At 45.9% G+C, this 72,089-nt stretch overlaps 4 protein-coding genes and 1 pseudogene across 4 annotated transcripts in view; 3 read left to right on the top strand and 2 right to left on the bottom strand.

Moving 5' to 3' along the window:
* LOC120665794 (ran-binding protein 1 homolog a-like) overlaps nt 1-1,358 on the top strand; it is a 7,353-nt gene extending 5,995 nt beyond the window's left edge. Inside the window, exon 5 of the mRNA XM_039945472.1 lies at nt 776-1,358. Within this exon, the coding sequence (XP_039801406.1) occupies nt 776-963 (188 nt within the window). The 3' untranslated portion in view covers nt 964-1,358. The remainder of the gene's footprint in view (nt 1-775) is intronic.
* Nucleotides 1,359-16,769: 15,411 nt separating this feature from the next.
* LOC120665795 lies at nt 16,770-28,744 on the top strand. The gene is made up of 16 exons (XM_039945473.1): nt 16,770-16,951; nt 18,626-19,147; nt 19,368-19,614; nt 20,013-20,311; nt 20,471-20,644; nt 20,813-21,547; nt 21,620-21,714; nt 21,814-21,867; nt 21,977-22,065; nt 22,183-22,245; nt 22,410-22,955; nt 24,782-24,856; nt 25,873-25,943; nt 26,027-26,084; nt 27,397-27,598; nt 27,725-28,744. Exons 2-16 carry the CDS (start codon nt 18,750-18,752, stop codon nt 28,360-28,362), a joined length of 3,744 nt encoding a protein of 1,247 aa, XP_039801407.1. The 5' UTR covers nt 16,770-16,951; nt 18,626-18,749; the 3' UTR covers nt 28,363-28,744.
* Nucleotides 28,745-31,359: 2,615 nt separating this feature from the next.
* On the bottom strand, nt 31,360-32,748 carry LOC120668123 (transcription factor MYB44-like). Its single transcript, XM_039948052.1, has one exon. It carries the CDS (start codon nt 32,564-32,566, stop codon nt 31,568-31,570), a length of 999 nt encoding a protein of 332 aa, XP_039803986.1. The 5' UTR covers nt 32,567-32,748; the 3' UTR covers nt 31,360-31,567.
* Nucleotides 32,749-37,558: 4,810 nt separating this feature from the next.
* Nucleotides 37,559-38,337, bottom strand: LOC120665330 (ethylene-responsive transcription factor ABI4-like). The gene has a single exon (XM_039944871.1). The coding sequence runs from the start codon at nt 38,312-38,314 to the stop codon at nt 37,559-37,561; it is 756 nt and encodes a 251-aa protein (XP_039800805.1). The 5' UTR covers nt 38,315-38,337.
* A 17,125-nt stretch (nt 38,338-55,462) lies between these two features.
* On the top strand, nt 55,463-59,077 carry LOC120667760 (annotated as a pseudogene).
* The last annotated feature ends 13,012 nt before the right edge of the window (nt 59,078-72,089 follow it).

The following is a 72,089-nucleotide window of genomic DNA, read 5'->3' on the forward strand; positions in this document are numbered from 1 at the left end:
TGGTTGGCACTTGCCAGTTGCAGTTCTTGAGGACGGCTCACAAACTCATTCTATATTTCTGTTTTGGCAATATAGTATTTGTTTGATTGCTGCTCTAGATTTGAAGAGAATGGTTTTTACAAATTGTTCAATGTCTTCTTTTTGTGCGTCCCGAGTCCAAATGAGTTCCTACTGGCAGTCACGGGTATTAACTTTGTTTTATCAGCATTCTCCTTATTATTAAATATGTTCTCATGTATGCTTTGTGTTGGCCCCAGTTTGGTGGTAGTTCTGTTAGTGCAAACTAGCCAAATATTTGTTGTTAACCTCCTAACTGGCTAAGTATTTATTAATTACAGTGTAATATTATGTTAGTGATGTTTTCTGTCATTTTTAGTGCTATGGCGTTGCCTATGGTATACTTCTGTCTTTTGTTGTGTGTTTCTCCTCTAGTTGCAACCACTTCACTGCTTTAATTTCACTGTTAATTGGTGTAGTTGAATCTTGGTACAGGTGTAACATTTTTACTGCAATACATTAGCGCAGCATATTACCTGGATTGTGATCTCATGTTTAGACTATGTAGTGTTTTACCCCCTTGGATAAGTTTATTTAGAAAGATGCGCAGTTCTGTGTTCTATGTCCCGCCAGTCATGTTATGGTGTCTGTTAGTCGAGTGCTCCTTTTTCTTTTCCTCTTCTGTTCGTTGCCAAATTTATAGTCATTGGCACTTATAGGATCTTACTGAATTTCATGAAGTTATGCTGACATCAATGTCCCTTTGATCTCATTATAGACTGCAAGAAGTTCAAGGACTTAGTTGATGAGATTGCTGAGTCTCTTGCAAAGGATGAAGGCAAGGTAAATGAAGATGGTTCATCCACAGCAGGATTGCTGGAGAAGCTCACCGTGAGTGAGAGCAAATCTGAGGAAGGTGTGAAGGGGGAAGCAGTAACCAAATCCGAGGCTACCGCATCTGAGTAGTTGGCACTGCAGAGAAGATTGCCTGGTGGTGAGTCAGTTTATCTGTCCTCGCAAGTGGAAGTTTGGTACTTGGTACCCATGAAATATGCTGCTATCCTTTGGGGTGAGTCGGAGCAGAGTCATCGAGTCTTCTTCTAAAGCGCTCTCCTGTCTGGGTAGCCTCCATTGTTTTAAAAGGTTACCGTTCAGAGTTCAAGGTTGGCGTTTGGATTTGGTCTAGTCTGGGCTTGATTTTGTTGAAAACTTGAAGTCCATTGGTATCAGTCGCCAACGTTTGGTATGTGAGTTTGCAAGTATTTCGCTGCATGGATCGTTATGGACTGCGTTAAATTTGTATAAGATGCATCATCTATTTTTATTTGTGTTATATTACAATACTTTTTTCATACTATTTACAACTTATGTCAACGCAAGTCACGGGGAGTTAAGTTAGATCAGGTGTCTTATCTCATATTTATACATGTGATTTTGTATGTACAAGTTTCCTACGCTGGAAATGGTTCTTCGAAGGCACAGGAAATTTCATCATGCAAAGTCAAAAATTGTACAAGGAAAACAAAATAGAAACTGGCACTTGAATGGTTGCGGGTTCAATTGTTCATGGATGATCCGCAATCCACAATTATTAAGGTGCAAGTTTCTTATTTTTGTTTCTTCTTGCATAAATTTTTATTTAACCATAAACTTTGCATGATAGTAGTTTACATGCTCTATTCATTTATATTTTTGGATAATTTTTTGATGCCTAAATTTAGATGTAATTAAATTTGGTAATGCAATAACATCTAAAGGGCGGCAACTCTTCGAGTATCGCTGGTTGTGCAATCCCTTGCCGCTAATTACAATTTACACACTAATAATGCACCCAGTTACCGGCTCGAGGGTGTTTGGTTTCCTTTTCCATCTCATTCTCCTCTCTTTTGTTTGGTATTAGGTGGATTTGGGTTAGGGATATATTTGCTCTATTTGATACGATTATAAGTTCCTTATACGATTATATTGGCAAAACAACGTGAAGACCGATTCCCTCCAACGTGCTCCTAAGCTTGCGTATCTGGTAAGCGATCATTTTTTTCCTCCTATACCCTCCACTCCATCTCCCTCAGTCCAAATCTCCCTCTCCCTCTGCTGCCTCCTTGCACTCTGGCGTGGCGCGCCGGTTGTCGCCCAACACATCCCTCCGCACCTGTCGGGTGTCATCCCCTCCCCGACCAAGGATCTGCATTGCTGTCGCTCCTAAGCTTGTGTGCATTGTCGTAGGATCAAGAACACCGACTATGGGGGTGAATATGCGGTTTAAATCTAAAAACATCAATACTAGAGAAATTTAATTAGTAACAAAAGAAATTCCTATGTCATGCGATAATTATCTCTAGTTTGGGTTTGCAACCTAAGGTGACAAGATACAATTCAAGCTCTAGTAAAGTAAATTGCTCAAAATAAATGCACTAAACAAGATGAGCAAGAGAGATAACCGAGCTTGACACAAGAATTTATCTCGTGGTGTCGATGACTTGCCGGTCACCCCTAATCCACGTTGAGGTGGATTCCAAGAATCAACCGCTCCTCTATCAAGAACTCTCTTGATCTTGAGTTAGTTTGAATCAAGGAACCGCTCCACACCTCGATTCCACTAGAGTTGCTCTTCACCACTCCGGTGAGGTGAGCACAAGACCTCTCACAACCGAAATCGGGGCTCCTCAACAATCTCCTTGAAGGTGCTCCACGAAATCTACTTCTCCAAGCCGTCTAGGGAGCGGCAACTCCCAAGAATAACAAGTCGATGACGCTTGCTTGAAGTTTCCCTAGTGCCACAAAGCTCAAACACTAGATGCAAAGCACTAGGATGCTCTCACACTCTCAAGGATGCAATCACTAAGCAAGGATGTATGTGAGAGAGATGGCTCAGCTCTAATGAGTCAAGAATGTAGTCCAAATGGCCAAGAGAGCCTCCCAATGACCGGACATTTGGTATATATAGACATCCCCTAAAAAACTAGCCGTTACACTCTTTTCTGCGTAATCGCGGACCGTCCGCGGTTCAAAAACCGGATTGTCCACCCTTATAAACTAGTGAGTCAGAGTGCAATGATTGTGTCTCAGAACTAGCCGTTGGAGCCCTGGCAGACCGTCCGCTCCCAAAGGGCGGACCGTCCGCGGTTATAAGTTCTAGACCATCAGAGATGAAAAACGTCTCTGGTCACTTTCTCAAATGACCGGCGGACCGTCCGCGCTCCAGGGGCGGACCGTCCGCCATTCAACCTCATAACCCACCAGAGACCCGAAACGTCTCTGGTACAAATGTTAAGTGACCACCGGACCGTCCGCACCCAGGGGCGGACCGTCCGCCGTTCAGACCATCAGCGCAACCAGAGATGCAATGTCTCTAATACAATTGAGTTAGAGGGGCGGACCGCCCGCCCGCCTAGACCGGACCGTCCGCCCGTCATTTAACTTTCCCATCAGAGTTTTGTCTCTGGTCATTTTTCAAAGTTTATGGCGGACTGTCCGCACCCTAGGGGCAGACTGTCCGCACTTAGGCAGTCAGCACTCAAACTTTAATTCTTTTTCAAACTTTTCAAAACGCCATTAGCCCTCATGCATGCATCTAGACATTTTGAGCAAACTGGCACTAAAGACCCATCAAGCACGAGTACACGACCCCTCTTGATAGTACGGCTATCTATCCAACAAACTCGGTCATTTTTCATCCACTAATCGCCTTATGACCGGTAAAATGCAAAAGACCTATTTGATACCTTTGTCTTGAGCCCGAGCTTTGCACATCATCTCCAAAACTTCATACGATCACAATCAAATCCCTTTCATCCATGGATCAATCTATGCTCATTATCTCAAATGAAATTGTTAATCCACAAATCATTGTCATTAATTACAAAAACTCGAATTAGGGGCCTAGATGCTTTCAATCTCTGTCTTTTTGGTAATTGATGACAACACTAATTTTGGAGTGATAAAAAGAGTTCAAGTCAACTTTATACACAAGGCATAAGGTGGACTTGGAATTTGAACTTTGGAAGAACTTACTCATTTATCTTGAAAATTTCAGAATTTGATATGAATAAATCCAACTAAGTTCGATGAGTAGAGAGAACTCCCCCTTGATATGTGCATATAATTTAGAAATGAAATCCAAGAACACATATATAAGTATTGAGAATTTTGACGGAGTTTCCCCTACAAGCGAAAATCGAGGCATACAATACAAGATATATATATGACATGAATTTAACATGATTAGCCCAACCTCATCAGACCACAAGATGAACACAATCGATAAGAGTATCACAAACCAACGTAGTTCATCACATATTACAAACCAAATCCGCAAATCAAGTTTAAAGCACAAATCGAGTCCATGCAAGACAATAAAATAAACGTGCAATGCAACAAAGTTCAACACAAATAAAACATGAGTAGCAAGTGGAAGCAAATCAAATAGAATCTCCATGCGAAGTCCATGAGCTCCCCCTAGATCCAAGCATCACTCCAAGCTCTTCTCCCCCTTCGGCATCAATTGCCAAGATCATCAATCCATCGGCGGTGGCAGCGGGTAGAAAGGGTGATGCAGATAGAACTCTGGAGGCGGCACTGGAACCGGAAAAACTGAGTAAAAGTGGTCTGAGAAGCCCGTGAACGCAGCACTGAAAGTGTCATACCTCTGCTCTAACTGCTGATGGTGATGCTCAAGCTGCTGAAACTACTCAGAAGAAGGCATGTCATCAAATCGAGTATCCAAGGCTACAATGTCAGAGTGTAGACTCTCCTGAACCCCTCTCATCTGAGTCATCATGGGCTGGAACATGGTTTCATTGAACTGCTGAGTCATCTGCTGCTGTATGTTCTGAAAGCCAAGGTTCATCTGAGTCTGCATCTCAGTCACAATGCTATCCATGTGAGAAGTCATACCCTGCAGCATCGATGCAAAGTATGAGTCAAAATACCCAGCTGGAGGTGCCCACTGTGGCTGCATTGGAGGCTGTGGAGGTGGCATAGCATGCTGTGCTGTAGCTGCTCCCATGTGAGCATCATCATCATCATTATCATCATCCCCATCATGCTCCTCCTCCTTCATATCATCACCAGGAAAGGGAGTCAAGGGCCTCAAGAGAAAAGCAGTGTCATTCTTGAACGGCCTGAATGGAGTGTGCATGCACTCACAAATCCCTCTGAAACTAGTCTTGGCCTTGATGATGGACATGATGTAAGGTGCAAAGTAGAGGTTCATCTCAAGGTTTAGCCTCAGATCTGCCAACTGATCCATGATAAGAGCAATGCTATTGATTATGTTTCCATTCATGACATGAGAGATCACATTCCAGTAAAGACCTCTAATCTTGTCCTTGTTTCCACTCTTAGGCATAAAGGTAACTCCAGGAATCTTGTTAATCACTGCAGGATGATGCCTAAGACCCTGAGTACCCCCAAACATTCTAGCAATCCCAATATTAACAGGCTCATAATAGATAGAATAATCAGTTTCAGGTAGAGGATTTTCCATCACAATATCCACAGTTTGCGCATTTTTCATGAGATCATAGTATAACTGATTTGCAACAGCAAACTGAGCAAAGGTAGCATAATATACCCTCTTCCTGGTTTTCCACCATATCTTTTCTTCTACCATGTTAATCTCTAGGGTGGCATAGAACTGACGAATGACTGTTTCATTCCAATCACACCTATGCTGCAGGAATTTTGCTAGACCCATGTGCTCAAATCTATCAAAAAGTGCAGACATGATTGATTGTGTCCTCATATACCCTAGGTCTATGGTTTGATGCTTGAAGACAGTTTTCTTAACCAAATGACCAAAATAGGCATCTTGTTGTATCATAGTACTAAAATAGAGAATGTTGGTGTCACATTGTTCATGGAGTTGATTCACTGACCTTGCATTTGAGTATGATTCAGTAGTCCACTGCCTGCTTGGAAGGTCTAACCCCATAAGATCGGTGACATCATCCTCATCACCTTCAACATCTTCCTCTGAAGAATCATCACCAACACCCCCAACGGACGATGCAGCAGCCAAGTCACTTGGGTTAGGAGCATAATCCACATCATCTGAGTCATCACTATCTCTTTGCCTCTTGGAGGACACGGCCTTTTTGATCTTGGAAGTAGTGGCCTTTTGGATCTTCCGATGTGGCCTGAGATCAAGAATTAACCATAAGAACAATTTTCCAGGCGATAGAATCAAACCACACAAGACATGTCAATTCAGCAGCAATTCCAAAAAGCCAGACACTTGTAGACCGTCCGCACTCTGAATGCAGACCGTCCGCGCTTCACTGAACCACCAGAGCGGACCGTCTGCGGTCAGTAGGCGGACTGTCCGCGGTCCATAGGCGGACCGTCCGCAGGTGCTTTGCTAGCACTGAGGCGGACCGTCCGCGGACCAATGGCGGACAGTCCGCAGTACATTTCTGTGGCTGAATTTATCTCTGCATAGCCTCTGGTGAAAAATTCCATGAACGGCGGACCGTCCACCTCTTACCCGCGGACCGTCCGCTCTACCAAATTTCTGACAGCTCTGAATTTTGTCAACTTTCACAATTCCAACATCAATTTGGAATCATTGCTCATATAAAAATCCAAAAATCTCAAAACTAGCATAAAAACCTTCCAAAAACTCATACGAGCGAGTATCAACAAGAGATCAAAAATAAATCAAGTAAAATCACGAAAACTCATACAAGGCTAAAAAATTCCTCAAAAATGTAGAAAAATGCAACAAGGGATGCAAATAAGAACCACATGCCACATGTGTTAGTTTTCAAGCCACATTTGAGAAGTCGATGATATTTTGCTCATTTCTCAATTTACAAAACCGAGATTCATTCAATGGCTTGGGAAATATGTCGGCTAACTGATCATCCGTTCCAATTCCATCAATCTTGATATCACCCTTGTTCACATGATTTCTAAGAAAGTGATGACGGATATCAATATGCTTGGTTCTTGAATGTTACACCGGATTAGTTGGAATTTTCACAATGCTTTCATTATCACACAATAAGAGAATATCATCAAACTTCACACCAAAATCAAGAAGAGTTTGCTTCATCCATAACAATTGTGCACAACAACTTCTGGCCGAAATATATTCCGCTTCGGCGGTTGAAAGAGCCACGGAATTTTGCATCTTTGAAGACCAAGAAACAAGAGACCTTCCAAGAAATTGACAATCACCGGAAGTGCTCTTCCTATCAACTTTGCACCCGGCATAATCCGAATCCGAAAACCCAATTAGATCAAAATGAGCACCCTTGGGGTACCATAAACCAATATTTGGAGTGAATTTTAAGTACCTCAAGATCCTTTTGACGGCGGTCAAATGATATTCTCTAGATGCAGCTTGAAATCGAGCACATATGCAAACACTAAACATGATGTCGGGCCTAGATGCGGTCAAATAAAGTAAACTACCAATTATAGAACGATAAAGCTTTTGGTCAATCGGGTTACCTCCCTCATCTAGGTCGAGATGCCCATTTGTAGCCATAGGAGTCTTGATTGGTTTTGCATCTTCCATACCAAATTTCTTCAAGATATCCTTCACATATTTAGATTGACACACAAAAATTTCTTTCTTGAGTTGCTTGGGTTAGTTGAACCAATCATGGACATATCAAATTCCCTAGATATTATTTCACAAAATTCCTCACAAAAGCTTGGGTTAGTTGAACCAAAGATAATGTCATCAACATAAATTTAGGAAATAAACAAATCCTTACCAATTGCTTTTATAAACAAAGTAGCGTCAACCTTACCAATTTTGAAGCCCTTAGAAATAAGAAAATTCCTCAATCTTTCATACCAAGCCCGTGGAGCTTGCTTAAGACCACAGAGAGCTTTAGAGAACTTGTATACATGATTTGGCTTCTTAGGATCTTCAAAACCGGGAGGTTGCTCAACAAATACAAGTTCACTAATTTTGCCATTCAAGAAAGCACTTTTCACATCCATTTGATAAAGTTTTATGTTGTGAGAACAAGCATATGCCAATAAAATTCTAATAGCTTCTAATCTAGCAACGGGAGCAAAAGTTTCACCAAAATCCAAACCTTCGACTTGAGTGAAGCCTTGAGCCACCAATCTTGTTTTGTTTCTCACAACCATTCCATCTTCATTTTGCTTGTTTTTAAAGACTCATTTAGTACCAATGACATTATAATTCTTGGGCCTCTCCACTAGATCCCAAACTTGATTCCGGGTGAAATTATTCAATTCTTCATGTATAGCCTTCACCCAATCCGGATCCCTCAAAACTTCATCTACATGGTTAGGTTCAAGAAACGATACAAAAGAATAGTATTCACAAAATGAAGCAATGCGAGAACGAGTTTGGACACCCTTACTAATATCACCCATGATTTGATCCACGGGGTGATCCTTTGCAAGAACATGATGAATTCTTTGAGAAGCAATGGGATCTTGAGTTGATGTAGAAGGTGAACTAGATGAACCCATTTGATCTTGTACTTGAAAATCATTATTACTTGAATCTTGTACAATTGGTTGTGCTTGATCATTTGAGATAGAGGTTGAAGGATTTACTCTAATAGAAATAGAAGGACCATCTTCATCCTCGTCTTCTTCTCTTGGTCTAACATCACCGATTGACATAGTTTTCATTGCATTTCTCAAGTCATCATTTTTCACATCACCAAGATTTTCTTGTTCACCATGAGACCCATTGGTTTCATCAAACTCCACATCATATGCTTCTTCAACAATACCATGAGTTTTGTTCTAGACCCGATAAACATTGCTACAAGATGAATACCCAAAAAAAATATTCATTACATTTACTTTGAAACTTTGATAACCTAGTTCCCTTCTTGAGAATATAGTATTTAATTTGCAACCAAAAACTCTAAAATATGAGATATTTGGCTTCCTTCCAATGAGCAATTCATATGGGGTCTTATTATGAAATCTATGGCAATATAATCTATTTGAAGCATGACATGGCGTGTTGATTTCTTCGGCCCAAAAACTATCCGAAACATTGTACTCGGAGAGCATTGATCTTGCCATATCAATTAAAGTTCTATTCTTCCTCTCAACAAGACCATTTTGCTCCAGAGTGTACTTGGTTGAGAACTCATGCTTGATTCCCTTTTCATCACACAATTCCTCAACTCTTGTGTTCCTAAACTCACTTCCATTGTCACTCCTCACTTTCTTCACTTTGAGCTCAAATTCATTCTCGGCCCTTGTTATGAATTTCTTGAATAGATCATATGTATCGGCCTTGTCATGAAGAAAGAAAACCCATGTATATTTTGAATAATCATCCACTGCCACAAGACAATAGCAATTTCCTCCAATACTTCTATATATTGTAGGACTAAATAAATCCATATACAATAATTCCAATAGTCTCTCGGTTGACATAACACTTTTAGTGGGATGAGCATTTGCAGCTTGCTTTCCGGCATGACATGCACTACATAACTTATTTTTTTTTTAAATTTCACATTCTTTAAACCAACTACTAAATCATGCTTCAAGAGTCGGTTAAGTTGTTTCATGCCAACATGACAAAGTCTTCTATGCCATAACCAACCCAAAGATGATTGAGAGAACAAGCAAGTAGACAAATTTGCCTCTCTAGTAGCAAAATCTACGAGATATACATCATCATGTCTAAATCCCGTAAAGATGTGATCATTTTCATCAAACTTGTCACTATAACATTATCCTTAGTGAAACTACACTTATAACTAAAATCACATAGTTGAGTGACCGACAAGAGATTGAACTTGAGAGAATCAACTAGCAATACTTTTGAAAGAGAATGATCACTTGAGATAGCAATTGTACCAATTCCTTTGACCTTGCCTCGACTATTGTCACCAAAGGTGATATCACTATAGCCAATCACATTCTCATCAAGAGAGAAAAACATTTTTGGATCACCGGTCATATGTTGAGTGCATCCACTATCAAGCACCCAATGTCTTCCTCCGGCCTTGTAATTTACCTATAAAAGAGAAGTAACTCTTTTAGGCACTCAAATTTTCATGGGTCCTTGGATGTTAGTGACCAAGATTTTAGGCGCCCAAATTGCATTCTTTTTAGCACCATATATAGGTAGCCCAACATATTTAGCACTAACACAACCCGTAGAATCCTTTATAAGAACATAACTAGAATCAAAGGATATGGCTTTGTTGTTGGTGCAATTCTTCTCATTATGGCCCATCTTCTTGCATTTTTTACAATATGGCCGTCCATCTTTCTTCACAAAGACGGTCTTGGTGTCATAAAAGGTCTTTTTGCCCTTCTTTGGAATATATCCAAGACCTTGCCTATTCCAAGACCTTGCCTATTCAAGATGAACTTTTGGCTTGACCAACAATGGTTGAATTTGGCTATACTATCATAGCATTTACTCAAATCGATCATTGGTCAAACAAATCACCTCCTTCTTCAATTTTTCATTCTCGAAGACAAGTGACTCATCACAAGAAGACTTATCACTTGTGCTACATAAGGGGTTAGTAGAGCTAGATACACAACATGATTTGCAAATTTCACTACTAGCCCCCATGCTCAACTTAGCCTTGTTCTTGTGATCAAGTAAGGTGTTGTGAGCTTCCTTAAGCGTCTCATGAGTTTCCTTAAGATTCTAATGAGAGGTCTTTAGCTCCTCATAGGAAGCTTGGAGTGAACCATACTTCAACTCCAAGTCCTTCAACTTTTTTTTCCATGATCACAAATTCACAGGCATCGGTGAGCATGTCTACAAGATCATCATATGAAAATTCTTCAAGTTCATCATCTTGTAATATCTTTGCACCACCCTTTGTCATAAGATAATGTGGTGTATAGAAGAGTGATGGAGCCTCCTTGATGGAGATCCCGGCAACTCCCTTGGATGGCTTGTCATCATCATCATCATCATCATCGGAGCTTGCATCAAAATCCCACTCAATAAAATAGGCTTGACCATTTTTCTTCTTCTTGATGAAAATTTTCTTTTTCTTCTTCTCATTATTTTTCTTGTCTTTCTTATTCTTGTCATTCTTCTTGTTTGGACAATTTATGATGATACGACCCACTTCACCACATTGGAAGCATGTTTTGTCAAGAAAAGGATTTTTTCTTGATGATTGTCCTCTCTTGCCAAAGTTCTTCTTGCTCATCATTTTATTGAACCTTTTGACAAAGAGAGACATTTCCTTATCCGATTCTTCCTCTTGACAACCATTTTCTTCTTCATTCTTGCCATCTTGAGCTTTGAAAGCCACACTTTTCTTTTTCTCATCAATTGTTCCACCATGAGCTTCATCTTGAGATTTCTTGAATATATCATGAATAAACACTTCTCCCAATATTTGTATGGGAGTAGCGGTCTTCACATTTGACCTCACAAGCAAGGTCACAATAGTGTCATATCTTTCCGGAAGACTTCTAAGAAACTTGTGAGAGAAATCCACATCCGGCACTTCAAATCCAAGACCTTTGAGCTCATTCACAATATCATTTAGCCGGTTAAACATCTCGGCCACACTCTCATCCATTTTCATGGCAAATTTACTAAACTTGCCTTTTAGCACATATAACTTAGCTTCCTTCACACTTGATGTGCCCTCATGAATTTCCATGAGCTTTTTCCATATCTCATTTGCATTTGTGAGACTTTTGACTCTATTGAACTCACATCAAGAGCACTAAAGAGCACATTTACCCCTTGATCATTTAGCACTTCATTTTCCTCATATAGGGGGGGTCAAATTCTTTGTGTCTAAGATGACATATCCATCATTTATAACTCTCCATAACTTTCTACTCATAGCCTTGAGATGAGCCGACATCCTAATCTTCGAATAATCATAATTGTTTCCACCAAAGAAGGGTGGCTTCCCAACATGAATACCATTATCACTAGTCATTGTTCTACTCCAAGATGATTAAATCCGTAATTTAAGGAGTACTAAGCTTTAATGCCACTTGTAGGATCAAGAACACCGAGTAGAGGGGGGTGAATATGTGGTTTAAATCTAAAAACACCAACACTAGAAAAATTTAATTAGTAACAAAAGAAAGCCATATGTCATACTATAACTATCTCTAGTTTGGGTTTGCAACCTAGGGTGACAAGATACAATTCAAGCTCTAGTAAAGTAAATTGCTCAAAGTAAATGCATTAAACAAGATGAGCAAGAGAGATAATCGAGCTTGACACAAGAATTTATCCCGTGGTGTCGATGACTTGCCGGTCACCCCTAATCCACGTTGAGGTGGATTCCAACAATCAACCGCTCCTCTATCAAGAACTCTCTTGATCTTGAGTCGGCTTGAATCAAGGAACCGCTCCACACCTCGATTCCACTAGAGTTGTTCTTCACCACTCCGGTGAGGTGAGCACAAGACCTCTCACAACCGAAATCGGGGCTCCTCAACAATCTCCTTGGAGGTGCTCCACGAAATCCACTTCTCCAAGCTGTCTAGGGAGCGGCAACTCCCAAGAGTAACAAGTCGATGATGCTTGCTTGAAGTTTCCCTAGTGCCACAAAGCTCAAACACTAGATGCAAAGCACTAGGATGCTCTCACACTCTCAAGGATGCAATCACTAAGCAAGGATGTGTGAAAGAGATGGCTCAGCTCTAAAGAGTCAAGAATGTAGTCCAAATGGCCAAGAGAGCCACAGAATGGCCGGCATTTGGTATATATAGACATCCCCTCAAAAACTACCCGTTATACTCATTTCTGCGTAATCGCGGACCGTCCGCGGTTCAAAAATCGGACTGTCCGCCCTTATAAACCAGCGAGTCAGAGTGCAATGATTGTGTGTCAGAACTAGCCGTTGGTGCCCTGGCGGACCGTCCGCTCCCAAAGGGCGGACCGTCCGCGGTTATAAGTTCTAGACCACGACCACCAGAGACGAAAAACGTCTCTGGTCACTTTCTCAAATGAACGGCGGACCGTCCGCGCCCCAGGGGTGGACCGTCCGCCGTTCAACCTCAGAACCCACCAGAGACCCAAAACGTCTCTGGTACAAATGTTAAGTGACCGTCGGACCGTCCGTGCACCAGCAGCGGATCGTCCACCATTCAGACCATCAGCGCAACCAGAGATGCAACGTCTCTAGTACAATTGAGTTAGAGGGGCGGACCGTCCGTCCGTCTGGACCGGACCGTCCGCCCATCATTTAACTTTCCCACCAGAGACAAAACATGTCTCTGGTCATTTTCAAAGTGTATGGCGGACCGTCCGCACCCCAGGGGCGGACTGTCCGCACTTAGGCAGTCAGCACTCAAACTTTAGTTCTTTTTCAAACTTTTCAAAATGTCGTTAGTCCTCATGCTTGCATCTAGACATTTTGAGCAAAATGGCACTAAAGACCCATCAAGCACGAGTGCACGACCCTTCTTGATAGTACGGCTATCTATCCAACAAACCCGGTCATTTTTCATCCACTAAACGCCTTATGACCGATAAAATGCAAAAGCCCTATTTGATACATTTGCCTTGAGCCCGAGCTTTGCACATCATCTCCAAAACTTCATACGATCACAATCAAATCCCTTTCATCCGTGGATCAACCTATGCTCATTATCTCAAATGAAATTGTTAATCCACAAACTGTTGTCATTAATTACCAAAACTCGAATTAGGGACCTAGATGCTTTCAATCGTCTCCCCTTGAATCACGCCCTCCCCTGTCGTGCTCCCGCCGATCCGCGCCTACGCCTCCCCTACCCTCTAATGCAGCCCTTTCCCTATCCGCCGCCGCTGCAATCGTGCCCTCGCTCGTCGCTCCTCTGCCCTCTCATGCTGCCGCTACAATTGTGCCTGTCCCTACGCCACCACTGCATCCTCTCCTTGTGCTGCCCCCTACCCTATCTCGCTTCCCCTGACCTCTCCATGCGCTGCCCCTGCTTGTTCCGCCGCTCCTGGCCTCTCCCTACGTCGTGACGTCCCTGGATCAACGTTGCCACCCCCTGCCCTCCCGTCGACCATGGAGCAGCACCGCCAACCTCTCCCATGTTGTGCACTCCTACCTCTTCTTTTGGCATTCAGGAGCTGTAAATATCCCTCCCTCTCATGCTACTGGATTGAATTAGTGGATGATTGGCTAGTGTAGAATATGGTGCATAGATGTTTTTTCTACCAAATTAAATTAGTGGATGATTGGCTAGTGGAGGATATGTTTCATAGTTGTTTTGCTACTGAATTGAATCAGTGGATGATTGGCTGAATTGCATGTTTTGCTACATAGATGTTGTATAGGATTTTTTTTCTTTCAGATGTCCAAGATGAACTGATGATGTTCTCATCCAACTCAAACTACCACAGATGACGTGAATATGGGTGCATTGCGTGATGCTACCGCTACCGCTATGATTTCATGATTTAGTTCTATCCATCATTTAATGTACTCGAAATTTAGAAATTACTGTTGGTCTATCTTTCGGTATATTTGTGAATTTAACATATATTTGATATTATTGTAATATAATTATGTAGTCAAGATACTAAAAAAAGTAAGAATTATTAAGTTTTGCTCATATTTAGTAAACAAAAATAAGATAGTATTTGCCTCACGAGCACTTCAGATATTTACCACTCAATCCAGAGAATCGACTCAAAATAATCACGATTGCCAAATACCTAGCTTATATAGATAGCCAATTCTCCAAATAATTGGCTTATCACATAATCTTGCAGAGAAACGAGATCCAGATAAGCAGAAACAAACATGTAGGGGTGGTAAAGGGCCATAATTTTTTGCCTAGATAATTTAAGGGCCGGGCCATAAAAGGATCGGGCTCTAATGTTATTCAATTTTGAGCTAAAAAAAATTAAGGACCAACTAGGATTGTGAAGAGTGCATTAGGGCCATGATCCATTACCACCCCTACAAACATGACCATTATATGGCGATAACATCCTTTTTTAAAAGTTGAGCTTCATTTATAGTCTGAGGGTATTTTTGTAGTTGCACATCATAGTGCATCATAATCCATCCATAACCCACCCCTTCCTTTGGGAATGGATTGGTGGAATAAGAAGCTCTCATTTTTCTTTTTCCAAACCTTTATTTTTCATATTACTTAATATCCTAATATGCGATAGGATCTATCCCCACCCTTGATGACCCATTTCCTCCCTTCATTTCCCCAAGGTGTTGTTTGCATAGCACGAGGGAAGGGAGAGGTATATGAAGTGGGTATGATGCTGTTTGGATTGCATGAGGGGATATGACAAGAATACGAAGTGTGTTATTTAGGGGTGGTTTTGAGTTAGGGATGCATTATTTTATGGCTATACTACCCTCTTTTAAAGTGGAGTTTCATTTATAGTTTGAGGTATTTTTGTAATTTCACACAATAGTGGCATAGTGCACCATAACCCATCCATTCCTTTGGAATAGATTGGTGGAATAAAAAGCTCTCAATTTCCGTTATCATGACATCAATAATAGAAAACAATACATCCACTGTTTTATCTATTGGCTTGCTATCTCTTGTATGTGTTGAAGTGCCCTTTCATGTTTAATTTGATCTAGATCGTACAAGAATAACATGCACATATTTTCTCAACTTTCCGCAGCACTGCTCAATAGGCAAATTGAGGAGGGAAAGAAATAGCTAAGGGTAAAGAGGTATTTTTACATTAATCTAATGCTATTTGGACCAACCTAAAAATTAAAGTTAAAGGATTAAATTGGTTTTTTTTTTCTAAAAGCTCAGGTACAAATTTTACCCTCGGAACCATACACCTATTGCGTCTTTACAAATCTAATCAAGGGTCCTGTTTGGATCCATGAGTTATTTTTTATCTCTCCCTCAAATAGCCCAAATAACCCTATAGGGAGCCATATTTTGTGGCTATTTGGAAATAACCCACCCAAAAACTATACCCCTCAAGAGGTGATATTTGGATTATTTTAAGTGGGGTCCACTGCAGCAAGAGAGATAGTGAGGCTGTAATGATTGAGAAAGTACATTAAATGCCAAATAACTCTTATATCCAAACAGCTCAAGGGTTATTTTGGTGGAGGGCTATTTCTATGGGCTAAAGAATAGCCAAAAAATAACTCTGGGATAGTTTTCCAAACAGGACCAAGATTAGAGATATTTGTCTTAGAAAACAAAAGATCAACAATATGGAACAAATGGACTTTTACTCTACTTTTAGTGAGTCTCTAAAGCGCACCTGTCAAGCTTTTATTTAAGAAAGTATAACTTTAGAATGCACACAACACACGCTACACCACTATACACACACACATACACTATAAGAGAGATTGAGGATCTACAATACCCAGTGTGCGAAAAACACACAATACCACTGAATACGCACGCGCCTACTTCGGTCTCAGCACTCCGAACGCGGGTGGGCAGCACGAGCCCCCGCTCAGCTGACCAACCGAGCACCGCTGGGTCCTCGCACTTGTCAAGCTTCGATCGGTCACTGCTCGACATGTCCCTGATTTTCAATTGCTACTTTGCTAGCAAAGGCGAAGGCGAAGGAGTGTGTTAAGCGAGGTTTCATGTCTAGGTTTGTCTCCATATTATACCTGCATAGCGTGAGACAAAAATGTTTTGGCTGTAATGCGGCGAATGCACTGTTTTGTTTGATCTTCTACGCATAAATTCGGATAAAAGTGGAGCACGGAAGAACAACATCAGCAACAAAAAGAAAATTCTAACAGATCACCTGCTCCCCCCTTCTCCCACTGCCACGTGGGTCCGGTCCCACCTGTCATCGGCACATACCCGCCGCCCTTTTAACCGTCTCTTCTCCCGTCTCTCCGTTTAGACCGACGGCGACCCCACCGTCCCCCTTCTCTCTCTACGCTCCTTCCTCCGCCTTCACCGAGGCTTTCTCTCTCCTCTCCGTTCTCCGGCTCGAGGAGCTCCTCCTCCGGACCTCGCCAAGACAAATCGGCCGACCACCCCCCGCGTCGCTGGATTGGAGATCCGGATCCCCCCGCGCGCGGTAAGCCCTAATTCCCCACTTTACGCGCAATCAGACTCCGGCGAGCAATCGCGTCGGTTCCGCGTAACTCCGGCGTCTGCAAATGGTTCGGGTAGCTCCTGTAGCTTGGGAGGAAGGGCACTTTTGCGGGTCGCGTCTTCACGACGTGTGGGGCCCACCTTGGGTGGGCAGTGCCTTCATCCGCGGCAAGGGTTTGGGGAGCGGGATCCGGGGAGGGGTCGGACGGTCGCTTGCGCGTGGGGCGATGTGGTCCGGGGGTGAGGTAGAGCTACTCCGGGTCGGAAATGGTGACGGATCGCCTTGCTGGGATTAGTGGGATCTCTGCTGAGATCTGGGGCGGTGCGTGAAGCCTTGTGGATTGAGCTGGGTGTGCTAGGTTCTGGTGGTGTCAATTTTGGCCTCTTGCTCCGCTTTGCGTGTAGGGTGGGGATTCTCGATTGCTCTGTGCCGCATGGCGGTGTGATAGTTAGCAGTGGGCTGTGATTGGCTAGCGGCTCATCATGGGCTTGTTTCTGTCTTAAATTGAAGTAGAGGAGTTTGAGCTGCTTCATTTGTGTAGTGGAGTACAAGGATTAAGGGGCATGGTGGTTTTGCTTAGGGGTGCAAAGAGGTGCACCTAAGGATATCCACTGCCCCTCTTTAGTTCAAAAGTTTGTACTAATTTTTCAGAGTGGGAGCTCAATTTGAGAAATTAGTACAATTTTTTGAACTAAAGAGGGGCAATGAAATTAGTACAAAGAGGTGCACCTAAGGATATCCACTCCTGCTTTTGTAGCTTCGAGGTCCATGCACTTTGGATGGATCATGGTTATTTTGAATTGGTAGCTTCGGGATAATGGTAGTTTTGTACTGGTCATCACTCATCACTAGGTTGATGCCTCACTTAGATGATTTCACAACTTGCATCGTGCTGATTTCATTCATCGCTGGTCATATTTGTTAAGAGTTATGGAATATAGATGAGTGCATTTAGTGTGCGTCTGGCGAAGCTCCCAGAGCTGATTCTCTGCTGAATCCAGCAGGAGCTCTACCAAACAGTTTTTTTAGAGAGAAGTGATTCTCTGCTGATTCTGTGAAATAATCTAAGTGGCTGGGAGCTGAAAAAAGTAGCTTCTTCTGATTCAGTGAAGTGATTCTCCATCCTGAAGAGTTTATGCTAGAGAATCAAAGAGAATCACTTTCAGCTACAGAATCACTTCTCTCATAGAATCAGCTCCTATTGAGAATCAGAATCAGATAGAACTCTACCAAATAGGCCCTTAGTAGCATACTGTTGCATTTATGGAACTAATCTTAATAGAAGTTTACAACTTAATTACTTCACATATTTATATATAAGCAGCATTGTCATATTAGAATGCATTTAATTACTTTTTGCAGATTATGTGAAATAGTTCTTACTTAGAAGGTTCCAGTATTGGAAGAACATTCTTTTTGGGCTAGGTTAGTATATAGACAAAAAAGAATAAGTTAATATGTTAAATCATATACTTTATGTTGAAGGAATAAGATCATTCTGATACTGTTTTTGCTAGGTTAGTAGCCTTACTATTGGAAGAGCTATTTTTCTGTCTAAAAGCTAGCTTTTACTTCTTACTTTGGACATGCTGTGTGTGGTGTGAACTGAGTAGTTGGAATTGTGGAAAGAAATCATTTTGAGGTTTGTTTTCACAGGTACTTCAGCGATTTGAAGATTCTATACTACCTTTAGCTTCATGGTTGCAAGACTAAGTCGCCGTCACCTTCTGAATTTGTGTTCAACATGTTAGTGGTTTAAAAATTCCCAGAATTGGGGGTAATGGCATCTAGTACAAAATCTGATTTGGTGTCTGGGAGCCCTGATGGGCATGGATACTTCAATCCACAACGTGGGCCCTATGCAGCTGCTTCATTGGAAAGGTCAGGAAGCTTTCGTGAAGGTGGTGATAGTTACACGATGTTTTCAGCATCAAGCTCATCAAGGTCAGCAGGAGTGGACTCTGTCGGTCTACTTCAATCACTTGCTGTGGATTTAAGAGCTGTAACTGTGGATCACAAGACATCTCGGTTAGATCTTAAGAAATCAATAAGTTCCATTTTTGGAACCAGCACAGAAGATTCAACATCAATTCCATCTCTTGGAAGAAATCTACCAAATTCTATTGAAGAGATCAGACGCATGAGGAGTAATCTTAACGATGCCTCAAATAAGGCCAGGTATTATTTCACTAATCACTTTGTTATCTTGAGATGAACTTATCAAATAAAATGGATGAACTTATCAGATAAAAGGGGTTAGCAGATACTTGAACATAATCTCCATTTTTTCAAAGAAACACATCATCAACACAAGACTTTGTAGCGATGCTGTTTTTTACCTAGCACTTAGGGATTTATATGTGGGTAACTTTGTGTTCATTTTGGAGTATTTTTTCAGGGAAAGATCTAGAGCTTTTGGTGGTGCTGTAACAAAGCTTGATAAACTTTGTCCCAATATTGTACGAAAACGTTCTCGGGGAGATGGTTCATCAAATGAACGAGTGTTATCATCTGGAGGAGCCATTCCTAAAAATGTTCCTCAAAGCCATTTAAATGCAGATGATATGGAAGTTGGACTTCAGAGAGGAGAAGAGAGGACAAAGAATGCAGGACAAAACAGGAGAATACGTACATCCATAGTTGAGGTTGTGCCTCTGCCTTGTATCTACAAATATTATTATTAGTTGTTTGTTTTGCTTTTATCCTTATAAAAAGGTTTTAGTAGTTGGTTGCAATTATGTCGTTAAAATGATACGATCAGGATTCAGGTTTGGGATAAGTAGAGAATGAGCTGCCTGCTTTGAACTCATTTATGTATGTGAAATTCCTTGCGCATTAACATAGGCCTTGGATGCATGTGTGTTTTTTGTGTGGCTTCGTTGTTTACTTTTAGCATGCTAAATGTATTATATTGCCATTATTAGTTTCCATCTGATGATACTTCCTGCACATAGAGATCATGTCATTGGGTGCCTTATTTAGCCTACTATGGATTTTTTGTACTGTTTGTAATTTTTTTCCTGATGGTCATCTGATTTGTTAGATGGATGCAAGGACAGCTGGTCCATCAAGGGGGCCTGGGCCTGTTGATAGAATCTCAGATCCTGGCAAAGCCACCAATGGCAGTTCTGCAGTCTCAGAAGAAAAAATCAGAGGTTTGGCAACTAGTATTGATGGTTGGGAGAAGCCAAAGATGAAGAAAAAGCGATCTGCCATTAAGGCAGACATGTCATTGACTGGTGTTTCGAGGAGTTCTGATGTAGACCGGGAGTCGAAACAAGGCATGCAACACAAGTTTAGTAGTGATGGTAGGGCGAGAATGGCAAGTTCCCCTAGTTTCAGGTTAGAAATTTAACCACCTTAGGCTTGGAATTTTTCATCTCTAATTCTCTATCGATTTTGAAATGCTATCCCTTTGTGCTTCTTTTAAGGGGCAGCTTAACTTTTGTTGCATGAACATAATGCTAATATGTTTCTCTCTGAATATTCTGTAATGTACAGGTCTGGAACTGTTGCATCTGGCCCAAATAAAGCAGATTTGCTTTCTGCACAAAATGGTCTTGTTGGACGACCCTTAAATAGGAGTGACCAAGACAGTGGCTTCCATCCTACTAACAAAAGGGAGCGTCAAGTTGTTTTAGATAAAGAAATGCCCAATCCAAGAACCATTAACAAGTAAGATATGCTTCTTTACCTGTTCCACTCTGTGCTCCTCTACTCCATTATTTACCACATTAAACTAGGTAGTTATCATCTGCTCCGCAATGAGGCTTAATCAGTTCAGATTAGCATTCCACCACCAACCCAGCTCACACCCCGGACACACACACATTGATTTTTCAGGCCTAATGAGGATGATAGTGGAGGTAACATCACATCATTACCGAAGGTGAATGGGTCTGCCAGGGGACCCCGATCAAATTCAGGTTCATTATTGAAGTCATCTCCAAACACCCATCGATTACAAGCTAATTCTGATGATTGGGAACTTTCTTCTGGTACAAATAAGTTGATTTCTGCTGGTGGATCTGGCAATCCGAAACGTACGAAATCTACGCATTCATTATCTCCTCCCACCCAGTGGGGTGGACAGAGGCCTCTGAAGATATCCCGTTCAGCAAGGAAGTCAAATTTGATCCCTATTATCACCACTGATGGTGCACTGGTACCAGGTTCGCTAGATAGTCCTGTCAATGAAGATTCTGCAGGGCTGCCAAGGCGTGCATCTGTAAATGGTCTTCAACAAACGAAACGGGGAGATCACGGGCTCTTAACTGGATCTGAAGGTGATGAGCCTGTAGTTGCTGAAAAAAAGTTAAGGGACAAAAGCAAAAGGGCTGGTGAACTGGATGATGGGCATGGCTCTGGTTTTCAGAAAATTGCTATCCTTGGACATCCTTCCAAAAGGAATAAGTTGTCAGCTGATGAGGATATTGGAGATGCTGCAAGGAGACAAGGAAGAGTTGGACGGGGTTTTACTCCAACTAGGCCTGGCACTCCTGTATCAATTGATAAGCTTGAAAATGCTCCGACTACAAAACAAAGAAGTGTGAGGACAGTCTCAGAGAGAAATGAGAGGTGATTTCTTCCTCAGCTAAAAATCAATTGTATTTTGCTCATCAATATTCTAACTCTGAATTTTCCATGTAGTAAATCTGGAAGACCAATGATGAAGAAGATATCTGACCGCAAAGGCAATGCACGTCCTAGGCATACCAATAGCAGTCTGCAATCAGACTCTCCCGGTACATGCTCAACAGCTTCTCTTGTTAATGACTAGAGCGTTTCATGCATTACAACAATTTCTATCAGACACCCTTGGACTTACCTTGTTCACTTTTCAGTGCAATCAGAAGATGACCATGAGGAACTTCTTGCTGCAGCAAATGCTGCCCTAAGTATTGACTTTACCTTCGCATTCTGTTATTTTTAAAACTTCCTCCTTTTGGAAACCATTGAATATTTGAATGATATATATATATATATATTTTTTTTTTCTTGTTGCAGGATCTGCTTATTCAAGTCCATTCTGGCGGCAGGTTGAACCTTTCTTCGCCTTTTTAACTACAGAAGATGTGGCTTATCTTAGTCAACAGGTAAAATGGGGTGATTTTCTGTTGTGTCAAAGACTTGGCCTATCTTAGTCAACGTGTCAATGACATTTTACTCTTCAGTACATTAATTTATTGTTTCTTGATTACTTTGTTGGTTAGATACATTTGCCAGACGATTCCACCTCAAGCAGGTCAATAGGACATGAAGACCAAAAGTATAAGGTACTTTATGTTTTTTTGTAACTTTGTTCAATGCAGTACCAGTACTAGCAAATTGGCTTAGTGGCGATATATTTCTGGGTAGTTACTGTACACGCAAATGGTAGGAATCGTTTCATAACTTCATTTAAATGAAGTCCTATGCTTAAGGTTTTTCCCCTATACAGGGTGGTCTGGAGTACATTTCACAGCCATCAACTCCAGCTGCAAGCAATAAAGATGATCACACTGCCCTTCCAAATGGTTTTGGCTTGAATCAATTGGATAATGGCATTACATGGGAGGCAAGCTGCATTGAACCTATCCTGGATCAACTTGTCCATGGGATTGGGGTACAAGGAGGGTCTTCAGTTGGCCAAAGACTTATTCAAGCTTTGATCGATGAAGATAAGGTTGAAAGTATTACTAACAACGCTTACATAAGTGATGAATATCCATTTGATACACATGAAATTCATTTTGATGACGGGGGATGGAAGCCCCATGCACATAATTATAAGTTAGAACCTTTAATGAATTTCGAAGCTCCAGTGAGGGCCCCAAATGGTCTGATGATGGATTCTGACTGGAAATATAATGATGGGCTGTCACATAAAAGCAGTAATGTCATGGATAAAGCCAAGGTGTGGCCTGAGTTCCAGTACAGTGAGATGTGCTTCAGTGATAGGATTATCATCGAGCTGAGTGAAGTCGGTGTATGTATTGAACCTGTGGTAGGTCCCCTCCCCCCCCTCTATAATCATAAAGTTTCTATTATTTGTCTTAGTTATTTTGATATATTTTTGCATTGTTTTAGTTTCTGTGTTTATTGTTTTTTATTCACTAATATGCATGTTACACTCGTGACGGTGTTACTTTTTTGAGGATTGGCCTTGGAGATGATATTCTTATGTAAGAAACATCAGGTACAGAAGAGCGCATTGGTGAACATATGCGCACACACACACACACACACAATCATACCCCTCGGATTGAATCTGGGTGCCCAAGTTGGTGATGGGAATTATCTCATTCCTCTTGGAGAGATGATATGAGTTTGTGCATATGTGCACCAATATAGTTTTGTGGCCCTGATGCTTTTTCATTCTTACAACAACAACAACATAGCCTTTTGTCCCAAGTAAGTTGGGGTAGGCTAGAGATGAAACCCAAAGGCAAAATAGACATATTCATCCCTCAACTTTTGGTCGAGGGTCAAGTTAGTCCCTTAACTTTCAATTAGATCAATTTAGTCCTCTAACTTCTATTTTTGGGTCAATCTCATCCTTCGTCCTAGTTGGTTGTCCATATCAGTGTGCCACATCACCCTAGACATTTTTTTTTGCTGACTCACCGCAAACCAAATGTCATATATGTTCCCTTCATCTATGACAAGGTCACTTAAACTCCATCCACCTCATTTTCTCATCTCGCACTGAATTTAACATTGAGTAAATTGAAAAGCAAGTCATATTTTTAGAGAAAATAAAGGGTTGGTGGTGGCCTCAACAATAGATGAAGGAGTGAGGGTATGCAAACAAGAGGTATATAGGATATTTTGCTATTGATGACTTCACAGAAAACACTCATAGGATGACATGGCATGCCAACGTGGACACACACCTAGGACGAGGGACAAGATTGACCTGAAAATAGAAGTTCAAGGACTAAATTGGTCCAATTCAAAGTTGAGGGACGAATCTGATCCTCATGCGATAGTTGAGGGACGGAAATGGCTATTTTGCCAAACCCAAAAGAAACAAAGGTCACAGTTCAAGCACGTTGATAGCTAGTCTCCAAGATGATACATAAAAAACTGTAAACAAATTATTTGACCTTGAGTTTTCCGTGTCTTCCTGTTAATATCTGCATGGGTCATGTTCGTAACTGCTAAGAGCTCCTTCCGGTTGTTTCCTTTTTAGATTCATCTCGCATTGATATTTGTTTGGTGACTTCTTTCCTTATATGGTAGCGAAACCTTTATTTCCCTATTGCTAGAATGTTTGGAATGAAAAGATCATGTGGATCTATTAAGCAGATCAGATGCGCTCATTTGTCTTCAAGCATATCAATATTTTGATAGCATTATAATATGACTGTTGGATTAGATAGAAGTGCTAGGCAAGCATATCCATATAAATGTTGTTCTATTCGTTTGATAAGTATTTGTATGTTGAACTATTTGGCCAGAACAAGAAAAACTTGCTATATTATTTTGGCTATTATCCTACTCTGTCATGCACTCTTCTCCCCTTAAATTTGATATTATCCTTTTTGTTTGGATTCATTGAACAACAGCATGGAGTTTTTTTTTCAAAAAAATTAGGAACACTAGTTTACTGTGATGGATCTTGAAAAGTCTTGAGGGTATATGTTAATGTTCTATAGCTTCTTACTTGAAGCATTTTAGTCTTAGTAGTATTTTTATTTTGATTCAGTTCATAACATCCCTTGTTTTATCAACTGATTTGAACCCCTTTTTTTTAAATCTTGATTTACTCAAATAGCATAGCAATTGGCAAATCATTTCTAGTGTTTTGACTTCTTGTTTCCATTTCAGCCTGATCTTGCACATAGTGAGGATGAGGATATTGATGCTGAAATCTGTAAATTGGAAGGCCAACTTCATAAAGAGGTATTTATAACTTACTAAGCGCATGCATGTGTCATATTTCTTCTTGATCCATTCTATTGTTTTTAATATCTTTGTGTTCGAGAAAAAAAATTATTTTTAATATCTTGAACCCATGTAAATTGGAAGGCCAATTTCATAAAGAGGTATTTATAACTTACTAAGCACATGCATGTGTCATATTTCTTCTTGATCCATTCTATTGTTTTTAATATCTTTGTGTTCGAGAAAAAATATTATTTTTAATATCTTGAACCCATGTCTACAATATTGCATATCATCTTTAACTGCTGCCCTTTTTTGTTGTGGTGAATTTCATTTCTTGATCAACTTGTTTTACTATCTTGGATGTCTTTGACCCATGTCTATATTATTAAATACCTTTTTTTTCTCGAATACGCAAGAGAACTGTGTATCATTGTATTAATAGAAGAGAGAGAGAGAGTCTTACGTAGACCCAAACACACACCCACACACCCTTACAAGTCCTTAATCGCCTATTGCTGTCGAGAAAGACCTGACCACACACCCACTAAGCTATGGTAGCACTGGCTGCGCGCAAGGACAACCCCTTAGCACCAGCTAAACTCCATAAATGGGCTTCCTCCCTAGCGCGGGTCAGAGCCGTAGTTATGGTAGGGGTAGCACCATTGAACACACAATCATTTCGAACTTTCCAAATGGTCCAAGCACCAAGGATTATGAGGGAGTTTAGGCCCTTTCTTGTATCGCCGCTGACCATCAAAGCCGACCTGTCCCACCAATCATCGAACGAAGGTTCGTCAGGCTGTGGAGCAAGTGTTGCAAGACCAAAAAATTGCAGCAATTCAAACCAAAAATGCCTTGCAAAAACACAGCCTACGAGCAGATGTTGAATGTTCTCCTCCTCCTGATCACATAGTGGACAACGATCCGGATGAGGGAGACCTCTCCGAGCAAACCGATCCGCTGTCCAACAGCGGTTGTGAGCAGCCATATTAAATACCCTTAATTAATTGTAGTACTTTCTGATGTCATAGGTTGTGGAGAAGAAAAACTTGCTATTGAAACTGGATGATATTGTTAGAACTGCAAAAGAGTCTCAGCAGAGGTATTTTCAGACCATTTGCACCTCTTACATAAACAAATTCTCATGTCGCAAACTCTTATGGATACTTGATGCACTATTAACAGAGAATTCTCACGGCGTGCTATGGAAAGACTTCTGCTGAGAGCATACGAGAAATATATGGTAACTCCCACAAATCTCCAAGATGCAGCTATTTGTCATTTTAGATGCACTACTATGTATTTTCCTAATTCCCAATTTGGTTCTACATCAACCTAATTTTGTTTCCTTTTAAGTTTACTGGAACTGTTTGTTCTATGAATCCATTCCCTTTATCACCATCCTTTTTCTTAAAAAGTATCTTGGTGCATTGTTCGTACATATGTTTTTCACTTGCAGGGCATATAATTTTTTGTTGATGTTTTCAAAAGTTATGCGTGTATCTTGCATGTTTTGATACAATGAGAATCTACTGAAATGCATTTTTTATGGCAAAAAAGGTTCATATACTCAAATGTATTTTTATGGCAAAAAAGGTAAATATGTTATTACCAGCAGCTCTTCAATATTGTAAGCGTGCTGCTGGTATCTTTATGTCTATTAAGTTCTTGTGTTATTTTCAAGGGTTAGTTGGATCCATGCCACTACAATTTCTTGAAATTGGATTTCATGTTGAAATCCATGCCATTGAGTGGCATGATTTTCAACATGAAACCCAAATTCACGGAGTTGTGGTGGCATGAATCGAAATTTACTTCTATGGTTTATTTTGCATCCAAAAATGTCAATTACTGTGTTGCGAGTGTAGTTTTTTTTCTCGAATATGCAGGAGAGCTGCATATCATTGCATTAAGAAGAGGAAAAGGCCAAAATAGCCAAGTTACACACACCACCACACACCCAAGACACACGCCACCACCCCAGCCCCTGGAGGGTTCACAGTTTCTGCAATGTACATGAGTATTTGTTCTTTCAATGCGCATCTAGGGCTAGGGCTTTCATTTGGTTCCCTGGTGCTGTTCCCAACTACTGGGTGTGAGACAGCTTCAGTAGTTTAAAACTTGTGTAGTTTTATTGGGAAAATTCGATTCATGCCACCACAACTCCGTGAATTTGGGTTTCATGTTGAAAATCATGCCACTCAATGGCATGGATTTCAACATGAAATCCAATTTCAAGAAATTGTAGTGGCATGGATCCAACTAACCCTTATTTATTTGAGGTGGGTAACATTAAGCAACATTTGAGCTTGAGCATTGTGTCATTATATGGAACTCCATTTGAGTGACACTTAATGTTCAAGTTTCACATAATTACATAAGAACTATGAAGTGGCATACGCTTGCACTGAATACATGATTAACAAAAATGCAAGATCATTAGATCAGCTTTTTGAGACATTTGTTGGCTCTGAGCCATGTTGCTTGCTTTGTGGATTATGAGATTCAGTAGTTTAACATAGTTAAGTGATTATCTGTTCTCTGCCAATCTCCAGGCTTTCTGTGGTCCAAATGTCTCAAGCAGCAAAAACATTAATAGAGCTGGCAGACATGCTGCTGTAAGTTTTGTCAAACGAGCACTAGCACGATGCCGAAACTATGACGAGGTGGGGACAAGTTGCTTTGATGAGCCCACTTTCAAGGATATGTTTTTATCAGCAACGTCTCATAGAAGCAGCTCGGATGCTGCCTCACAAGGTATTGCAGTCAACATAATAATTAATTAATTATTTGTGTTGTGTCTTTTATCAGTTCTTGTTTTGCCTTGTTTTCTGTCTCATATTGCCTGACCATCAGGGATCTGATTTATTATATTGTTTGCAGATAATAATACAACAGTGAAATCAGTTCATAGGGCCAGTGCATCAGATGCTTCGCGGGCAAGCAGTCACCTAACAGGTCTGTCGTTTGTGAAGGAGGATCCCTGGACAAACAATGTAAAACAAAGGGAACTGCTGCTCGATGAGGTTGTAGGTAGCATAACAGGTGGAACTATGAAAATCTCGGGGCTTGGTACCTCTCTTGTCAGCAATACAAAAGGAAAGAGAAGCGAGAGAGACAGGGAGGGGAAGGGGCACAACCGAGAAGGTGCTAGGTCTGGCCGTCCCCCATCCTCTAATGCCAAAGGTGAAAGGAAGAATAAAACAAAGCCCAAGCAGAAGACAGCGAACATCTCCGCGCCATCAAACAGTACTCCTAGGGATCCACAGCTTCCAGCCACAATAATGCCTTCGGGCAATGGCAAGGACAGCACAGCAGCTCCTGCTGCTGCTAGACGTGATGATCCAGCAAATACTTCAAATGATGCTGAAATGCCAGATTTGTCTAACCTCGAGTTGCCAGGAATGGATGTTGACTTTGGCGGCTGGTTAAATATGGACGATGATGGACTCCAGGATCTCGATCTGATGGGGCTCGAGATTCCAATGGATGATATAAACGAAATAAATCTCATGATATAGCCGTACATTTCCATCTCAACGGGGCCCAATAGAAAAGCTCCGTGTAGTGCACAGGTAACAGGTGATTTTCTCACGGTAACCACCAACCAGCAGGTTTAAAACCAGGCCGGCTAGGCTTCACATAGTTTTGATAAAATCTATAGAGACCTCTTCACAATCATCAACCACATTTTCTCCTTTTTGTACCATCGTGTAATTCGCCTCCCTACCTTGTACCCAATGTTCTTATGTCGTGTAGACGTGTACATATCTATTTTGGTGCTGTACAAGGCTGGGAGGCTAGTTGCATCATTTGTCCAGGTGTACTCCCAAGGTTGTATATATCAGTATATTACCACCATCCTAGTGCTGAAATAAAGCGCGTCAGTTATAGCTTTTACTCGCATCTTTCCTCTGCTGGCACTCTTGTTTGTTGCTGCTTCCCGTAACGGCTGGTGCACACCTTATTCGCTATTTGTTGTGACACTCAGACCGTATCTTATTGTGTTGCCTTTTATCAACATCATCTGTACGTATTTCGTTAAACGTTCTTCTGAACTGCAGAGCAATGGATACTCCCTCTAACCACAAATAAAAGTCATTTATCGTATTGACTTGGTCTACAAGCTGGTGTGCTGAGCAATTTCTATGAAATTATGATACACGAAATTGAAATGATTATATTCTATGAAAGTATTTCCATTACTAATAGTCTAATATCGATGTTTTATCATGAGTATATAATTCTTTACATACTAATGATAAAAGCTAGAAAGGTTTAACCGGAAATAAAAATATAACTTGTATTGTTGTTAGAGGAAGTAGTATACAAGTTTTTTGAAGAGAAAGGAAATTCTGCTTTTTTGAGAGGGAAGAGTAAGCAGAGGAAAGCATCTGAGAGTTAGGATCCGGGAGTGCTTATTCTCTTCATCTATATTTTGTGCAAATCGAGTTACTATACTATGGAATTATTTTGTAAACTCAGGCTAAAAATGAACTGGAAACTTGTTTTTACGGTGAAGTTGTTTTCACTACATGAAATTATGGTTTTTAGAAATTATGGTTTTTAAGGCTGTCTCCAACATAGACAACACAAACACAAGACCTATAGGTTGCGTACAGTAAAAGGGTAGGCACCCAAATCTCGTCCTTCTCCAACAGAGCCCGAGCCACCAAGCCCCAAATCCCGCATGGAGCACAGCGCCGCCGCCCTGCGCTTCCCTACCACCGGCGCAGCAGGCAGCGCGCGCCTCTTCCCCCACGCAGCAGGCCGGCGCGCCTCCCCTCCCTCCCTCGTCGCACATGGCGGATGAAGCGAAGCAGCTCGCCCCGCTCCCTGCCGCGCCGGCTGCTCCCCGCATCGCCGTTGTCGGCCGAGCTCGCCTCGCCGCCGCTCCTCGCTCCTCGACGACCTCGAGATATTCGTCAAGCGCCTCCGCTCCAAGCAGCTACGCAAGGGCTCCATCGACGGCAACGCCGGCGCCAGCAACTTCGACTCAGGCCGGCTAGTTGAGGGAGATCTCGGGCTCCGCGGATTCAGCGTCCGGCACTGCGCCGTGGGATGAGACCAGCCGCGACTACCTCACCTTCGTCAAGGAGCTCGCCGTGCTCCACACGCGCGGACACGCCTCCCCGCCAAGGATCCGCCGCGCCGGCCGCTCCCGTCCTCGCCGGCCGCTCCCGTCCTCGCCGGCCCACTTGGACCCGCCGCCCCGGCCACTCCTCGCCGCAGCACCGCCGCGGACCCGCCGCCCCGGCCGCACCTCGCCGCGCCGCCGTGGAGCCGCCGCGCCCCGCCGCGCCACCGCGGACCCACCTGCAGCGGCCTGCCGCAGAATGCGTCGTGGAGCGAGAGAGGGGCGCAAATATGCATCCCGTCTCACGCAGTACCCAAAATGGGTACTGTGTTTCGGTCTTCTGTTGGAGCATGGTTTTGGGTAGGCAAATACTGTACATGACCCATTTTGGGTTTGGGTCGCGCTTTAGCTACGCTGTTGGAGACAGCCTTTATATCATGAAATTGCAGAACTGAAAATGACATGTTCCGTTGAGATTATGAAATGAGGGCAGCTGCCAATTACCCAGCTCGGTCCATGAACACGTTTCTCGGCCATATCCAGATGTACACCACCATATTGAATTGGCTAAAGGCGAAAAAAAAAACACGCACTATATATGCGTGTTGAATGCAGTAAAATATTTTCATCTTACAGTACTAAATATAGATGACGCTGCCTTAATTCTGTAGGCGATATCGAGGAGTTACTTCTACTATTTACTATAGCAAGCAGCAGAGCTACTCAAAGCTGTAACGGTAGTAGCAGTCGTGGAGCTGTTAGAGCATGGTTAATAATAGAGCCAAATACTTGATTATAAGCCAAGTGATAAGAGTCCAGTCATACAATAGTTATCTCATGTATATTTGTCTCTAATTTTTTTATTATTATGTGATGTCATGTCTTACTTTCTCTTTCCTACTCTTCCTCATATGCATTTTTATTTGGGCTCAACAATGTCTATACTTCCGTGTTAAGTTTGGTGCTAAAACAAAAGCTAAGCTCTTTTTTCTTTCCTCTCTTCTCTCCTCCGCATCAACAAAAAAATACTGATTAATTTGGCTTTAAGCTTATTATTGTACATGCTCTTGCTCCGTCGGGGAGGAGGAACCGGCGACCACCAACAAGCCAGCGTACGTGCGGTGCCACGTCCATGGTACAGGCGGTTTCGTTCGGTTGGGTAACGCCGCGCGCCCGCCACCCAACCCCACTCGCCCCCCAACGCACACGCGCGCACGCACAACACATTCAATGACCCACACATCAAACCCAACCACACCTGAACCGCCCAACTGAACAAACACCTCGACGGCAGCGGCCATCACTGCTCCATCCATCGACCCCGATCCGCCCACGGATCGAATAATCAAACGAACGAACGAACGAACCGCTTTCCCAAGAAATTAAAGAAAATCTATGAGGGTTTTAATCTATCGGACGGATGGTTACAGTCGTCTCTGTAACTTGCTTGGATTACTGTTGCTAGCTAGCAGGAGTAGGTAAAATTTTTTTGTTCATGCGAACTGTTCTAATTGAGATCTATCCTACCTATGATGATGGTGATGGACATTGTTCATGCGATGATGAACCAAGAAATTAAACAACAAAGGGGTTAGATGGTGGCGGAACTCGGCCGCCGATCGTCGGAAAACGCACGCCGACCATGTCGATCAGTCCTGGCCGTCGGCGGCGCCGGCGCCGGCCCTGCCCGCTGGCGACGCGACGAGCGAGCAGGCCTGCACGTTCGCCCCCTGCAGGTGTCGCTGCACCTCCTCGCCGATCATCTGCCGAATCACGGGCAGCAGCCGCGGCCAGTCCTGCTCCAGCTTCGCCCGCATCTTCGCAGCTCCATCCACGGTCGACGCCGCCGACGCCGCAGCGCCGCGCAGTGCCGGGGTCTCGGAGACAGTCCCGCCGCCGCCGCCGCCTGGCAGGCTGAGGGTGAGCGACGTGACCGGTTCGGCGGCCGGGGTCGGTGGCTGAGGCTCTGTGTGCTCCGGCTGCTTCGCTGCACTCAGAGAAGGATGAGTGTGGGCGGCGCCGAGGCAAGGCCGCTTCTTGGGCGGCGCCATGAGCACGGAGTCCTCGCTGGTTCCGTCCTCGTCCTCGTCTTCCTCGTCGTCGTCCTCCTCCCGCTTGAGATCCAGGGGCTGGAACGGGACGACGGAGGCCGGCGCCGACTCCTCGGGGTCCGCCAGCTTCAGATGCCGGAGCGGGACGGGAGGAGGACCCGCGGCCGCCGCGAGCGGCCGCAGCGGCAGCGCGCCGCCGTTGGCCGCGGCGGCGGCGGCCCTGCGGTGGCGGCGCAGCGTGGAGTTCCAGTGGTTCTTGACGGAGTTGTCGGTGCGGCCGTGCAGCATCCGCGCGATGGTGGCCCACTTGTTGCCGTACTGCGCGTGCGCGGCGACGATGAGGGCGTCCTCCTCCGGCGTGAAGGCGCGGCGCTCCACGCCGGGGCTGAGCTGGTTGCACCACCGCAGCCGGCACGACTTGCCCGAGCGGCCCGGGATCTCCGCGCTGATGACGCTCCAGTTCCGCGGGCCGTGGCGCGTCACGGCGCGCCGCAGCAGGTCGTCCTCCTCGGGCGTCCACGACCCCTTCACCCTCGCCGGCCCTCCCGACCCCGCCGGGGCGCCGCCGCCATCCGCGCCGCCCGGCAGCACCACCATTCCCTCGATCAGTCGCCGCCGGCCGGCCGCCGGGGGTGGGGCTGCGCACGTATATAAGGGAGACGTGGGGTGTGGTTGGAGGCGAGGCCGAGGCTCTGGTTTCCTAATCCTCCCTCCCCGAGGTCCGAGGACGAGGAGTTGGGTCGCCGTTCGTGTGACGGGAGGGAGGGAGGTTAGGTGGACGGGCGGGGGCGGTTTCGGGCGCGGCCGTTTGCGGTGGGTTTTGGGCGTGCGTTTCCGGTGGGGGGGTTTTTGGCTTGGCTTGGCGGGCGTCGTGGTGGGGAAAGGGGAATGGCGGCGAACCGCCGGGCTGGGCTCTCGGGACAGCACGCGCGTCACGTCGCGCGGGTTGGGTTGGGTTGGCCGGCCGGGCGGCGTGGTGTCGCTGCGGCGGCGGTTCCACCGTCGTTTTGCGCCTTTCCCACCGGCCGCCGTTGAGTTGCGTTGGCCGCGCGCAGCGGCTGCTGGCTGCTGGTGGTCACGCACGCGAGGCGACCGACGACGTCGGTGCGACGGTACGGTCGTTGCGTGTGAGACGACGAGATCGATGCATGTCGTTCCAACTTCCAATGTCGTACGTCGATCGGTGCGTGCCAAAAGGTAAATAAATAAAAGAAAAGCAAAGCAGATGCATGCATGTTTGTGTCGTCCTTGTGCGAACGAGTGTGATTGATTCATTCAGTTGGGCTCCTGGTTGGATCTTGTGCTGGGAGGAGGTTAGGAGGAGCGAGAGACCTGCGGCAAGCATGGCGGCCCAACCAAGAAATACGTGCGGGGGGTTGGTACGGCGAGCTGATCCCTAATCCGATCAGAACCATTGATTACGATTTTTGTTACCGTACGTTTTATTTTTGTTATAAGCGCTTCCTTACCTCAACTAATAAAGTCGAGTACCATTGATTTAGGACATGATCGATATAGGAGAAGTAGCTTCCATCATCCCAACTAACAGGGCCGTATCTAGGCCCGTGCGGGCCGTGCGACCGCACAGGGCCCCCAAAATATAACGAGTATACTAGGTATAGTCATATAGTAGATTTTGTTTTAGTTATATTTTGATCCAATACGAAGCAAATTGTAGCCCAAATATGTCATAGAAGAGGAAATATGCCGCTTGACCATTGTCTTTCAATCAAATCTGCAGATCGCAGTGCAATCTTTTTCGCTTTCATTATAATCGCTCGCCAGGCACGGCACAAGTCACGTCTGCACTTCCACCTTCCGGATTTCACTGGGCACTCGTAGGCGCAACGATGGTACTAGGGTCCAGTTCATAGTTTCGCACAGGGCCTTCGAATTTGCCGGTACGGCTCTGCCAACTAATTAACCAAATAGAACAATATTTTGGTTATTTTTGTTGATATATATTGGGTGTGCCAAACCAAACGGGAGTACTGAATCTTGCGGCCACCGGTGAATAAGGCCACCCGGTGGCCGTGGAAAAAGGCCGACGGGTGATGACGCATGCATAGGGTCGTGCTGCTGGATGGTGTGCCGCCCGAATCGACGGATGGATGGAGCCGATGGAGCGGGCGGTGAGCAGTCAGCCGATCGCCCAGCGACGACCCGTCTGCTGGCCGCCTGGTAGCTCTTGCTTCGCCCTGAAACCAACCTATACATCTGCACACGCACGCACGGACGACATGTTGCACACCGGTCACCTGTACGGTCATGGCCACGCATGCACTGCAGTCGCGAGCGGCGGTCGGTACCGCACCTGTGGCGGCATGCGGCGTCAGTCTGCGGGTGAGACATCAGCCGGAGACGGCGGGGCGAGAGACGACGGCTGAGCGAACAGCGATGGAACGACGACCGACGGGCGACGGCAGCATGCAGTTGGCGTAACGAACGAACCACCCGCGCCGCGCGCGATCGACATGATGAGGCATGGTGTGGTGTTGGCAAGCAGAGCAGCAGAGCGCATCGATCGACCTGACCTGGCACCAAATAAAAGCCGCAACCGCAACTCGACGAGGGACCAAGGAGGCAAGGAAGAAGCTGTCTGGCTCAGTGTACAAAATTTAAGTTCTGGACCCGACCCACCAACACACTTCCCATGCATCCTGGACGGACCCACACCAAAACACACACACTTCCCATGCATATGCATCCTGGGCCGAGTCGATCCGAGCCACCACGTACTTTATTTGATGTGGGTCATGGGCCCGGCCCACACATATATATACTCCCAACAGGCCAGGCCAGGCCACTGCTTCTGTCAACTGAAGCAAAGGACATATACATACTCCCAATTGTGCAGAATCATCTGTACGTTGATTGCTACGCCTACAAGTCACAAACCCACTCCAATTGGTCTTTAGATAGCTGATGATGCATGCTGTTCATTTGTTTTTAGCCACCTAAAATGGCATTGATGAGCTTTATTTCCACAATACTCCCTCTATTTCTATTTATATATTGTATTGGGTTTGTTTTAAGTCAAAATTGGCAAATTTTGACCAAACTTATAAGAAAAAAGAAAAATATTTACAGTACTAAATTTGTTTCATTAAATCCACCATGAAGTATATGTGGATAGTGCATATGTTGAGTATTATAGTTGTTGCTATATTTTGGTATAGACAAGTTAAAGTTAGTCAAGTTTGACTTAGGATAAACCTAATCTGACATGTAAATAAAAATGAAAAAAATATACTTCCTCCGTCCCACAAAGACTGTTCGTTTAGAAAATTTCAGACACATTACTAGTAGTGAGAAATGATTTTGTTACCCTTAATTGATTAGAACAGTTGTGATTGAAAACTGTCTATTTATTTATTCCCAAGAGCCTTAATAAATGCAAATGCATTGAAAACAGAAAAGTAGTATCTACTTAAGTATTTAATTGGCTCCATACCTTTCTCTACATAGAATATCTACATAGTTTCTTGATACTCATTGTTTTAATTAGATAACTCTCAGTACAATCTGAATGAGAATCTTTGTTGGACAAATTTTGGAGGCTAAATGAACTATCTTGGTAAGACAAAGGGCGTAGTACAGAAGCACTTGCATGCCTAGACACTCCTACGGATACACACACTACATCATAAAAGCCTCACAGAGACTAGGATGATAAATAAAGTGCTTCCACCATAAGGTTAATCACAATGGACTGTGTGAGCGTACAATTGCCAATTACAATACAGCTTGACACTGGAATGAAACCACCACCCTCATTGCATAGTTTCATAGATAAGTAAACTGTCACATTTAATTGTTGATTGGTGTTGTGATCAAATGTGCCATAAGACCAATATAAATTGATGAATGTGAAAATAGAACTCAAATCCTCTCAATGAAGTTTTATTCTATTTATAGCTCCTGGTAATAACTATGTAGAGACTCTATTCTTTTTCCTCATAAATTGCTTGCCATATCATAAAGTGACTAAGAAAACTCTTTACTAACATTTGATCGGTAAATAGAAATATCTTTATCGACTAATGGTTGATCTGCAAAACAAATATCACTGACAGATCACTAATAAGGAAGCTTTAACGACTCGTTCATCGGCAATGTTGGACTTTTACTAACTGATGTCCATTGCTAATTTGGTATCGTGCTGTTGTGGTAGCATGACATTTAACGTGAGTAAAGCTCATATAGTCATATGACATTTGCACTGAGAATGGGCTACGAAACCTACCCAATGACAATTTGGTAAGAAATTTATGTCACAAATTAAGTGAATTCTCACGACTCAACTGGGTAAAAATTTCATGCCACAAACGAAATTCCACAAATTAATTAAGCAGTACTATGTGGTTCTATGTTCCGGCCAGCATGCCACAAGACTGGGATTGTGATCCACGAGGATACGTGAATAATTAATAAAGATCCAAAGGTTATTATTGTGTAGAGCATGCATCCTGACCATGACCCTGTCTGCTATTTTTTGGATTCCTTGAACAGGACAATTTCTACCCAAACAGAAGACGAAACAAAGAATGGCGGGTTTTATGATACTCAAGCAAAATGTCACGAATAAAACAATTTCAGGAAAAGGCCGAAGTGTTTTTTTTAAAGAAAATATCATCGATATGCAAACAAGATGAGGAGGTACTTTCAGAGGTTTGAAGTTTAACATCATCAAGATCTGAGTCAATGATATAGTTGATTCATGTTCCGTTTTTCCTATCTAAAGACATAATAAACTTCATATGTTCATTAAAATAGCCATTATACCCATCACATGGACAGACTATTCTTTTATCAGCAACTTTGGGGGGAAAAAAATAAAGGAAACCAATATTCATAAAAATCTCCACAAAAGGGAAATGAAGCTACACCTACGGAACAAAATTGTTGCATCTGAATATGGGTTGAAATTTAATGAACCAACCAAAGCAATTAAATATTTCTCAGCCAAAAAGTCTTTTGCATTGCTTAAATGCCTAAATTACACTACTATATGTACACCCTTTCTAAATTATTATTATGTGATGCATTCAGATCGTTGTCGATCCATGACTACAACCAGGAGTCTGCCAGAACCAAGGAATCTGGATTTTGTAGTTCGAATTCACTATTTCAAAGGAGACAAACTGATGATAGGTAAAGGATGAAAAGAGAGAAAATGTTGCATCTCTAATATTTATATATGCCACCATGAATAGTTGCATCCATTGCATGATGGATCCATGCAAGGAACAGGCATGATTCAAATCGAATCGATCTTAAATCAGCAGCAGGGAACCCTAAATAATCCCTCCCAGCAAAATACCACCTCACATTGCTATACCGCAACCAAACCCCCAGGGAAAAAAAGAGAAGAATGAGAGAGAAAAAAATCTAAAGATAATTTAGTACAAAGGAATCAGAAACCCTAGCTAGTAAGCCTATCTACCTTGCTCGCTTACTTGCTCCCAAACACATGCATGCATGAGCATGAGCAGCCGCCATGGCCACCCCCCCCCCCCCCTCCTCTCTGAAGCCCTTTAAGCCGGCCAAGCAACTTGTTGCTGGCTTCAACAAGTGCTGTGCTGTTCATCACTTGAGGAAGACATCAAACCAGAAGAAGGGCTCCGGCTCGTCCCAGAGCAGCGCCGACGCGTAGTCCTCCTCCTCGCCGCCGTTGTACTCCCAGCCCGCTTCCGCTGCCGCCTCCTCCGGTGTGCCCGCCTGCGGCGGCTCCAGTCGTGACGTAGAGGAGCCCACTGCGGGCGCGACAGCCGGCTTCTGAGGCTCCACCCGTGGCGGCACCGTGGTTGTGACCGTGGACGCGGTGGCCGTGCTGGCGAAGTATAGCGGCGGGGTCGGCTGCTGCGGCGGCGGCGGCAGGAGGTGGTACTGGAACTGGTGGTGGTGGAAGGCCGGGGCCGCAGGGGCACCGGCGCCCAAGTGCTGGTGCGGCGCCGGGCGCGGCAGGAGCGGCCGGAGCGCTGGCGGCGAGGACGCGGACGCCGAGGAGTGCGGGTGGGAGCGCGGCGCGGCGAGCGACGGCGGCGGCGGGGAGGTGAGGTTGAGGTGCGCGCGCGGGCCGTAGAGGAGGAGCGCGGCGCGGTCGTAGGCGCGCGCGGCGTCCTCGGCGGTGGCGAAGGTGCCGAGCCACTTGCGGGAGCGCTTCCGGGGCTCCCGGATCTCCGCCACCCACTTGCCCCAGCTCCGCTGCCGCACGCCGCGGTACCGGAACTTGGCGTTCTCCGGCCCGCCCTTGGGCGCCTTGCCCTTCTTCCTGCCGTCGACGCCGGCGCTGCTTTCTGCAACCTCGGCCGCGGCGGGGGGCGATGAGTTGCTGGGTTCCATGGGCGCAGGCAGCGGCGCTGGTATAAGTGGGGCCGGGAGAGATGGGGATGGGGAAGAGAGAAAGGGTGGTGGCGCTGTGGCGTTGCTTTGGGGCGAGAGCGCTAGGGATGGAGGCCGAGGTGGATGTGCTTGGCGGAGAGGGGCGGTGGTCAAATATAAAGAAGTGAGGAGAGAGAAGCTTGGCAGTGATGGAATAGTAAGGCTGTGTTTAGTTTTTCATTTTGGAGGATCGAGCTGGGGCTCCGTTGGCTAGCCCAGCTGGGGCTGGGCAAGCCCACTCGCGTTCGACGCCGGCAGGCGCGCGGTGCCTCACCCTCCTTCTTAAACGATGCACTAGTCCTCCTGGCTGATTAAAAAAAAAGTTTCTCAGTTTGGAGTGTTAAAATATACTCCCTCCTTCCTCGTTTATAAGGCACAGTAGAACATGGCACGGTCTTCCAAACGATACTTTGATCATTTATTTGTCATATATTATATCATTTATGATTATAAATTTATAATCATTGTAAACTACTCCCTCCGTTCACTTTTGATAGCTATATTTCATCTTGACACAATGACCAAGAAAAACAACTTTACTTATCATATAATAAATACAACACGGACTTTTTTGTTGGTCCTCCAATGCTTTAACTGGAAACTCCTCGTTACCAGTGCTATTTATTGTCACAGCCCATGCCATTAGCAAATATAGCTATCATTTGTGAACATTTGAGTTTTTAAAATATATCTATCAAAAGTGAATGGAGGGAGTATATTTGATGACGAATCCAATCATATAAAATTTATATTATAAAAATTAAAAATTAATAGTTAAATTATTGGTCAAAGATATAAATGTTTGAATCTTGATATGCGTGTGTGCCTTATAAACGGGGAAGGAGGGAGTACACCGTAGTACTTTCGTTTATATTTAATAATTATTATTCAATTATTGACTAATTAAGCTCAAAGCGTTCGTCTCACAAATTAGTACCAAACTGTACAATTAATTTTTGATTTTATTTATATTTAGTACTCCATATATATGTATTGTAAATTTGATGTGACGGGGAGTTTTTTTTTTGAATTTTGGATTTTTTGGGCAACTAAACACAGCCTAAAAACCTTGGGTTGGGTTTTCACTGTGGCCAGTCGAGAGACCAGGCGCAGTAAATAGTTGGAGCAGCGACAGAGCACAGGTAGATGGATGCCTTGTTGCATTGCAACCTTGTGTTTGTGCAGGCGTGCAGTGTGCAACGTTGCATCAGTGCGCATGCATGCAGTGCAGTGCATCATCTCTGCTGCTGGCGATCGATGACCTGATCGGATCAGTTGATGTGCCTAAGTCTCGATCGGTCAATGGATCGGAGAATCTCGATCGGTCATCACCTCGCTCCGGTCGACCATCCAACAGAATGAGCGAGATTACAGGGTTGTTCGATTTCAGAGGCTAAATTTTAGACTATGTCACATCCAAGAGAATTTTAATATTTATTAATATTAAATAAAATCTGATTACAAAACTAACTGCAGAATCTTAGGGCCAAATTGCGAGACGAATCTAATGAGGTATGTTAATCCATAATTAGTGAATGGTTACTGTAGTATCACTGTAGCAAATTATGGATTAATTAGACTTATTAGATTCGTCTCGCAAATTAGCACCCATCTGTCAAAAAAGTTTTACAAATAAATTTTATTTGATATTGCTAAATGGTAAGATTTTTTTTATGCGACAGGGCTAAAAAAACAGGCATTTGCTTCGTGTTCCCCTCTAGCTAGCTCGATCTGTCATCGATCGCTCGACTTGATGACTTGGATGGTAATTTCTTGGAAATGACTGCACGAAGCATGGTCAACTCCGTTTCCCACTGTTATCGATCCACGGATAGGAGCAAATAGCAATAAATAAAGCGGCCTGCAGCTTGACATGTCAGCAACAGCCGAATTCATGATCTTGCGTGATAAGCGGAACCATGAATCAATTGCTGTTTCGATGCGCTTCAAGATTTGGAAACGTCTTCGAAAACTTTGACTCCTGCGCGTCTGCAACTCAGATGCAGGATTAGAGCATCTGCAAGAGTTTTCCCAAATCACGCTAGTTATATCTCATTAGCTAGTTATTTAACTAGCTATTTAGTTATTTAGAGTGTTGAAATTCAACAATTTCTCAATTCATCCCCTCCGCTCCATCCCCTTCTCGCGCTGACCCGCTAACAAGTGACCCCCTGATCCATCTCCTTCGCGAGCTGCATCCGCGTCCTCCTCCTCACCGCCAGCCGCGTCCTCCCCCTCGCCGCCGGCCCGGGGGCCGAGCCCACCGCTCACCCAACGCCACCCGCTCTGCCTGCCCAGCTCCACTTCGCGCGTCCAAGGGCATTCATCCCCATCCTTTTGCCCTCTTCTTCCTTCTCGATCCTCGTTGCCCAAATTTGCTGTTGCTGCTTAGGGATGCAAACGGCGCAGGCCAAGCCGCCAGCCCGCTGGGCCAACTGCGCCGCAGACTCCCACGAACCCTCAAATCAACCCACATAACATAAGCGGGCTCATGCGGGTGAACCCACGTAGCCCACATAGCCCACATATACACCCTCATCTACAGCTTCCCTCGAGCGTTCGCTGTCCCGCAGCCGCGCCGCGCCGCCGCCGCTTCCATGGACAACCGTAGCTCAGCCACGCCCCCTGCCCCGCCGGCGCTGCCTCCTGACCCTCCCTCCTGTGCAGCACCTCGATCTGCATCAAAAAGGACTGGTTCGTCGCGTGCGCCGGAGTGTGTCCTCGTGCCCGCGCCTGCGCCCGCGACGAGGACATCGCCGCCACCATCGTCGGCCGGTTGTCCCCCACCGCTGAGATCTGGGCTCATGGAGAGGAGTTCATCTTCAGTAAAAGCTGCGGTCGACATGGCAACTGCGCATCGGGAGGCAATTAGGGTAGGAGAAAAGAGAAAGCAAGCACAGGTTTGATTTCTTGCCAAAAATCCCCCATCGATTTGATTTGCTGCCATCGAGGTGGAGAAGCAATTAGCTATATATCGATTTGTGTTCAGGGAAGGGGAGAGGAGGAGGTAGGTGCAGGGAAAGGACTTATGGACAAGAGCTCAACTGTAATGATTCTTGTCAACTGGAGTCAGGATGATGCTATCCCCGAGGGTCATTTCCCCGTCTACAACATTGGCTAGGTCTTCACAAGAATCGCCAATATCTCCTTTTATCAAAAAAAGAAGTATGCTTGGTCACGGTAAGTTCAAACCATTCAGAGCTATGAACTGATAGTTAATGCATTATATTTAATTACCTGCTATCATGTTAATGCCTTGGATTTATGCTCCAATTAGTGATTTTAAATTGTTCTGTACTATAGTCTTGTCTGAAAATATACTTTCCATGCCAACCACTAGGATCTCCACATAGGAATAAACGACGCAGACTTACTTCACATATATGGAAAGAATTTGATCCAATATATGATAATGGGATTCTAGTAGAGGCTCAATGTATGCATTGCAATCAATTATTCAAAACAACCAGAGACATTGTTACAAGTGCTTGTGGCAGACACTTGAAGACTTGCAAGGGAAAAGCTAGATTGGATGAAATGGTCTCCCAAATGAGTTCTGGTATGTCCAAGGCTGATGTGTCTTTGAAAGATTGGAGGTTTAATCAAGAAGCAGCCTACCTAGAGCTAGTTAAATTTATTGCCATGCATGAATTACCATTTAGCCTAGTTGAATATCCAAAATTCAGATCATTTGTGGATACCATAAACCCATGGTTCAAGCATGTGTCCAGAACCACCATAAGGTCTTATTGCATTGACTCCTATGAGGAAGCAAGAGCAAACTTAAGAAAGTTGCTGAACAAGTCGAAATCTAGAATTTCCCTCACTGCAGACATGTGGACCTCAAACCAGACTCTAGGCTACTTGTGTGTGACTGCTCACTATATTGATGATGAGTGGGAACTTTATAAACGGATCATAAAGTTCACTCTTGTTGAGTCACCCCATGATGGTAGAACTATGTTCAATGCCTTGTTGAGAACACTTCAGGATTGGAACATTGAAAGCAATGTATTTGCAATTACATTGGACAATGCATTTGTAAATGATAACTTTTCAAAAACTTTGCAAGAGAACCTTGTTGATAAGGGTCAATTACCTCGCAAAGGAAAATTGTTTCATTGTCGCTGTGCTGCACATGTCTTAAATCTGATTGTTCAAGAGGGTTTCAAGTCAATCAGTAGTGCTACCAAGAACATTAGAGACAGTGTAAAGTATGTTAAGAGCTCACAAGCTCGGAAGCAAAGGTTTGAAGAAATCGTAGAGCAAGTTGGTATTTCTCCTGGGAAACGACCTCCTCTTGATGTTGTAACTCGATGGAATTCAACATTCCTAATGCTCGAGACAGCTCTGAAGTACAGGAAGGTATATGAAGCTTTAAAGCAGGGGGACCCACAATACTTACATGAGCCTTCAACCAAGGACTGGAAGGTGGCAAAGAAGCTATGTAACATGTTACAGCCTTTCTATGAAGCAACCAAGATAGTCTCGGGATCAAAATATCCTACTTCAAGTCGTTACTTTCATATGTTGTGGGAAGTGAAGAGAGAGCTGGACAAACAGTCTTCAATTGGTGACCCTGTGATTACAACTATGGTGCATGGGATGAGAGAAAAAATGAACACATATTGGGATCTGTCCTATTTGAAAATCTGCATTCCAGTTATTCTCGATCCTCGATTTAAGATGCGCTTTCTTGAGTTCTGCATCAACAGTGGCCTCAGAATCTGCATTTTCTTCTGCAGAAAGAACTGTGAGCGACTACAGAAGTAGGTTGAAAAGTGAAACAATAGAAGCTCTTATTTGCTTTCAAGACTGGTTGAGATCAGAAGATAGTACACATGATCATATAGCCGGAAACATAGCTGGAGATGAGCTTGATTGCATCTAATGCATATTGCTGTAAGTATTACTAACTGAGATTCTTGCAGTTCTATTCTTTAAAAGTTCTTTGCATATGGGCCAATATTCTGATTGCTTTTGATTTAGTTTTTTGGAAACTTGGACAGCTAATTTAGTGGTTCTTTCAGTATATAAGGAAATTTGCCAAGGGATCCAGCTAATTATAGCTGTGCTCTTATTTAACTCTGCAATGTCAAGCTTGTCTCCATAAAATGGATCAGATTCAGAGATCTCCCAATTATAGCTGTGCTCTTATTTAATTGATGCCGAACAGAATTATATGATTCGCTGGGCTAGTTTCTTATCTAGAAGCATTGGTGACTGATCAATATTAAAGTTCTTGAACCTGTTGCTACTGCTGAAATGCTATTAGTCGATCTGAAAAGCATCCACTTCTGAAGTTAAAAGCATCCACTGCTGAAGTTTCCCTTTGAGTATTGTAGACTTGTAGTTGATCCCACTAATGATCTAATACTTGTGTGCTCTGAATCTTTGCAAAGAGTGAGATGTTGATGCTTTTTTTAATTACATGCAGTGTTCTAAAGGAACAAGCTATGGAATCTTTTGCTCTGTTCAAACCCAGTGATGTTCTGCTCTGTTCTGGTGCATGCTGTTGGAAGCAGTGGCTTTGATGTAGTAATTTGTAAATCACGTACTGCTGGACACTTATTTGAGAGAGCTTCAATGCATTGCAAGAATGAGCATCTTAGAGATAACTGTTTGCACTTTCTGTAATAACCTGATGCAGAAGGTTGCCCTGGATGGAACCTTGACAGCATGTATTCATAACCTATTATGGAGCCTTATGCTAGTCTCCTTTTTTATCAGGACAAGCTAGTTCTTGTGATGGTATGATATTAGCGTAAATTTCTTGGTCTTCTCAGAATTTTTTATTCTAAAGGGAGTAGTTTTTTTTTGTGATAGCCTGTATTCATATTATGATATGGAATTGTGATTGTAAAAGAAAGAATCAATACAGGCTGCCTCTCTTGCTTGTGCCGTACGGCCGGTATTCATATTAGCCTGTAGGGCATGCGGGCATATGCGGGCTGCCGCGTAGCCCACAAAGCATTCGCGGGCGTGCGCGGGCTGCCGTGCTTAGCCCACAAAGATGTTGCGGGTCTTGCGGACGTGGGGTGGGCTGTCCGCAGCCGCCCCACTTGCATATTTATTGCTGCTTGATGTCCCATTGATTCCTCTCGTGTGGAGAATCGTGGGCATCTCAACGACCTATTTGAGGCGATTGGAGCTTCACTCATCCACTGGTGCCACCAGCGTCGTCAATCTCATCGCATTGGTCCGCCGCCGTGTAGAGGAGCAAGGCCTCCGGTGAGCACAGGGTCTGGGCCATTTTGCTTGCAGTTGGGGTCAGGTTTCAGGGTTTACAGAGCATGTGGTGCTGATTAGGCTGTAGGAAGGTCGAGCTCGAGTCGGGGAGAGCCGGAATGGCGCCCTCGCCGCCGCGGGGAGCTCTGCTCCGGTGGGGCTTGGCCTTGGGTGAGGTCCTGGGGGTGTCCGAGCGAGATTTCTGAGGGGTCGGTTCCACTACAGCACCGAGGGTGCGCCGGAGCTGCATTGCCTCAACGACGCACCAGTGGCAGGGGGCGTCGGAGCTGCGCGTAAGCGTGGGAATGAGCATAAGCGGGAGGGGAGCAGGGTTTTAATTTGCGACCGGACCGGCCTAACCGCCGGGCTCCGGTACCGGTTTACCGGTCCGGTTAGCCCGGTTACCGGTCGGAACCGGACAAAACCCCATTTGAATTTGTTTGAATTCAAATCTCGGCGTTCAAACGGTACGGACCGGTATACCGGCCGGCCGGGCCGGTTTACCGGCTGGTTTGGCCGGTATACCGGTGATGTGGGAGGGGCAGCTCGAACCGGTAAACCGGCCGGTTATACCGGTATACCGGCTGGTTGGACCGGTATACCGGTTAGTTTTCCACCGTTTGAAAAATAGATCCCGGTGTAAAATAAAAGAAAATTTCGGCCTGAGCTATGCACATTTTAATGTAAATGACCATACCAAAGCAACAAGTTATAATCATACATACAAATACAATAGTAATAAGCGTGCATACAAATACAGAGTCATACACCTAGACACATGAAACGAAAGTTCAACGTAGAAATGAGAAGACCCCCATTTGGGATGCGGTTTGGTATTCGGCGTTGGACATCAAAGCGATACCTCGCACTCTAAGCAGCTCAGCCTTGTAGTGTTGCCAAGTTTGGCCCGTCCACGCCGATGTTGTCTGCCATTTCTGAACTAACATAGTGTAAAAATGAGGGTCTTCCCATTCGTACACCCATCTCGTCGGTGGCTGCATGCTGATGTCAGGAATGAGATAGTGAAAAGAGTGCCTCGAATCGCTGTAGGAGGAAGAAGAGTGCTGTGGACTATCATAGTCCGTTGGTCCACCTGTTCTCCTCTGCGATTGCGGTGCTCCATGGTCGGTGTCCTGAGTAGCATGTGTGAACTGAGTCTCCCCTGCAATCAACCATATTTCATAATTAGTAGTCAATAGTCAGAAATATGTGTCTATTTGTATGTGCAATGTATACCTGTGAAACGAACACCACGAGCACGACCACTACCACCAGCAGCAGCATCAGCACCACTACCACCACCACCAGCATCAGGCTCAGCACCGTCACCATCATCACCATCATCGGCCGAGCGGCTATCCTCGGACTCCTGATATGGCGGACTACGCTCACCTTTGCCAGCATCAGTCTCGGTGTCGCTGCTCACTGGTTTTGCTGTTCCTTTGCATTTTCGACGCTTCGGGTCACCCTTCTTAGGTCCCTTCTGCAACTTTCTCTTCCCTAGGTGAGTGTCACCTATATTTGTACGTGCCCAATCGCTGATGGAATCATTCCCCGTAGCCTCATGTAGATCTGACTCGTTTATTTGATCTCTGACAATATGGGACGGGAGAGGGATGTCGCCGTCATCATCATCCTCGTCCAGAACTGGAGCCCGGTTAGATCTACCATATTTCATCCATTCCCGCACCGGATTATTCTCATCATAGAAAGAAAGATGGGCCAGCTGGTCAATGAAATCACCTTCTTCACGCATCAGTGGGCCGGATACCTCCTCAAGTCGGAGACGAAGGTTGTAGTTGACATAGACAAGCTTATTAAGTTTCTTGTGCTGACAACCGATTGCGAACCTTTGTATGCAGCAAGGCAAAAGTACTCCAGTTCCGCTCGCATCCACTGGACGAACAACATTGTGAAACAAGTCTCATGGCAAGGTACTGTAGCTATGGAGTACTTGATCCGAACATCATCCACCATGACGCTGCATGTGCAACCGAGTATGTAAGCAATATATTCGAATAGAGAAAACAACAATTTCATACGGAGTAACTCTTACTTGGGGATGTCTTTGGGTCCATCGCCATCCGCATTGCCATTTCACTGCTATACTCGCCAACCTTCTGCCGAAACACGTCAAACTCCTGCAATGCCTGGACGGCGCTCTGGAGATCCGTCATGCGCTGAAATGTATCCTTGAGACCACGAAACATTTGTTGAGTTGGATCCATCGTATATGCATACCTCGGACATGTTCGGCTTCTTGTATATTGGTTATATATTGTCCTGATCAGCGAAGCGGAGAAACTTGTATATTGGTTGAACCGTGTCGATGATATATTTCATTGCATCCCACCACTCCATACTTGAAAAACTTGCATGAGTAAATCTACCTTCTTCGGTATTCGCCCATTTGCTGTGTTGGAACTCAGTAGATGCCATCCACTGCATGAAACGATCGCGTTTCCGATAGATGCTCTCTAGGAACATGTAGTTGGTTCCAAATCGAGTGGCATTCCACTTCACCAACTCACCACCGATTGCGTTCCTCATCATTGTATTCAACTGACCATGATTGTGTAACCAATTTGAAATTCACTTGCATTGCTTGATCATAACAATATGTTCAGGCCTTCGAGCTATATCCTTCAACATCAAATTGACGGTGTGTGCTAGACACGATGTCCAAACTATGTGGTCATACACGTCACTTAGTAGTTCGTTGCATGCTTTTTTGTAATTCGAGCCGTTGTCGGTGACTACGTGCACGACATTCTCCGGTCCAATCTCTTCCACCACCTTTTGAATCTCCTGCAATGGAAGACAGATTGTTTAGTAATATGTCAAAACATACACCATGCGAATGGAACATGTTTAGGGACTACCTTGAACAAATATGCAGCATCTTGAGTTCTTTCGGTCGCATCAATAGACTTATGGAACCACATGACCCCATTGCAATATATCAAAAAGTCGATGATGCTCATCCTCGTCGGACCAGTCCATGAATCACACATCAACGTGACGCCAAATAATGGCCAGTCTTTCTGAAACTTTACGTACCTCGTCTTCAAGTCTTGCTCGTTCTGATCAAGGTACTTGCCATCAATATCCCGTCCAGTGGGTGATGCGATACCTTTACCTGCAAACCATATGAAAATCATGAGATACAAGGATGTACGCTCATAGGTATCATTGCAATGAAAGAAAACTTACCCCACTTTTGTGTCTCCCTGACCGCACTGATAAAGTATGGACTGTCAGCCTGTCTTCCAGGAACTCTTGCAATATGGAAAAACTTTGACCAAGCTTTACCAATAGCTTCCTTTGCGTTCTTATCCTTCTGCGTCCAGGAGCCTGTATCAATCCTTGGTTGCATCATTCCTCTTCTCCCACAAGCTTCCAAGTTATAGTCCTCCACCACAGGACTTTCCCTCTGCGAAGTGGACCTTCGAAACATCCTCTGCATAACATTCCCCCTCGTCGAACCACTACCCCCTCCACGCTCATATGCACCTCCTCTCTGTTCCACCCCCCGTCGGAACTCTACTTCCGCTCTTGATAGATCCATGGCACGCTGCACCTGAGCTTCCTCATCTTCTTTATCACCGGTATAGTTTCCCTCCGCTGCTGCCTTCTCCCGTCTCAACCTCTCCCGAGCCCGGTCAGCAGTTGACTTCTTTGCCCTATCCAACTCACGCTGAAAGAAGTCCCGCACATCAGGTGGCACATTACTGCAATGCACCACCTCCGCCCCGCGCCCAGCCAAATGTTGTTTCAATCTAGTCGCACCACCTCCTCCTTTCTGCGTACGACAATAGTTGCATCGCCATCCGGGATAAAGATTTTCCCCGTGTTCCCATACAACATCTCTGCTTGCCATTGTCTATCTGCATACATGGACAACAAAAATATATCATCTAATATTCTAACTCCTAAGTCATAGTGTCAAAAATCATCTAAATACACCTAAATCCTAAAACATTCTAAATCCTAAAACATCCTAAATCCTAAAACATTCTAAATCCTAAATCTTACCTACATTCTAAATATACCTAAGTCATACACCTAAATCCTAAAAAAATCATCTAAATACACCTAAATCCTAGGAAAAAAAAACCTGACCTGCCGGCGGCTTACCGCCGCTCGTGGCGGTTTACCGCCTAACCGGGCCGGTAAACCGGCGTCCAAGGGCGGCTAACCGGTCGGCACCGGTAGATCTGGTACCGGCCCGGCTTACCGGTGTGGGGGACCGGTTAGCCGCTCTCAGGGGCCGGATGGCCGGGTCAGGGCGGCGGACGGCGGGTGCTGGCGGCGGACAGGGGTGCCTAGGGGGCGAGAGGAGCGGACGGGGGGCGGTTGAGGCTGCGGGACACTTGGGGATAGGTTAAATACGCTGTGCCGCGCGATGGGCCTTAATGGGCCGTCGTTTTTTTTCTTTTTCTTTTTTGATTTAACTTCTAAATTCCGCAAACCATACTAAATGATCAAATATTTGGGAAAATTTGACACCATTAGATTCGTCGTACCTTGAAATATTTTTAGGAATTTTTTTGAGAATTTTTCATTTTTATGAATTCAAATTCAAATTTTAAAATTTGGCCGGTTTCATACCGGACCAAACTGGTACCGGTCCGGACCGGTTTGACCGGTTACCGGTCAAACCGGTCCGGTTACCGACGGTTTGGTAAACCATGGAGGGGAGGGCGGGCGGGGAGTTTGGCGAGTGAGGCCGCTTGACAAAGTTGCCGAGCGATGAGCGGGGTATGGCGAGGCCGATAGCGAGACGGTCCAGACATCAGAGTCTGTTGGAGGGTAGTTTTTGGAGTTTTTTCTTCTAAAAATTTTAGCTAGTAAGATGTTTTTAGTGAAGCTTTTGGAGATGCTATTACATGAGTCGACCCGTGAGTGGCCCAAAACCCAATTCATAATTAGTATAGGGTAGTAAAAACCCTACAAGACCAACCCAACAATAACAGTGTCACACTGGTTTATTTATAATAGTGGGTCATCGTGTCACCAAAAAACAAGAGAAGCGTCACCCTCTTCCCCTCGCTGCGATACAGGTACGTTTAATTTCATGCATGGTATGACCAATCCCGCGCGCTCGTGGACATTGCATCGCTAGTTACCACCACCACCATCGTCCATGACTTTCTCAGGCGTACCCTTGGATCGGAAGTGCTCTCCCATGCATCTAGCTCTGCTCCCGGAGACAACCATATGCACCGGCCGAGCCAACGACGTTCGCACCTCCCGCGCTGGCGCTGGTAGGCCGCTGACGCCATGCTGTCCGTCATCAAGCTCACCCCCGTGGAGCAGGAGGAGCGCTTGCTTCGAACGATGGCGCCGACAGTGACGGTACGAAGGAACGCCTATGATTGTGGGAAGAAAACGCTCGCTGGTGTTTTTTTTTTGGGCCGACCCAAAACCCAGAATTATGTAGGATTGGGTTGACCCAAAAGTCCAAAACCCAACGCTAACTGGGTGCAGTGGGTCAAGGTTTGGGTCAACCAATTCCGACCCACCTGCATCTTGAACTGACGATAGGCTTGTTTAGTAAAAAAACTGCATTTCAAACATTTAATTTCTTTTATTATCAATATGTACATATTTATAAATATTGATAATACTTGGTAATACACTCACTCTGAAAATTTTGAGGTAGTAGTTGGATTGTAGAACAGTGGAAGTTATTAGATTTCCAGATCGGTGGTTAGCAGGAGCTGCCAGAGCAGCTTCTAGACTGATTTTAAAGAAGTAAATCTAGGCTGACTTAATGAAGCGATTATTTGAAATGGAGTAAGGGGATTGGAAGCTGAAAAATATAGCTTGTTCTTATTCGTTTCTTGCACAAATCACTTCGGCCTTAAAGGAGAATCACTTTTACTTACATGATCATTTCTCTCCATATATATAAATCTAAAGGAGTATCTGATAGGAACCGAGTTCCTACCGCGGCTGCGAAGGTTGTAGGGGTGCGTGGATGGAGGGCGAGGCCTTGGGGGTCGCTGGCGGATGGGCGCCGTGGCGACCAGCAAGGGGAGCGGCGGCAGCGTGGAAGGGGGCGCCAGCGCGAGAGGGAGATCGCGAGGGAGAGAGACGCGAGAGTAGGGGCGCCCCGTGAGGCCAACTGGAATCAATTCCCAGCCTAATCTGTTTCAATCTAGAAGAGAGTATTTAACTTACAAATTGTCCCACACTTTAGGAAAGCGAATAAAACCCTAAGGAAATAAATCGTGGCTCTCCTAGCCACTGGGGCGGCGCCCCCGGCGTTGGTACGTGATCCACGCCGGGGCCGTCGGCTGCTGCGCCGGCTGGGCCTGGGCCGGCTGCTCCTGGCCCGTAACATCTCTCCGCTCCTCGGGAAACAGCTCGTCCTCGAGCTGGAAGTCGGGGTAGCGCTCAACGAAGGACTCCCATGGCTCCCAGGTCGCATCATCGGCAGGGAGCCCCTGCCACTCCACAAGGACCTCCTAGGCGCCCTGCTGAAAGCGTGCCCGCCGCACCCGAGCAGGAGTCAAGACCACCCGGCCATCATGAATGGTCGGCAATGGCGGAGTGGACGCAGGGGGATCGCCGTGGAAGGGCTTCAGCAACCCCACAACGTGGAGGCGAGACCCCTCCGGGAGCTGTAGACGATAGGCCACCTGGCCAATGCGCTCAATCACCTGGAACGGCCCAGCGTAGCGGGGACCGAGCTTACCCTTGGGACTCCAGCTCGCGGTGATGAGCGTCGTAGTAGTGCTTGGCGTGCTGACGAGCCTGGAGAAGACGCTCGCGGACGTCAGCGAGGAAGGAGTCGTGGTCGTGGAGTAGCGTGTCAGCCGCGTCCGTCTGGGCCGCACCGGCGGTGTGCGGCAGGAGCGCTGGCGGGGGGCGCCCGTAGACCACCACGAACGGCGTCGCCGGAAGCACCATGTGGTACGAAGTGTTGTAGCAGTACTCGGCCCACGCGAGCCAGTCCACCCAGGCTCGCGGGCGGTCGCCCGTGACGCACCGCAGGTACATGGCCAGCACCTTGTTGACGATCTCCGACTGGCCGTCCGTCTGGGGGTGGAACGCCGTGCTGAAGCGGAGCTGGACGCTGGCCATCTTGAACATGTCCCGCCACATGTGGCTCGTGAAGACAGGGTCCCTGTCGCTGACGATGGACGCCGGGAACCCGTGGAGTCGAACGATGCCGTCGAAGAAGGCGCGGGCGACCGACGACACCGTGTACGGGTGGCTCAGGGCGATGAAGTGCGCATACTTCGAGAAGCGATCCACCACGGTGAGGATGACCGACTTCCCGCCGACCTTGGGCAGCCCCTCGATGAAGTCCATCGAGATGTCTGCCCACACCTGGGAAGGGACCTCGAGGGGCTGGAGCAGCCCGGCTGGCCACTGCGTCGGCGTCTTGTTGCGCTGGCACGTCGGGCAGGCGCGGACAAACTCCTGCACCAGCAGCCTGTCGTGGGGGACGTAGAAGCCGGCGCGGAGACGCTGTAGGGTCTTCTGTACGCCCTCATGGCCTGCTGAATGGACCAATGAGAGCACCCGCTGGCGAAGGTCGTCCTGGGCAGGCAAGAAGATGCGCTTGCCGTGGAGGAGGAGCTCGGCGTCCCAGCGCCAAGGAGCCGTGAGGCCCTCGCCCCGGTGCTGTGTGGCTTCGCTGTCGGTGGAGGTAGCCATCCGAATGTCGTCGATGAGGCTGAAGGACGGCCCGGAGATGGCGTGGAGTGCCGCTACATCGTCCGTACTGGACTCGCTGTCGCGGCGGGAGAGGGCGTCGGCCGCGGAGTTGAGGCGGCCCGGGCGGTACTCCACGGTGAAGTCGAAGCCGAACAGCTTGCTGAGCCACTGGTGCTGCGGGATTGTGGACAGCCGCTGGTCGAGGAGGTACTTCAGGCTGTAGTGATCGGTGCGGACCAGGAAGTGGCGCCCCCACAGGTAGGGCCGCCAGTGCCGCACCGCCTGAACCAAGCCGATGAGCTCTCGCTCGTAGGCCGCCAGCTTGACATGGCGGGCGGCGAACGGCCTGCTGAAGAAGGCCAGGGGTCCGGACCCCTGGTGGAGAACGGCGCCAAAGCCGGTGCCGGAGGCGTCACAGTCAACCACAAACTGCCGCTCGAAGTCCGGCATCTGCAAAACCGGCCCGGTGGAGAGCGCCTGCTTCAGCACCGCGAATGCCTCCACTACTTCCTTGGTCCAGGCGAAGGCCTCCTTGCGCAGGAGGCGAGTCAGGGGGCGGCGATGGTCCTGAAGTTCTGGATGAACTTGCGGTAGTATCCGGCGAGTCCCAGAATACCGCGGACGCCCCGAGCCGAGCGGGGCTCAGGCCAGGACACCACAGCCTCCACCTTGGCGCTGTCCATGGCAATGCCCCCGGCCGAGATGATGTGGCCGAGGTAGGCGACCGAGCTGGACCCGAAGGAGCACTTGGAGCGCTTGAGGTGGAGGTCGTGGGCGCGGAGCGCATCGAAGACGAGGCGGACGTGCTGCAAGTGCTCGGACCACGAAGAGCTGTAGATTAGGATATCATCAAAGAAGATGAGCACGAACCGCCAAAGGAACGACTGCAGGACATCGTTCATGAGCGCCTGGAACGTAGCCGGCACGTTGGAGAGACCAAACGGCATGACGAGGAACTCTAAGTGGCCGTGGTGGGTGCGGAACACCGTCTTCTCCACGTCGGCCAAGTGCATGCGCACCTGGTGATAGCCGGAACGCAAGTCCAGCTTGGTGAAGAACTTGGCGCCATGCAGCTCGTCGAGGAGCTCGTCGACCACCAGGATCGGGAACTCGTCCTTGGAGGTCTTGTCGTTGAGCGTGCGGTAGTCGATGCAGAAGCGCCAAGTGCCGTTCGGCTTCATGACCAGCAGTACAGGTGCCGAGAACGGCGAGGTGCTGGGCCGAATGATGCCCTGGGACAACATCGTGGCGCACTGGCGCTCGAGCTCGTCCTTTTGCAACTGGGGGTAGCGGTACGGGCGGACCGCCACTGGAGCCGTGCCCGGCAGGAGGTGGATCCTGTGGTCGTACGGGCGGGACGTGGGCAGCCCTCGCGGCTCGGCGAAGACGTCGTCGTACTGCTGGAGGAGGACGTCGAGGAGGGGGCGTTCGAGGTTGGTGGCCAAGGCCCGCAGGCTCGGCTCGAAGATGTCGTCGCGGGGAGACCCAATCCCCCGCCAGAAGACACGGCGGCCGTGCCACATGAACGCAATGTAGAGGTCCTCGAAGTTCCACAGGATGGGGCCCAAGGTGCGCAGGTAGTCGACGCCGAGGATGGCGTCGAAGCCGCCCATGTCAATGCCGAGGCAGCTGATGGTGAACTCCTCCTTGCCGATGTGCAAGGCGACGTTGCGGGCCACCACCCCGCAAGGCACGCGGTCGCCATTGGCAAACATCACGTGGATCTTGGTCGTCGATGTCGCCAGGCCCATGCGGCGCATCAGGTCCACGTGGACGAAGTTGTGCGTCGAGCCGCTGTTGAGGAGGGCCGTGAGGCGGTGACCGTGGATGTAGACGGGCAGCAGTATCGTATCCTCCGTGCGGATGCCGGCGATGGCGTGCAAGGAGATCACCGGGGCGGCCTCCTCGGCTGGCAGGGCGTCGTCGTCGTCGTCGTCGCCATCGGATGTGTAGTAGCTCACCTCCAGGAAGAAGAGGCGCTGGCACTAGTGTCCACGGACGTAGGGCTCGTCGCAGTTGTAGCAGAGGCCTTGGCGGCGGCTATCCACCATCTCCGCGGGGGAGAGACGGCGGAACTGCCGAGGCGGTGGCACCGGTAGGGCTGGCGCCGGGGCTGCCGGAGCGGGCTGCGCTAGAGGGGCTGCGCGTGGCGCAGCTGGCGGTGGTGGGGGCAGACGCTGAGGGAGGCGCCCAGCACGCTGCCGCGGAACGGTCGCCGTGGCAGCCGCACGACGCTCGAAGGACCGCGCCAAGTGCATGGCGGTCTGAAGATCCTGGGGCGCCCGGAGCTCGATGTCGACACAGATGTGATCCGGGAGGCCACCCACGAACAGGTGGGCCTTCTGGAGTGGAGAGAGCTCCGGCGTATGGCACACCAGGGCGTTGAAACGCTCCTGGTACTCCTGGACGGTGCCGTGCCAAGGGAGCCGTGCAAGCTCCGAGAGGCGGTTGCTGCAGACGGCTGGACCGAAGCACTGATTGGCGAGTTCCTTGAAGCGCTCCCACGACGGCATGCCCTCGTCCTGCTCGAGGGCATAGTACCAGGTCTGCGCCACTCCGGTCATGTGGTACGAGGCGAGCCAGACCCGATCCGAGGCCAGTATACGTTGTCCTCGGAAGAACTGCTCGCAGCGGTGGAGCCAGTTCAGGGGATTGTCGATGCCATCGTAGAATGGGAAGTCGATCTTGCTGAAGCGAGGAATGCCCAGGCGCTCGTTGAAGCCTCCGTCCCCTGGCGCGGATGGCGCACCGAACGCGGGGACGTCGAATGTAGATGGGATCCTCGACGGCGAGTGGGGGAACGGGGCTTTCTGGAATGAGTGGGTGGACTGGCTGATGGTGATGGGCAGGGAGGGCGCCGTCGTTGGAGGCACCGTCGACAAGGTCGGGGCCGTTGTCGAGGGGCTCGCCAGCATAGTCGACCCATAGCCCGGCACTCCATAGGGCATGGAGGCGCTAGGGTTTGGTTGCGCGGTCCAGCGCGCCTCCGCGGTGGCGATGCGCTCCTCCATGCGCGTCTCCAGGCCCTGGAGCAGCTTTGTCATCGCGGCGGCGAGGTCATCCACCATAATCGGCGGCAGTGATGATGGGGGGCTTTTCCTGTCGCCTGGCATTGCTGATACCAGGTTGATAGGAACCGAGTTCCTACCGCGGCTGCGAAGGTTGTAGGGGTGCGTGGATGGAGGGCGAGGCCTTGGGGGTCGCCGGCGGATGGGCGCCGTGGCGACCAGCAAGGGGAGCGGCGGCAGCGTGGAAGGGGGCGCGCGCGTGAGAGGGAGATCGCGAGGGAGAGAGACGCGAGAGTAGGGGCGGCCCCGTGAGGCCAACTGGAATCAATTCCCAACCTAATCTGTTTCCATCAAGAGATGAGTATTTAACTTACAAATTGTCCCACACTTTAGGAAAGCGAATAAAACCCTAAGGAAATAAATCGTTGCTCTCCTAGCCACTGGGGCGGCAGCCCCGGCGTTGGTACGTGATCCACGCCGGGGCCGTCGACTGCTGCGCCGGCTTGGCCTGGGCCGGCTGCTCGTGGCCCGTAACAGTATCTATGCTACAATACATGCCCTATGCACATAATTTGAATAATTGTAATCCAACTTTACAATCTTTATTTTTTTCAGAAAAGAAAAACTACCCTGACATCACTGTGGCCAGTGGGGACTAGGTCTAACATATATTCTATTTTTGTGTAACGAAGCTTGTAGCAGAAAGAAAATTCTTAGGACGTTCCATGATACTAGCGTGTAAAATAAACCTGCATCATGATTTACGTTCTTCCGTCTTTCCCACAAAGGTGCCAAACCACAGTCTTGCTGCAGCTGGAAAGACTGCAAAAGCAGGTGCGCATACGGACAGACCAAATGACCAAACCCCACGCTAAATACTGCACCTAGTACACACTAGCTCTATATATAAAAATGATTTTGTTCTTTTAGTGGTAACAAATACACGTCGACGTTAAGATATATATGTATGCAGGATTGCAGGAGCGGTTAACGTGTGTACCTAGTGCCGTAGACTTCACGCATTGTGTAGAAAAGATTGTTTTAATTACCAAGTCTTTCCTGCACAAATAAGCAGAGGCTAGGGTTCATATCCGAAATCTTCTGATTAGAGATGGTAGGCTATACCGCTGCACCAGGCCCGCCCTTCACTTATAAGTTTTTTTTACCATGTTTACTTCAATTTCATACATGTACCATGAAATGCTCTCCTCTCTATTTTTCTCTAGCTTTGCCCCTGCATGTACAATAACTTATGAGTTATGAGTCAATCTCATGTTTTTTTGCTAACCAGAAATTTTGAAGATGTTTACAATAGTAAGGTGTATGTGTCTATGTTTACAGGGGTAAGTGTGTGCATGTATATATTTCGTAAAGACAAATACAGGTTTTCTCAGGATGTTGAACAGAGGTTGCAAGGAATTTAACGTGCGTGAGCAATGTTGGATTTGTTTTTAGGCGTGGTAGTACGCGGGGAGAGTTGTCGGTTTTGTTTGTTAGGAATGGATGCACTGTTCGAGTCACGCGACAGAGCCCTATGGACAGACCAAAAGAAAAAAAAAACGAAACTAAAAGCTCAGATAGACAATGGGACGGATGCATCGGGAACGAGCAAAGAGGTTTGTAGTAGTTGACGAGCGAGAAGCATATAGGACCAAGAAAATTAATGCATTATGCATGTAGCTTGGGTGAGAAACGGTTTCTTTCCCAGAACTTTTCTCTTATGTTGAGAGCATGTCAAGTTCCTCTCTTTTTTTCGGCACAAAACTCCCATTAGCAGGACTAGTTTTGAGTTCTCGTATTTTGGGACAAAAAAAAACGAAATAGTTGCGCTAAAATTAAAATGGAAGCAATAAAAAATGGGAAATGAAAATGAAAACAACTTAAGGCCCTTCTGATTAATAATTGCTGAAGATATATTCTCGTTTCCCTCCCTATATCCAACCGAGCCACATCAAACAGAGCAAGAGCCACAGCACTCGATCGTGTGGCTTAAATTGAAATTGTCTTATGACGTACTTCTTCCATCCATGCAAGACACATTTTATTTCGAAAATAAAGCCCAACCTTACATAATTTAACCAACGATAATTATATGCATCTCACTCAGTGTACAATAGTTGCCTCATTGATATTTCAACTACTATTATGGTTATGTTGATTCTATAGCAATTGACAACATAACGAATAAAATCAACAGTCAAAATCTAACTTTGGAAATTCTCTTTTCTAAAATATCCTTATGGACAGAACTCCATTCATTTCACAATGAAAGATGTTTTAGTTTTCTCCGAATTCGAATCTCTCTAATTCTTCAGACGATCATATAAACTTGCACTTACAATTAACATGAAACATTTATAAAGGCTAGGTAAAATTAGAAAAAAAACAAAAAAATTGCTATGAGTTTGATTCACCTATAAAGAGGTTTGCTGGTTTAGTTTGTTGCAAAATGGTCGCCACAAGGTATATATTTTTGTTTGGTTCCACCTTCCCGAATTACGAGACAGCTTTTTTGGACTTGTTTTCTATTGTGTAGCATCGATAGATAAAATATCATGTAGATTGAAAAGGGTCCTAACGATATGATGTTGTTCACCACGAAATAAGAATACTTGTGTAATGTAATATTGGATATATATTATATTTTTGTAAAATATTCTAGCCAAAGTACGTGGCTTTGGCCAAAGTGTAAAATATTCCCACCAGGATGTAGCGGCGCCAGGTCGCTCAAAGCAAACAGCAGGAGAAGACGATGTTCTGCTTACAGCCTTACAGGTAGGTCAGGCTTCCAGCGCCAATTTGTTGTTTGCGGTTTTGTATGGAAGAAAGGGTCCTATTTTTTTTTTCCTTTGTTCTGATCATAGTGATTGCTTGTTGGCTCTGGTCTGCTTGGGAATTCAATAAAGGGAAAATTAGTTACATAACATTAAAAGATCATCGTTTGCGAAAAATACCATCAAAAGATCATCGTTCATAAAATCCCACTGAAAAAATGATTCAGTTCCGAAAAATACCATTCCGGTAACTTTTGCAATGAATAAGTTATACCAAGTGAAATATCTCTTTTACTCTCATCTTCTTTCCTGCTCTTCCTTCTTCCTCCCACAGCACGCATCCATCCGCTTAGAGCTCTTTGACTATTAGAGGGGTTGTCGCCGAATCCAACGAGCTCCAGTCCCGCGCGCCGGCAACCACGGAGTTGTTGACTCCTGGGACACCCAGTCCCGTGCTCGCGTCATCCATTTCGGCGTCAAGTCCACCTCCTCACCCTCCTCCACCATCACCGGAGCGTCCCCCTTCCTCCCCAAACGTCGCATCTTGCGCCGCTGCGGTCGCCGCGCTCGTCGCCGCCACGTACTACCTCCCGCCGGCCTACCAGATCCTCTCACCCCTCCTTGTGTGGGTCGCTTCCTCCTTCCTCCTCGCTCCCTTCGCGCCCTCCTCGGCCACCGGCAGCGACATCGCCATCGGCTGAGGCTGCCTCCTCCCCGCCAAAGAACCAGCCCTAGAACTAGTCCCGAACCTCGCCCCCGCTCCCTGCTACGCCCGTCGGCAGAACCCGGCTCCGAAATCCTCAGATCCGGTTGCGCCTCCCGTCCAACCAGCTGCGTCACTGCAGCCATTGCAGAAGGTGACAGCTGCGGGTGGGGCCGTCATGGATGGCGTTGAGTAGGAGGAGGACTCCGGCAAGTGGACCGACCAAGAGTTGGAGCTCTTCAGGCGGTGAGAGGGCGGATGCGTGTTGTGGAAGGAACAACGAAGAGCAGGGAAGAAGATGAGGGTAAAAGTGACATTTCACTTTGTCCAATAGAGAGGAAAATGAGAATATTCTTTTTGGAATGGAATCATTTCAGTGGTATTTTACGTAATGACGATCTTTCAGTGGTATTTTTTTGAAATAGATGAATTTTTTATGCTATGGAACCAATTTTCCTTTCAATTAATCGGTATATTTTTTAGTTGGTTGAAAAATGTTAGTTCACAACTAGTTCTTTTACTCAAACTCAAGTACTAGTAGATGCAAGCAAAGGAATGATACAAACTTTTGAATACACTACTAAAAGGCACATCAACACTAATACCAAAGACCTACATGATCTGGGTCGGAAGCAGGGGGCTTGGTTCTTCCTCCTCGTCTCCACGCATTTCTTCTCTTCTTTTTCATCTTTTTTCTTTTCTTCTCATATTTCGCTTTTGATTTTAATGGAGCTTTTTTTTTGGTGGTGGTGATGTGGGGGGGGGGGGGGGGGTGCTAGAGCCCCTAGTCCCCCTAGATCTGCTCCTGATCATGATGTATTCGAATTTAGTTTATGTTTATCTTATTTATACTTGATCCCATTTGTACCAAAGAAACAACAAAATGACATATTGATTCTAAGTGTATATATGCATTAAACAGTTTGCAGATAGTTAAATAAACAACCCACTGTATAAGTTGACTATTTCACTATCTATATGTGATGTGGCAAGACTTGCAGACAGCAGCTAACTAAACTGTTGTACGTACCCTTAAACTATGGGCCCTCCCTGCAAAGAATTCTTCAAGCATATGCATGGAAGATTGTTATCTCTAGCTTGATATACACTAGTACAAAATTGATCTTTGATCCTTAACATTTGTCTTGGCCACATTTGGACCCGGGACTAATCTAGACATTAGTCCCGGGTCCAATGGCTCGGGGGTATTGGGGACCTTTAGTCCCGGTTGGAGCCTTCAACCGGGACTAAAAGTTGTTCTTTAGTCCCGGTTGGAGCCTCCAATCGAGAATAAAAGTTATTTTTTAGTCACCAACCGGGACAAAATGTAGGCTCTTTAGTCCCAATTGGAAAGGACAACCGGGACAAACCGGGACTAAAGGGCCCTTCATGGTTTAGTTGAAAAGGAAAGCATCCCAACTGGAGTCATATGGCATGTGTGTAGGTAGGGTGATAAGTAAGTTACGTGAGGAGAGAGGTCTCGGGTTCGAGTCTCGAAGACCACCAGAACTATGGTGCTCATGAATTAATTTTTAACATTGCAGACCATTTAATCCATTAATTTTTTAACGTTGCAGAACATTTAATCCCGGTTCCTACAACCGGGATTAAAAGTCGAACATTTAATCCCGGTTCCTACAACCGGGATTAAAAGTCTGGGACTTTTATTCCTAAATTGGTAGTCTTGGTTGGGAAACCGGGACTAATATAGTTTGCCAACCGGGACTATGTCCCTATTCAGTACTAGTGATAGGCACTGCTCACTGTACGTTGCTAGCAAGCGCGAGCTTTTGTCACTTTACCACAGTGTACTTTGGCGTAAACGAGTTAATTCACTCTGTTTGCTTGGCTGTGGCTGGTAGCTAGTGCTGATTTGTTATGAGAAAAAAATACTGTTGGTGGCTGGTGGATGGTACTGATTTGGTGTGAGAGAAAAAAACTGCTGACTGATTGGCTGACAAGGCCAAGCGAAGAGAGTGAATTCACTTTGAAATCTTAGATCCAATAGGGTTCCCCGAATGCATTTTGGCATTTTGCTTTTTATGCTACCACTTTTGTAATTCTAGAATGCCTTTATCGATCCAACAAGCCCGATGTGTGGAGCGTCCTTTGTAATGCCAAAGACCAAGGAGAGAAAAAAAGCAGTTGTTCATAAATGTAGTGATCACATTCACCAATTCTAAAATATATAAGTTGTTCAGGTTTTTTTTATACCTTCAGTCAATTTTTTTAACTTTAACAAATTTATTACTAAAACCATATTAACAACTACAATTCTGACTAAATGCACTATAAATATATATTTTGATGGATTTAATACAACTAATTTGAATTCATCAAAATTATAGAAATTTGGCTTTAAGACCTAGGGGATAGTTGTGCATGAACTTCCAAGGCGACTCTGTGCGCAACTTTACCCGCCATCAAGCCTCTCTAACTCTAGCTTCAATTTATGAGTCGACGTGATTGCTCATTTTGGTCTCAACCTCTTCCCCCTCCACCCCACCCACACACGCATGCGCACACGCCATCCCTGTTACCCAACGACTGTCCATGCATAGTCACCTCTTTCGCCGACATGGGCTGCTCTAGCCCACATGCTACCGGCCTAGCTAGCTACCACCATCCCAGTCTAGGTAAATCTATTTGGCTGGGTAAATTTGGATTAGCAGCATTAAAAAAACTCCATCCAAACAGTCTTTCCATCTTGCTCCCCACGCCATCCCGCTCTCCATACATTCCCCTCTGCTAGCCATTTTTGCCGAGCGGGATCCTCTCGCCATCTTCCTCCTCCTATGTGCGAGCACAGGCTCATACGCCAAAATCTTGTCTAGCGCCCCTTGGCCACTACTACAAAAAATAATTTATCGCGACCTTTTTTAAGCACCTCCGAGGCAGGCAGAAAAAATAATCGCCGACATTAACTGAGGTGATCATTTTTTATTAATCGAGGCGGTTACGACAACCGCCTCGAAAAAATATATTAACCGACCTTTTTAAGCACTCCAAGGTGGGCAAAAAAAATAACCGCCTCAATTAATGTTAAACATTAACCGAGATGGATACTACAACCGCCACAAAAAATATATTAACCGAGGTGGCACCCTGCAGGACCCACCTCGGAAAATACCGAGGCCCAAATAGGCCCAGAAGCCCCGTTAACAGACTTCCATATATATATATATAGTTGAGTTAGGGTTTGCAATTCTCGTCTCTCTCTAGCACCCGCATCCCTCCTTCCCGGTGGCGCCCTCTCCTCTCTCCCTCCCGGCGGCGCGCTCTCCTCTCACCCTCCCGGCACGCGGCGCCCTCTCCTCTCTCCCTCCGGCGGGGCTTGGCAGCGGCGGGCGGGCGGCGGCGCGCTGAGTGGTGCGGAGCGGCGGGCGGCACACGGTGCGGTGGATCCAAGCGGCAGCAGCGTGGACCGGCGGCGCGGCGGATCCAACAGCAGCATGGAGCGGCGGCGGCACGGACCGGCAGCTGCGCAGGCTGTGGCGAGCTGCAGCGGGCAGCAGTCGGCGGTGGGACCGCGCGGCGGCGGTGTGATGGTCTCTTCATGCCTGTGATGGGCTCGACAATTTTTTTAATTTTTTTTATTTGATTAACTGAGGCGGGCAGCAAAACCGCCTCAAAAAAATGTCATTTACCGTGATCTTTGCGCCGAGGCGGTTGGGGTTGCCCGCCTCGGTTAATAGTTTTTAACCATCTCGAAAAATATTTATTATAGTAGTGGGCGGCGCATTGTCCCGCCCCCTCGCCTCATGCAGGCCATCTCCTGCCACCGGTCCCGCCTTGGCGCTGTCGCTTTCCGCCCCCTCCCATCGTAAAAATGCTATGCACGTGATGAACCGCCGGCCGGCGAACCAGGCGTTACCCGGCCCGCCAGTGTGAAATGCGTCGCCGCTGCGAAAGCCGCCAGTGCCATCGCCAATGCTTTCGTGTCCCGGTTGAAGAACAAGGACCCGTTGCGGCAGATGCGGCGAGCAGCACGCAGGAGCGGAAGAATATGGGTGCTAGGACTTGAGCAAGGTGTTGATGCGTGGGATGTGGCGTTTCCCTTCCGAAGGGGTGGATGGCGAGGAGCACGACGACGATAGCGGGCAACAGAAGAAAGATTTGGAGAGTCTGTTGGTTTACCCCCACCATTATGAAACTCCCTATTTTTTCACTCTTATTAAAACTCTAAATTTAGCTAGAATTATACCTAGTCTCTTGGAGTTGCTCTAAATCTATGCTTCCTTTAACACAAGGTATGTATTCTTTTATATCAACCCAAATACACACTAAACTTGAAGCTTTTCTTAGTTCCCCCGGAATGAAGTTTATCCCTTTCTCAAGGGAAGTTCCTAAATCAGCTGGGAGGCCAGGCCATGGCCACTTGTGCCCATAATGAAGCTCCAAGTGGAGGATGTCTTTCACCTCCAATAGTCGCCACTGTGTGGGGCTTGCCTTCGATTAACGTCCTCCCTTCTGGGATCCGTTGGGCGACCTTTGGCCGTGCTGGTGGAGCTGCTAGATCGCCGGTCATCGTGCTTTGCTTCTTGATGTGTAGATTCTCAGGCAAAAGTCAAGCTTGGTCCTTGACTGCCGGTGATAACGGTACCATGGGTATTGTTTTCCTTCTTGAAGGTGTTACTGTGAGGACATCAACCTACAGGGAGAAATCCAGGTGGAAACCAAAGAACCGATGCACCAGTTCGGGTGGTAGCATGTTGACAGCCAAAATTGGCACCAACCGGTCTGACCGAGCGGTCTGACCGGTCGAGGCACTGTGGCCTGTCCGGCAGGGACCGACCGGTCTGACCGGTCTAGGTAGAGTCCGAGTACAACTAGGGTTTTTCATAGATTTAGATCTGTAAACAGGATTTCTTGCGGGATAAGTCCACCCCACCCTATAAATATAAAGGGTCACGGCCGATTAGGGAATCCAATCGAACAAAATCAATACAAACTCTACTTTTTATCCTCTTCACCAAACCCTAGCTTTTCCAACCCCATCTGCTGTTCTTCCTTCGTCTCCGCGATGTTTGAAGACGTTCTAGGTGGCCTGCCGATCCTAGAACAACCCTACGTGCGCCTACCCTAACGGGGTCCCTCCCGGGTTCGTTTTCGTCGGCCGTCGCCGATTCTCACCGGCGACCGGTCTGACCGGTTCCTTAGACCGGTCTGACCGCTCCACGCAGGGAGAGCTGCATCGAGCTGTTTCTCGCGCCACACGATCTAGTGTGTTTGTGTGTTGACCGAGATTTGCGTCAACATACTTTTTGGCGACTCCGCTGGGGAAGAAAGATCTTGGTTAATAAAACCGATCTAATCTACTCCAAAGAAGATGGGCTCCAACACAGAAATCGACAAGGAGAACATCATCCCTTCGACATATGAGCATCTTCCGGAGGACGTTCGTCTGCTGCTGGAGGAGCGCAAGAAGAAGCGCGATAAAGAAGATCTACAAGCGGCGCTTGTGAGCATCAAGGTCGATCGACGCGGCAAAGTCACCAAGATCAAGGAGTTCGACTTCGCTTCTACCTCCTCGGATGCATCTACTGAGGTAATACCTGCTACAACTGCTCCACCTTCTGGTGTTACTATGGAACAAATTCAGAAATTGCTAGCTGAGCGTGATGTTTATTGGGTTAATTGGCTTAGCTCTAAGGAAAGGGAATCGGCTGGTAAGAAACCAAAATCAGCCGATGAACCTCCATATGTTTCTACTTCTGAATTTTATGTTCCTCAACCATCAGCAGCATTTCCTACGAGTCAACCTCAATATGGGATGCCGATGAATTATTTCAGTGGTCAAACTGTTACACCCACATACACTAATCCTATAATGAGTATTCCTGGTTCGGCCAACATTAGCCGAACAAACGAGATTGTTCAGTACACACCCCAGAAATCTCCAGGAATTCAGTGCCACACACCGGTCCTATCTCCGACGAGATGTTCGACCGATATGTACAGTGTTGGCAAAACCGGCAGAGACCGGTCAAACCGGTATATCAGTCCGGTCAGACCGGTTCCCCCCAACCGGTCCGACCGGTCGTACCGACCGGTCCGATCGGTCCATCCGGTCAGTTTGTTCCAAACTAGCGTGAGGTATCTACATCCACACAGCCAAATTCTTCGACTAATTTCGATAAAATGCTTACTGATTATAAGAATGTTTTGACTAATCTGCTTAGAGAAAGTTTTGGAGTGGGTGTTAGAAGTAAAACCCGCACATACCGAAAGTCGTATCCTACTTCGTTTGATTCGGTTGCATACCCTGCTGGTTTCAGGTTGCCTGAGTTTGTTAAATTCAGTGGGGAAGATACTAGGAGTACTTTTGAGTATATTAGTCAGTATCTTGCCCAATTAGGAGAAGCTGGTTCAATAAACAAATTGAAAGTGTGTTTATTTTCTTTATCTCTAACTAGCACCGCTTTCTCATGGTTTTCATCTTTGGCACCTAATTCTATTGGCTCATGGGAACAATTAGAGCAGAAGTTCCATGAGCACTTTTTCTGTGGGAATGATGAGCTTAAATTGTCTCACTTGACATCGGTTAGACAATTGCGTGATGAATCTGTCAATGATTACATAAGATGATTCCGCGATACAAAAAACCGATGCTTTAGTGTGAATATTGCAGAAAAAGATCTAACTGATTTGGCTTTTATTGGCTTGCGCTCTCACATCAAAGAAAGATTAGAGGGCTATGATTTCTTTACCATTATTCAGGTGCATCAAAGAGCTTTGGCTATAGAAAGCCGAAGCAAAGAGCCTCAAGAATCTCATAGACATCATCGTTCTAGTGTGCATACTTTAGAATGCAATTCAGATTGTTCGGACGATTAGTCTAAAGATGTATATGCTGCTGAGTTTGTTTGGCTATCTCAAGCCAAACCATTTACTTGTTCTGCTCTTAAGCCGATTCACAAAAATCGGCAGGATGAAAAATTTAATTTTGATGTATCTAAGTGCGAAAGTATATTTGATGAGTTATATAGGATTGGATACATCAAGATGTCACATACTTTACCGCCGCTTGAAGAATTGAAGCGGCGAGCATATTGCAAATTTCATAATACTTTCTCGCATGCCACTAATGATTGCAATGTGTTATGTAGACAAATTCAATCGGCCATTAATGAAGGACGATTGGTTATTCCTAATATGAAAATTGATCAGAATCCTTTCCCGGTGCATATGTTGGAATTGAATAATCCCAAAGTGTTAGTTCGGCCCAGTCAAGCCGAATCGACAAAAGGGAAAAATATAGTTATTGGTGATGAAAGACCTGAAAAGAAGCTGACATTACAGACCTCTCAAGGCACAAAAATACTCGGGGGGGGGGGGGGCAAGACAAGAAGAAGAAGGCCGACAACAAGTGGACCGGTCTGACCGGCCATAGCGGCGGTCTGACCGGTCATGGGACCGGTCTGACTGGTGCGCCCAGTAAATCTGGGAACTCCTCCAAAATCAAGACAAGGCCGAGTTTTGAGGAACTCTTGGCCAAATATGAGAAGGAAGGGAGTGCTCAGAGACATAAGGGGCCACCAAGCGAAGTCAAGGATACGGGATCATCGTCAAGAAATCAAGAGCAATCGAGTCAAGGTAATTATACTTCATCTAGTGGACCGATTGCTCCATGGTATTGCTGGTATCCTTACTTTTATACACCTATGGATTATAGTAGGATGCATATGCAATCATATTATATTCAATATCCTCCTATGTATCCAAATCATGCATTACTACAAAGACTGATTGTTGCTATCAATAATCCGGTCAAGCAAGATGTTGATTGCAGCAAAGAGAATTAGAAGAGCAAGGAGCAAGATTCAAAGTATTTACAGCCAAGGTGGTGTCCCTCAGCCTTGTCTCATACTCAGAAGTGAAGGCTGCAACGTTTGCGCAAGAAGAAGGCAATGGAACAACAAGTGGAGGCCGTGCCAAAGACGTCAGCGACAATGAAGAAGGTGTGGCGGCCCAAACAAGCTGTTTCAACATCGACTTGAGCAAAACATGGCTGATAATTGTTTATCGCCTTTAGTACAAAAAATGACCGATGTACTGTTAATCATCTCCCTTAGACAATTTTGGCTCAGAAGAATATTTTTTGGGAAGCAAGATTTACCAAAAAACAGGAGGGGCGTATGTTGACAGCCAAAATTGGCACCAACCGGACTGACCGGTCTGACTGAGCGGTCTGACCGGTCAATGCACTGTGGCCTGTCCGGCAGGGACCGACCGGTCTGACCGGTCCAGGTAGAGTCCGAGTACAACTAGGGTTTTTCATAAATTTAGATCTATAAACAGGATTTCTTGCGGGATAAGTCCACCCCACCCTATAAATATAAAGGGTCACGGCCGATTAGGGAATCCAATCGAACAAAATCAATACAAACTCTACTTTTTATCCTCTTCTCCAAACCCTAGCTTTTCCAACCCCATCTGCTGTTCTTCCTTCGTCTCCGCGATGTTTGAAGGCGTTCTAGGTGGCCTGCCGATCCTAGAACAACCCTACATGCGCCTACCCTGACGGGGTCCCTCTTGAGTTCGCGTTCGTTGGCCGTCGCCGATTCTCACCAGTGACCGGTCTGACCGGTTCCTTAGACCGGTCTGACCGCTCCACGCAGGGAGAGCTGCATCGAGCACTTTCTCGCGCCGCACGATCTAGTGCGTTTGTGTGTTGACCGAGATTTGCGTCAACATATGTGTTGACGCCTTTTATGGTCATCACACGAACGTGCTAGATCGCGCGATGCGAGGAGGGGCTCCTTGTAGCGCCTCCTGCATGGAGCAGTCAGACCGGCCAGAGGGACTGGTCAGACTGGTCGTCGTGCAGAACGGCGACGATCCGACAAACGCTCACCCGGAAGGGACATCGTCGGGGCAAGCGTGCGTAGGGTTGCCCTAGGCTCGGCAGGCCAGCTAGGGCATCCTCAAACGCCATGGAGACGAGAAAAGAACAGCATGTCGATGTTGGAAAAGTAGGATAACGAGGAAGAAAAGTAAAGGTAATGAAATAGTAGATTTGTTTTGTATTTTGATCGATTGGATACCTCAATCGGCCGTGGCCCTTTATATTTATAGGGTGGGTGGACTTGCCCCACAAGAAATCCTATTACAAGATCTAAATCTATGAAAAACTCTAGTTGTACTCGGACTCTGCTTGGATCGGTCGGTCGTATCAGACTGGCTACAGGAAAACCCCAACCGGTCAGACTGGCTACGGACACCGATCAGACCGGTTTGCCAATTTTGGTCGTCAACATATGCCCCCCTATTCTTTGGCAAAGCTTGCATACCAAAGAACACTCCTCTGTACCAAAATTATCTAAGGGCGATGATCAATAATACATCGGCCATTTTTTGGGCTAAGGGCGATAAAAAATTACTGGCCATGTCTTGCTTTACTTCAAGTTGATGATGAAACAATTTGTTTCGGTCTCCAAACTTTTTTCATGATTACTGGCTTTGTTGGCTCGACGTCCACTTGTTGCTCCATTGATTCTTGCTTGCGCAAACATTGTAGCCTCCTTTTTTGGGTGTGAGATAAGCCTGAGGGACGCCACCTCGGCTGTAAGTACTTTGAATTTTCCTTCACATCCTTCTCACCCTCCTTGCTGCAATTAAGATCCTTTTCGACTAGATTATTGCTAATCGGTCTTTGAGAGAAACAACTTGGATACATAAAAGGATATTGACTATAATATGGTTGTATATACATCCTACTATAATCCAAAGATGTATAACAAGAAGGATACGACCAAAACCATGGAACAACTGGTCTTGAGTATGACATAGCAGCACAGTTACCTTGAGACGAACGAGGATCCAATTGCTCGCAAGATCTTGATAATGTCTCATCCTTAGCTTTGCTTGGCCATCCCATCTATTTCTTATTCTTCTGAGTAGCTCATTGCTTCTCATATTTGGCCAAGAGTTCCTTAAAACTCGGCCTCATCTTGCTTTTGGAGGAACTCTCAGATTCACTGGACGCACCGGTCAGACCTGTCTGAGTACCGGTTAAACCGGTTGGCTTGTCGTCGGTCTTTTCTTTCTTATCTTGCCCCCAAGCCGAACTTGATTGTTGTTCAGCCATATCGTTTGAAACATGTTCAATATCAGGGACAATTTTATCAACAGAACTAGCCGATATTTCTTCAACGGTCGGCTTTTCTTTATCTTGTGTCAAATCTGAATTTTTAGTCAATTGTCCATCTTTTTTGACACGATAGACTTGCTTGATCACTTTGTATTTTCTTTTCTATACAGGCCGATTTTTAGAATCAAAACGGCCACTTTTTGTAGGTGATGACTTACTAATTGCCGGCTCCCTATAAGTAATATAATTTGGGTGCAAATATGTAGGAAGAGACGGCATATATGAATTATGAAACCACGGTGTACAAGAATAAGGCATATTGAAATAAGCACCCCATGGCATATACATAGAGGATCTATATGACGGAAACGGCATTGACATAGGAGCATAATTCCATTGCCGATTCTGATTATAGAATTTCAGTTTTGGAACAGATTTTGGTTGCTTGAAATTTTTAGCCCGACTAGCATGTTTGATATCCTTTTGTTTTGAGCATTTAACCGGAAGCTTCTTATTGGTCTTCGGCTTTTCTTTTTCATGCTTATGATGGCTTTTGGATTCAACAGTTTTCCAAACACCAATCTCGTGTTTCTTGGGCTTCACCATCTTTGGCTTTGATTTATTTTGCGAAACCCTGGGAGAGGCGGTTAGACCGGTTGGAGAACCGGTCAGACCGGTTGCGGTACAACCGGCGCCTTTGCCTTTGTTTTGTTGCCCCCCGAGCGTAGAAGTACTAGAATTAGTTTATGTGTACTTGCTAGGGGAATTTGGTTCGACAATTTCGGCTTGAGACAGCCGAATTGCATCTTCACCAGCAACATCAGGCACACTTTTGCAAGGATTATTAGCCGCCTTTTCAATAACCGACTTTTGAACAACAGGAGCTTGAATTGAACTATCTATTTGATCAATCAAATCTTTGACAACACTAGATATAACATTGGATAAAGTACCTGAGGATCGCATCTCCTTTAATATTTCAATGGTGGATGGAATCTGACACTCATTTATCTTCTTGACTCCTTGCTCTGTTGTATGGCAGCGGGACAAGAATAATCTTCTAACTGCTCCGTCGTATTCTCGCTTATACTCCTCAAGTAGCTTATCACGTGCCGCCATATTGGTAGGGTTTGAAAAAGAGGGTATCTTAAATTTTATCTTACTGAAAGTAATGTAATGTCATTGTTATGTACCTCATGTGGACGCTGTCCACCCATACCTCGACGGTTACGACGTAGACGTCGCTGGCCTCGATCCTCAACTTCGGTGTCAGCAGCATAATCAGCACCTGAATTTTCTGCGCCGTCCTCATCCTCTTGTCCACGTCCTCTATGCTGATCATTCATCTTCGCGTGGAGCTCATCAAAGCACCTTAGAAGAGCAGCAAGACTCTTGTCCACGCGAGCAACCGTCGTCTCCAAACCTGCAAGCTTGGTGTTGTTGGAAATCTGTGCGGCCTCCATTTGCCCAATCTTCTCATTTATCACCTGCAAATCATTATCAATTCCAAAGGTGTGCTCCCTCACTTGCTTTTGAAAATGTTGTACGATGTCTTTAGTGCGAGGTGTAAGCAGACCTCCACCATCCTCATCCTCACTCCCTGCACCTGCCATGGTTACCTTGCAGCAAACAAAGTCACAAGAAGTTGCCTACCAACTAAAGGAAATAGGTAGTGGCACACTATATGTTCACTCACACTTGTCCATTCAAGTTCTTACATGTTCTTACCAAGCAAGGCAGGAGGTGTCGGCAGCCAGCAAGAACAACACAAATGGTTACACAAGCACAACCCCGTGATGTAGTAGATAATTTGTGGAGCTATATGTGGCTACAAACAAAACAAATCAAGGTACAGCTAGAACCACATTAGTCAAAGCAAATTGAATAGACATTCATTGATGGTCCTATGCTTGTCCTAGTGCCAAATCAAGCTAGAGACGTGAGCCTGAACACAAATGTTGTCACACACCAAGACAGCAAGGAATGCAAGAAAACAACAATTCTATTCCCTTCACTTTTTTTTTTCTCTTCTCCTCTCTTTCTTTTTTTTTGTTCTTTCTTTTTCAGGGGCTAAAACTCTTTTGAAAACCCAACAACCCAAACAAAGGGATTGCTGCACACAACTCCTTTGAAATCAGTTCCAACATCTCAACTTTCAGACAGCAGGTCGCAAATCTCAAGTGCTATTGCGACGCGCTCAGAAGGAGTTAGGGAGCAAATTTAGATCCGTTGGAAAGAATACGAGATAAGCTTTCCAGATTGTATTTAAACATTTGAATCGGACATGTAACACAAGATATAGGACTGTTTTCTTCCAGTGCTCAGATCTGGGAAGATGGATTCATGGTGGCAGAAATGACGGCGGAAATATGAATAGATTTGGTGGATTTTGTGGTGACTAAAACGTGACCAGAACTCAAAACTCTAAAGATTGAACCACTAAGAACCAGCAACTAGCCCAAACAATGCAACTGAAAACTCAACAAGCAAAGAACTAAGCAGAACAGCAAAAGCTCAAACTTGTTGTTGGGATTTTCAGATCTAGCCTATTTTTGTGTAGTTTTCTAGACTATAGGTAAATGAATGGGTAGAATCTCTCACCGAAAAAAACCTTGCTCTGATTACCACATGATGGAACCCGCTGGTGTTTGCTCCCGATCTTTCGATGAGAGTGGGGGATAACTCGATTTGAGGAGGATCGACGTTGTGCTGCCCGACTACAACACCACAAGGGCTGCGCTGCGCCTTAGCGACAGTTACACCGCCTCCAATTTGTGTTGTTCTTGCTGTGCCAAGAACAACCTTGAACCTGCAAGCAAATCGAAGAATAAGCAAGAACAAGTAGACAAGCAAACAACACACAGACCTTGCCCAAAGGATAAATCTAGTACACACGAAGTTGGGGTTTTGAATCGAGCAAATCGGGTGGTCTAATCGACACACGCGTTTACAAGGAAGTAGCAACAGCTAAACTTACAACCAAACAAAACCCAAGTCTGAAATGGTGGCTGCTGGTGGTTTATATAGGTGGGGGGCAGCCAAGAGGTGTGGGGGTGTAAATCCTAACTTAGAATGGGCCCCTAGTGGGCTGAACTAGATACGAGAGCCTCAGCCCAAGATTGGAAGACTGAACGTCATTTTGGCGATTCTGCTTAACTCCTTTGTAATTTCGTCTTGAGGTTGGATCCATCTGAAAGTAGACTTCAGGAGCTTTCCAACAAGTACTCATGGGCTTCAAACAATATTCGAAGCTAAGAGT

The sequence above is a fragment of the Panicum virgatum genome, chromosome 3N (assembly GCF_016808335.1).
Source record: "Panicum virgatum strain AP13 chromosome 3N, P.virgatum_v5, whole genome shotgun sequence".
Lineage (NCBI taxonomy): Eukaryota > Viridiplantae > Streptophyta > Magnoliopsida > Poales > Poaceae > Panicum > Panicum virgatum.

Coding starts and splice junctions, on each gene's coding strand:
- LOC120668123 (XM_039948052.1), bottom strand. CDS start 32,566: ATGGTGGTGCTGCCGGGCGGCGCGGATGGCGGCGGCGCCCCGGCGGGG.
- LOC120665795 (XM_039945473.1), top strand. CDS start 18,750: ATGGCATCTAGTACAAAATCTGATTTGGTGTCTGGGAGCCCTGATGGG. Junction 21,548..21,619: donor GTCTCAGAGAGAAATGAGAG/GTGATTTCTTCC, acceptor TTTTCCATGTAG/TAAATCTGGAAGACCAATGA. Junction 24,857..25,872: donor AAGGCCAACTTCATAAAGAG/GTATTTATAACT, acceptor CTGATGTCATAG/GTTGTGGAGAAGAAAAACTT.
- LOC120665330 (XM_039944871.1), bottom strand. CDS start 38,314: ATGGAACCCAGCAACTCATCGCCCCCCGCCGCGGCCGAGGTTGCAGAA.